A 72,089-nucleotide genomic window follows, 5' to 3' on the forward strand; every position below is an offset into this window, starting at 1 on the left:
TCCCCCCCACCATTTTCCTTCCTGCAAAAATACCCACAAAATTAACTTTCTTACTAGCAGGGGGGGAAAAAATCACTTTTAAGTCAGTTTTATCAGTAAGCAAAATTGTTTAAAGTCATCTTTCAAAGACATAGAACCTACAGAACAATCACAAACCAGCAATATTATTTGTATAGTCTGTTTTTATCATCTTAATCCACATTTTCTATCTGAAAGAAAAACTGACTGATTGTCTTCTAGTGACATAAAAGGCTAGCATGTGACTAGTTATTTCTGTTTGCTGGAACCAAAAGTCTTCAAGGACATAGAGACTTATTGTTGAAGAAGCCCAGGGGATTGACACTGTTATCCTACTGCCACCTGCTGCTGAAAATGTGAAGCTTTCCATTTTGTTGTGAATGAGGCCGGGACAGGTCAATGTGATGCAAACTTCTAGTAGCCTATCTAAGCTTTCTTTCTTTGAATGTCAGTTTCTCCTTTACTCCATCCAAGCTACACTTTGAAAGTATATATAAAAAGTTAAGTGCCCCGTGATCACCTGTGCCCTATGGTCAGAAAAGTCTCAGCAGTTGGCAGACACCCATGGTCAGATACTGTTGTAGAGTAAAAAGAAGGAATTGGAAGTGGTTCTAAGTTCTACGTGCCATGATGTTACTTCACCTCAGAATTTTATGGGAGGTCAGTGTTGTGTAATGGTGCAGTGCACAGGCCTGCAGTCAAACCACCCAGGTCTTCATTCCAGCTGTACCTATGGGACCTAGTCTAAGGCTCAGTTTCCTCATCTGGAAGAAAAAATAAACAAACATTGTATATAAAGCACATAATTAGGTGCTGAATAATAATAATTGGAAGCTCTTCTTATTTTTGAAGAGTTGTAAAGTAGTGGACTGACAATTTCAGCCAGGCCAGTTCCCAGCCAGTTCCATGGGGACCAGACATCACTAAAATGATTAGTCCCTGAAGTCAACTCTCACCTTTCAAGGATTAAACTTTTCTACAAGATACAAAAAGTGTATCCTTTCTCTTTTAGGCTGCACAATTTTTGAAAACATTTGTATACTGCATATGACAGTCATAATGTTTTTTTCCCTACTTTATAAAATGATTAATCTAGAAATTTCTTCTACCCTTGGTCTTTTATTAAAACTTATTACAGAAAAATAAAATCATTCAGAATCATTTATTCCCTAAAAAGTATATAACTGTATGTTAACGCAAACCTATCCTGTCCCTACAGGTGTAATCTAAGATTAGTAAGTTGCTCTGGGGGAAGTACTATATTTCAATAAAACTATATGTGCTACCTTCTACTCTGAAGTTTGTTATTAAATATGTGCTGTAATTAAATGATTGGAAATCAAATAAGTAAACAAAGTTGTATTAACACAATGTGTTGAAATTTTATGGGCTCTAATTACATGTGTATCATCCCAGGCATCTGAAGGTATAAATTTTTTTCTGATAATATTTGTGCATCTGTGTGATAGCACATTGTACTAGAAATAGACATTTTCTGGTTTTCAGTCAAATTAAACATATTTACGCCTTTTAAGTAAAGAACAACTATAAATACATTTTACTTACCCTATTCCTCAAATTGAAAATTTTAAAACCGATTTTAGGTTTCAAATTTCAACTCTAAGTCATCTATCAGAGGGAATACTCTGGAAAGTATATAAAGGCTTCAGATAAATGATGATCACTATCTGTCCAGTGCCTACTATTTTTATGACAAGCACTGTGCTGATTTCTGTTTATTTTCTCTAATCTTCTCAACAGCTGGCCTTCCAAGGTAAGGGAACAAACTCAGAGAATGTAAATATCTAGCCCAAGGTCAACAATTTGCAGATGGCTAAACTGGGATTGGTTTGTTCTTTCCCTATATCTTATGACCAAGGATTGGGCTTCCCATGAAAAACTATTAGAATTTTCTTTAAAGGATATCTCTTATAAAATAATTATTTGCCAAAATTTTATGAGGCTTTATGGCTGCATGAAAACAATGAGACTCAGTAGGTAAATGAATTGGTAGCTCCTAGTGACTGATGTACTTTAAAAATATAACAGTGATAATCAAAACTGAATGCCACGTTAAGAAATAAGAAGCAGAAGAAATAAAATGTTCTTTTTAAACTTGGTCTTTGGTTTCCTGTTTCATATTATAACCTGTTGATATCTGAAATGGTATATCTCAATTTTCAGAAATGGCAACAATCTCCTAAAAATAGGCTTTGAGCATACATGAGAAACAAAACAAGGTTTATTCTTCAAAAAAAAAAAAAAAGTCTTGGCAAGAAAAAAAGAATACCCTTTAACAAACTATGAAAAAATATATTCTTTACTACGTAAGAACCAAGTTCTTAAACCACGATGGCATTTTCACTTATGGATGAACAATACAGAATTTGATAATGCCCAGTGTTGGTAAGGAAAATTGGCCCTCCCGTTCACTGTTGGTACAATCATTAATAGGAACAAACTTTTAGAAGAAAATTTTGCAATATCTCTCTAAGCTGAAATGTATATATCCTTTGTGTTAGCCATTCCATTTCATCCTGGCAAAAGCATGCCAAGACATACGTGTACACAGGTGCTAACTACAACATTTTTGATAGAGCTGGGAAAAAAATCTCCAGAAAATGAAATGTCCATCAATAAGAACTTTCTAAAAAAATTGTCATGTTGTGGTATAGTGGAGTACAATGTGGTCATTACAAAATGCCCTGGTGTGGACAGACACCCAGAATATATTGTCACGTGGGAGAGCACGCTATAGATGATTATGGACCATAGCCCAATTTGTGTTAAATATACGGTTAAATTAATTAAACAAGGAGGCTGTTAGACTAAGGTGGTTCTTAACGTACATAAGCAAACCAAAAATCTAAGCCTGTAAGTGCCTCAGTGTTACAACATCAAGATACTAAGGACAACCAATCACAAACAGCCAACTAGGTATTAAGCTCTAATCAACCAAATATTTCCTTTCTTTGCTTCCGCACTTTCTCTACATAAGTCCCCTGATTCCTGTCGACAGGGCGCCCCTAAACACTTCAAGGCTGGTGCTCTTGGATTCTAATTGATTTTGGCTCAAATAAACTCTTCAAATTGTTCATATGCCTCCGTTTACCTTTTAGCAACATACACACACATTCGCTTCCTTACTCCCTGGAAATTTCTCGAATTATATAAAGAAACCATAACCAGGAGTTATCTCTGGTAAGGGAAGAGGACTTTTAATTTTCCACTGTGTAACTTTGTATTATTTTACCATGAGCAGCAATAACTTTAAAAGAATAAAAAAGATTTTTAAACCAATATAAGACTATACATGTTTCCATTAAAAAAAAAATTATTGGAGCTTAAAAATGTAAAATAAGACTTTGAATCATCTTGGTTAGTTTTGCAGCTCTATCTCAACTCAAATATTAAACAAAGTTTAGACATAAAGAGACAAGTTCTGTAACAAACAAAACATTTTCCTTTTTCCTCACAGGAAATACAATGCCTCAAAAAGTTTGCATTTTTTCAAAAATTTTTACTGGAGTATAGTTGCTTTACAATTTTGTGTTAGTTTCTGCTGTACAGCAAAGTGAATCCATTATACGTATACATATATCCACTCTTTTTTGGATTTCCTTCCCATTTAGGTCACCACAGAGCACTGAGTAGAGTTCTCTGTGCTGTACAGTAGGTTCTCATTAGTTATCTATCTATCATAGTATCAATAGTATATATATGTCAATTTCAATCTCCAAATTCATCCTAACCCCCCCTTCCCCCCTTGATATCCGTAGGTTTGTTCTCTACGTCGGTCTCTATTTCTGCTTTGCAAATAAGTTCATCTATACCATTTTTCTAGATTCCACATATAAACGATATTATACGATATCTGTTTTTCTCTTTCTGACTGTATGACAGTCTCTAGGTCTATCCACATCTCTGTAAATGACACTATTTTGTTCCTTTATATGGCTGAGTAATATTCCATTGTATATATGGGCCACACCTTCTTTATCCATTCATCTGTTAATAGACACTTAGATTGCTTCCATGTCCTGGCTACTGTAAACAGAGCTGCAATGAACACTGGGGTGCATGACTCTTTTTTTTTTTTTTTTTAGTTTACTTATTTATTTTATTTTTGTCTGTGTTGGGTCTTCGTTTCTGTGCGAGGGCTTTCTCTAGTTGCAGCGAGCGGGGGCCACTCTTCATCACGGTGCGTGGGCCTCTCACTGTCGCGGCCTCTCTTGTTGCGGAGCACAAGCTCCAGACGCACAGGCTCAGTAGTTGTGGCTCACGGGCCTAGTTGCTCCACGGCATGTGGGCTCTTTCCAGAGCAGGGCTCGAACCCGTGTCCCCTGCATTGGCAGCCAGATTCTCAACCACTGCGCCACCAGGGAAGCCCCAATGACTCTTTTTGAATTATGGTTTTCTCAGAGTATATGCCCAGTAGTGGCATTGCTGGGTCATATGGTAGTTCTATTATTATAAGGAGCCTCCATACTGTTCTCCATAGTGGCTGTATCAATTTACATTCCCACCAACAGGGCAAGAGGGTTCCCTTTTCTCCACACCCTCTCCAGCATTTACTGTTTGTAGATTTTTTGATGATGGCCATTCGGACTGGTGTGAGGTGATACCTCATTGTAGTTTTGACTTGCATTTCTCTGATGATTAGTGATGTTGAGCATCCTTTCATGTGTTTGTTGGCCGTCTGTATGTCTTCTTTGGAGTACTTTTAAAATCTTAGTGACTTGTACCACAACCTGTAAGTATATAGCCCACTGTGGATTTGGCACATTCCAAACAGTGCTACTGCTTTGTAACTTCATCACTGTTGCTTCTTAAAGGAAGTCTGAGGCGAGGGGAGAAGGAGGAGGCAGTGACATTTGTTCAGGTGAGCCCAAGTAGGGCATTCAAGGACAACCACTCTTGGCTTTTACAGGGAGTTGAAGGCTAATTGTGTCTGCATCAGATGTTCTTTTCAATCCTGTGCAAATTAGAGTCCTCAATGGAATCACAGAATGCAAAGAATTCTAGTTCTTTTTCCTTATCGTTCTCTGCTTTTATTTTCTTCTCTCCCACCCACTATCCCCCACCTCCTTCCTTCCCTCTCTCTCTGATGGCAAGCAGAGGAGGAAAGAGAACTATCCAGGTTCTCAATTTTATTGATGGTTTTTGTTGATGGGTTTTCACATTCCAGTGATTAACCACTCCATATCAAATTTCAGTGTCATCAAAACTTCAGTATCAAAAAAAAAAAAAAAACTTCAGTATCTTTTGCAGGATGATTGTGTTGAAACAATCCTGGCAGTTTTGCATGTGAAACAGATCATGTGAGTCTCACTACTCTAAGCTGGGGTCACTGACAAGCAAGCTGCTGAGTCCTGAAATATCAATCCTAGACCCATGGTTGAGATTGCAGTTTGTCAAGTTCAAAGGAAACTGCCATTCACTGGGTATAGTAATTCAAAAAGTTCCCTCCAAAACGACCTCTCCATGAGAGATGCTCCTTTCCAAGTTAACTAGTCTAGAAAACACACTTTAAAATGGGCATATTGTTCATTTCAGCTAACATGTAAACGTATGAACTTATTACAGAAGAACAAAGTATTAACAAAGGGAAAAGCAGTTTTGCTTTTTCATTTGTTCTGCGGTGCACGGGCTTCTCACTGCAGTGGCTTCTCTTGTTGTGGAGCACAGGCTCTAGGCGCACAGGCTTCAGTAGTTGTGGCACGCGGGCTCAGTAGTTGTGGCCTGCAGGCTGTAGAGCGCAGGCTCAGTAGTTGTGGCGCACGGGCTTAGTTGCTCTGCGGCATGTGGGATCTTCCCGGACCAGGGCTTGAACCCGTGTCTCCTGCATTGGCAGGCGGATTCTTAACCACTGAGCCACCAGGGAAGCCCCGTGAGTGTTAATTTATAAAGGTGACTGAATGGTTACACAGAGGATCACGTGAGGAACACCAGGTTTTGGACAGGATGCAGAAGCAGGGGAGAACCTACGCCAGCCAGCAGCCTTTATTGGCGTCTCCTTGGGGAAGGCAAGGCAGGGGAGGGTGAACAGTTTAAGACTGGCTCATTTGAATAATTTCAGCAGGTTTTGAGCTGCAGGGAGGAAAACATTCTCTTTGACACTCTTAGGGTCCTTAGTTGGGTCTGAAAATTAAACTGACAAAGGCAGATTAACAGAAGAAAAGCATATAAATTCATTTAATATAAGTTTTATGGGACACCAGAGCCTTCATTAAAAATATGAAGACCCAAAGAAAACAGTTCGACCTGTATATTTTTATTCTAGATTGGATGAAGGGGGGCAGTAGGGGAGAAAGATGATAGGTTAAGGAGTATGACGTAATTGTAGGGAACTGGGGAAACTTAGCAAGGCCTGTTGGTTTGATTCTTCTTGGCATCCCTTTGTCTTCGGAGAAAAGTCTGCTTCTTTCCTCCAGATCCACAGAGGACACCTTTCACATGAGGGTCTTATGATCTGTTTCGGGGAAGAAGGGTGAGGTGGGGAGGGGGTTAAAGTGACCTTCCGGCTCCTGCCATTTTCTCAAAACTCCTTCAACTTAAAATATTCAATAACCAAGGTGCCGTATTTGGGGTAGTGTGTCCAGAACCCCATCAGGGCTATAGAGGTGCTCTCTAGTTGCCTGGGACTTGGCCCTGGGATGCTTAAGGCAGAGGAATATTGCCTCCTGGTGTGTAGAGGCCAGATAGAGGAGGTAGGACTCTGGATTGGTTAGTTTCCATATCAAATAGCATGTCTTTTGTTATCTCTAAGAATCAGCTAACCCTGGAAGGGGCAGTCCCTCCCTGCCAGAAAGGTGTTTTAAGATGTCAAAACATCCAAATATGCAGAAAATAAATGATTATTACTATTATTATTAAACAGGAATTTAGGAGTAAGATCATTTTCAGCATGTACCCAAAGAAACAGAGAAGAGTGGTGGGGAGCATTTCCAAAGTGAAAAATAATTTTAAATGAAGTGTTTTCAAAATAGATACCCTTCCAACAAAGAAAAAAAAATGGTAGCTAACCAACTGAATTACAAATGTATCAAGGGGGCTTCCCTGGTGGCGCAGCGGTTGAGAATCTGCCTGCCAATGCAGGGGACACGGGTTTGAGCCCTGGTCTGGGAAGATCCCACATGCCGCGGAGCAACTAGGCCCGTGAGCCACAACTACTGAGCCTGCGCGTCTGGAGCCTGTGCCCCGCAACAAGAGAGGCCACGACGGTGAAAGGCCCACGCACTGCGATGAAGAGTGGCCCCCACTTGCCGCAACTAGAGAAGGCCCTTGCACAGAAACGAAGACCCAACACAGCCAAAAATAAATAAATAAATAAATTTATAAAAAACAAAAAAAAAGAAATGTATCAAATTCACTTTCAGTCCATAGTAATTATATTCAGTAATCATTGCAACATTTTTTTCAACTTTTTCTTGAGCACCTATTCTGTGCCAGGAATTGTGCTATGTCTAGGATCCCGAGCACATGGTTGTGTGTTTCCTAAGGTTATCTGGAAGTGGGGTGGGAAGAATACAGGCCAGAAATCGCTCTAACATTGCAGTGTGAAGTTACATGGCAAGTAAATACCCTCACAGTCCTCAAATATCTAGTCACACAACAGTAGTATGTGCCTAACTGTCCTCTTCCTCAATAGTGGGTTAGACGCCTTCTAAAGATCAATTAATTTGCCAGCAACCAATTTATTAAAAAACTTGAGAAGTGAATTTTTTAAATTACTACTACATTACCAAATAAAGGTCAGCATTTTGGAAAGATTTCTCTTTTCGTGCCTTCTGCTTTTCATTTTGTCCTATATATTCCTGTGGGCTGTCATTTTCCTGTTAGTCATTTTTGTGTTTGCATAATGTTTGCATAGATTAAGAATCCAACAGTTAATTTTCCTAAATGGATATATTTATCCAAAGTTCACTGCCAAGAGCTTTTTTTTAACACCACTTCTCATGTCTTCATTACTACTTAGCACATAACCTTAAATCATTTTTCAACATCTCTTAGTGAATGTCTGTTTACTTCCCACAATATTGAATATATCTATACAATAAATCCAATGGTCTATTTTATATCTATTCTCCATTCAAATTCACTTTCAAAAATAAAAGCATATATTCTCTCTAATAACTTTGGAACTGAGCCCTCTTCTGGGAGGGAGACAGGTTTTTTTTTTTGGTTTTTTTTTTGTTTGATAGAATTCGCCTGTGAAGCCATCTGGTCCTGGGCTTTTGTGTGTTGGAAGATTTTTTTTTTTTTTTTAATTTATTTATGGCTGTGTTGGGTCTTCGTTTCTGTGCGAGGGCTTTCTCTAGTTGCGGCAAGCGGGGGCCACTCTTCATCGCGGTGTGCGGGCCTCTCACTATCGCGGCCTCTCTTGTTGCGGAGCACAGGCTCCAGACGCGCAAGCTCAGTAATTGTGGCTCACGGGCCCAGCTGCTCCGCAGCATGTGGGATCCTCCCAGACCAGGGCTCGAACCCGTGTCCCCTGCATTGGCAGGCAGATTCTCAACCACTGCGCCACCAGGGAAGCCCGGGAGACAGGTTTTGTATGATACTTGAGAGTTTAGAGATGCCATCTGCATCTAACAAACTAATTTCATATCTTTTGAAACTAAATTACTCAATTCCTTTAGTACTCTGTTAGTTAGATGAACCTGTGTTCTTACAGCGCTTCAGTTTTTATACTTTATGTATGTGCTGCGTCTATGGACAACTTCTGTTTACATGCCTAGCAGCCCCACCAGTGTGCAAGTTCATGAAGAGCAGGGATACTGTACTATTCTCTTTGTATTTCAGATACAAGCATGATCCCTGGCAAAAATACTTGATCTAAATGGAAACACAACTTTGCCCCTGCAAACCTAACCATATACAAAGTTGTGTATTACACAAAATATTCCTGCCAAGTCTCTTTTTCTATTTAGTGGCCTCTTTTCTTACGGGGTTCATGGCCAAGTCTGCCATGACAGAGGTCTACTGTTTTGACTTTCCATCCAACAACAGTAATACAGACATCTTCCATACCCAGTAAAAACGTATCCATCCCTTTCCCACAGACATTTACTGTGTTATTTCTAAGGCTAACTCTTTCCATGTATTATATGAGTCAATCCTCTCAAGAACCCTAAAAGATATATATTATCATCATTTTATTAGAATAGAAGCTGAGCCGAGTTACCTTTCTCAGGCTCGTATAGCTAGTAAATGTTGGAAGTTGCCCTTATAACTGTCCAACTCCAAAATCCATGCCTTTTCCAATTCACCTTGCTGTCTCCATTCTTTCTAACTCCCAATCACCTGACAGCCATTTATGTATACTGAGGAAACTAGTCCATACGTAGCATCCTTCCCAGATCATTACCAAATTGTCTCATTTTGTGGCTTACTTATGAAAACACGGCTTTGACAGTAGAATCATAATTGGAGCAGAGAATGAAGGGCAGAACTAAGGAAAAGGGCAGAACTAAGGAAAAGGGTAGCATTAGTTTGAGAGGATCCAAGTGGTTATGCCAACTCCCACACTTAAAATTCTTTAGTGGCTCCCCATTGGCTTTTATTTGTTCAGCAAATATTTAGTGGGCACCTACTAAGTCTCAGATGCTATTCATTACACTGTGGATACAGCAGCAAGAAAAACAGACCAAACACCTGTCCCTATGATGTTTACATTATACGAAGGTGATGGGAAGTAAAAATAGAGAAATATATCATGCTGTGATATATGTGCATGGAAAAAAAAATGGAGCAGGTCAACAAGTTTGGGAGCATCTTCCTTGTAAAGTCCAAACTTCTTAATATGGTTTACAAAAGGCTTCAGTACATCATTTGGCCATCATCTACTGAATATCATTCTAAAACCACACTCAGTATTCTGTCCTACCGAAGTTCCTTTTGTCTCGTGTCTCCATGTGAGCTAACTGCTATTCAGCCTTCAAGGCAATAGACACATCATCTCTTTCATGACATCTTTGAAATCCTTCTCTGACACCCTCAGATTCTTGTTTGTATGCCAGAGCAGGCTGAACTATATTATAGCACTTCTCACACATTATGTTGTAAGTTTCCACTTTCGATGTCTGTCTTCTTCAAATATGCAACAAACTCACTGATGGCAAGAAGCATGCTACTTCACCTTGAATCTGTGACACTTAATATTGAGCCTGGCAAAGAATAAACACTCGATAAATGCTATATGAAGGATGTGAATGCTTAGATAAAATAAGGATTTTTAGGTACACAAGATTGTCAAATTTGACAATCAAGAATGAAAAGAAAATTAGAATTTTCATATGTGAATTCTGAAGACATATTAAACCATGTACAAAAGTTGATGGGTTAATCACTTTTTAAAGGTTACCTTTTTATAAAACACAACTTGAACAAATTATCAAGATGAAATAGCTAAAAACCATAGTTACATGCTTGAGACAGACTAGTACGCTTAGAATATTACATTTTAAAAGATATTGCATTTAATATTTTCTTGACACTTTTATTACATATTAAAAACTACTTATAAAGACATTCACTTACAATAAATTGGCATTATTCAAATCTTCACTTTTATCAGAAGAACACTAGGCCTCTAAGTATTATAGGCCTTACAATCAGTCTTTGGTAGAACCAAGAATATAATAGGTACCTCTTAGTATATACACATTCACAGTTTGTGAAATATCTGCTATACACATGGCAATTAGAAAATACAAAATTGGATATCATCTTACAAAGCAAATTCTATGCTATCTTATTTATCAAGAGTCTACTTTGAATTTCAAAAGTGAAATGTAGTATCAATGGATTTAGTAATAACACTCCCCTCACTATGATTTTGAAAATTAAAGGCATTGGTCACAATTCCTTGTTTATCAGTCAATAATAATTCCAAGTTCAATTTGATCATGAAAAAGCAATCTTTGCTCAAAAAATTAAAATACTCTCTTGGCCATGAGTTTTGATTCACATTTCAAATATAAAACTTTAAATATATAGGTATCATCAGTTGCCTAAAAAAATAAGCTAGCGAAACTATTAAATATAAAAATGTAAGGGACTTCCCTGGTGGTGCAGGGGCTGGGAGTCTGCCTGCCAATGCACGGGACACGGGTTCGAGCCCTGGTCCGGGAAGATCCCACGTGGTGCAGAGCAACTGAGCCCGTGCACCACAACTACTGTGCCTGCGCTCTGGAGCCCGCGAGCCACAACTACTGAAGCCCGTGCGCCTAGAGCCCGTGCTCCTCAACAAGAGAAACTACCGCAATGAGAAGCCCGCACACAGCAACGAAGAGTAGCCCCCGCTCCCCACCGTGCGCAGCAACGAAGACCCAACACAGCCAAAAAATAATTAATTAATTTAAAAATAAAATGTAAAAAATATAAAAACACAAAGAATGTAGACAGGAAGCCTAATAAGCACTGAATTTGTACTTTAATAGGTTGTTTCATTTTTTCTTGTTTTGAATATGTAACTGACTGGAAGTGTTTTTCCATTTAACACTATGACAGCCCCCTTGGGTGTTGTTGGAGAGGGCTTCCACTGAACACGTGACTTTGAGGCACCCACGGAGATCTTTCCCAGGAACACATGGAGACACTGTGACCGTTGGTGTGGAGAATGAGATACTGCTGAAAGTGGTAGAAGATATCTCTTTCCAGCTAGAAAAATGACTCCTGGGTTTTAAGTTTAGAAAGCCATCTACGCAAACATCTTCAGCAATACATACATTAATAGTATGAATGTTTTTTATATCAACTCTCTTCTTACAGCGGATGTTGGCATAACAACTGCAGGAAAATTTTTTGGAAAATTGTTGCAGGTCTTTGAGTGTGGGTTTCCCATGTACTGTGTATTTTCCACCTTTCCCAGTTTGAATAGCAAAATTCTTTGGGTTCAGGTGAAGATAGTTGCTTGAATTCCAGTATTTCCTTGTACACACTCCTCGCTTTTGGCAAAGTGCTTGGCTACACATTTTGGCTGCTAAGGTGACGTTGATTATGTAAGGATTCAGTGTAGTCTTCATGTAATTGCCTAGGTTCATGCAAGATTGCTGTAAAATTATATGAAGATCAGGTTATTAACATCCACGTTGGTTCATATGTGAATTAATTCACTACATTAAGCAATTTCTAAGGAAGCACACACACACACACACAAAACCCAGAACCAGTAAGTGTAGGAAATGTTTTATCTTTTTTTACTTTAACAAGCAAGACTATTCCAACAGTTTTTTGTAACATTTGTAAGTTTCACATGCCATTTCATGTCACTAAATAATTGACCAGTTGAGGTTTAGTATACCCTAGCCTCGGTCTTCCTCAATAATTCATAAACTAATGGGGGTGGAAGGGGCAGAATGGTACAGTGCAGGTGGAGGGATTAGAGCATGGGCTCTGGAGTCCATCTGTCCGGATTGGAGTTACAGTTCCATTAATGGCTAGCTGTGTGAGCTTGGGAATCTCTTAAGCGTTCTAAGTCTTAGTTTCCTATCTGGGTGACCTTGGACAAATTAATTCATCTGGCTGTGTTTCAGCTTCATCATCATACAATAAGGATAATTATAGCACCTACTTCATAGGGTTGTTGTGAAGATGAAAAGATAGAAAGTACATAAAAGGGCTAACACAGGGCCCCATATCATTGGTTAGCCCTCAAAGTATAAATAATATAAAGTACAAATAAATGTAATAAGTATCACATTTGTCAGACAAGTTTAGGCATTGGAAAGAGTGGTTTCTAAATTGCTAGCTCAAAACAACTAAACGGGTTCAACTGAGTATACATTAAATGTTATGTATAATTCAAGTATGGGCGAATTATGACAGCTCTTTTACAGATATACTTATTTGGCAGAGTATGAGTGATGAGTAACTAAAATGATTCATCTTGAAACTGATACTTTCTAAAACTGGGACTCCATCCTTCTCAGAACGTAGAAGGTAGTTGCTTGCTTTCATGATCAGCAGTCCCATGGAGTGAGTTGGCCGTGCTAGTCCTTCAGTAAAGATCAAAGGAAGTGGTGGGGGGGTGGGCAGGCAAGTTGAGGAACCTCAGCAGCTTCCACTTGGATCTACTTCCTGTTGCCTTCCTTGAGGTGGTGCCATCGGCGGTAGGCAGAACAAGGGCCTTCCAAGGATGTCCATACCCCAGTCCCACGGAACTTGTGACTGTGTTACTTTACATGGCAAAAGGGACTTTCCAGATATGATTAAGGGTATGGATCTTGAGACGGGGAGGTTATCCTGAATTATCTGGATGGGCTCAGTCACAGGTCCTTAAAAATGTAGCTTGGATTTTTAAAATGGGCTGGAAGAAGGAAGACAAATTCAAAGGTAAGGGAGACTCAACCCGGCATTGCTGGCTTTGAAGATAGAGGAGAAGGCCAAAAGGGAAAGAATGCGGTGACCTCTTGAAGCTGGGAATCGCCTTAGCCACAGCCAGTCAGAAAATAGAGATCTTGATGCTATAAACACAAGGAAATGAATTCTGCCAACAACCCAAATGAGCAAATGAGGGTCTTTCTGTAGAAAGGAATGCAACCCTGCCGACATCTTGATTTTACAGCATTAAGATCCATATTGGACTTCTGAACTACCGAACTGTAAGATAATAATTTTCTGCTGTTTAAACCACTGTTTGTTGTAATTTTTATGGTACCAATAGAAAACCTCTTCTTAACCCTCCAATAGCTTTACATGGTGTTTATTATACAATTCAACTTCTCTCAACTTGTATACAGCCTGATGGGGTGTAACCTCTCCTTGCTCTTGTACAACTCTCCATTACCCACTCGGCCTTAGATATACTAATTGTTTCACAGGGGTGGCAGGTTCATTTCAAACGGCACTTACTGTTCCCTCTGCCCAGAAAGCTCTTTCCTCTCATTTTTAACATGGTTGACTCCATCCTGTTATTCAGATCACAGCTTTAATTAGACAAGACCCTTCTCAGACACCTTTCCAGTCTACTTTCTTACAGCTCTCTATTTTAATTTTCTGCATAGAATTTATCACATCGAATATTTTTATTGTTTTATATTGTTTCTATCCCTCCAACTTTAACATAAGCTTCATGAAGGCAGGGACTATGTCAATATTCTTCAACACAGTATCACCGGTGCCAAGGATATATGAGAATTTATACCAAGATCAGATGACATTGGAATTGCCTACAGAGACAAGAACTAGGCAGGAAGAGGAGTAAAGGGATGTGAATGTTTTGAGCATCATTAGCCTATACAAGATGCAGTCTTTGGAAGGATCTAAAACTGTTTCTCTAAGACATAAAGCCTAGTTTATAGCATTTGTCAATACCCATGGTGTAAATACTCCTACCATGGTCAATTTTAAGCTACCAACCTGGAATCACTGAGTGCAGAATTGGGAATCAATTACCCCACCATTATGGTAGTATGGTGTGAAGTAGCACACCATTACACAATACCATTTCCACTTAGATAGATACAATAGGTGTAAATAACCTCAGAAGTATGGATAATAGTAAAATAAAGTAAATAATTGATACATTTTGAGTATTTATTATCAATACTTTTTGTTTTTAACATACTTAATTTTATTCTGAGCTTTTATAATTTAATTTTTAATAATGGTTGTGTTTAACAGTTCACAAAATTTCTGAATATTTAACAATCAGGTCTCATGAGCTGGAACCAGTAGAAGCTGGCTCTGTCACACCATTGGATCTAATAAGATGGAATGGAAGGAAATGGTTTGCCTACATTTGATAACAATTGTTTTAAATCAGTTCAGTCATTGCAAGTAAACCTGCAATTACCATTGTCTCGAGTTGTCAGTGAATCAGGAAACACAAGTAATCCATGACTCTATTGATTTCAAATGACATAGAAAAAAGAGGAATAATGACAGAATTAACATTCAAAACAATCATAAATTGGGAAAGGTAGCAGAAATATATAGAACAGAGTTCACAGGGAACAATTTCAAGGCAGTGTCATTAAGTAGAAAATCATCACATTAAAGTTGAAGGACTGTCCCTGTATGAATAATACTGAAGGTGATTTGAGAGTCATGGTAGAAGTACATGAATCTAAGATTAAAGTGCAATTTTAAAAAAATGTGACAAGTAGTATGCCATGCCATCCTACTAATTGGAGAATGCCTGATTCATTCCTCATCAGAGTAAGGGTAGAGTTCTCAATTCTGAAAATTAAAAAAAAAGGAAATAGTATGGGGAATTTATAAATTGTTCTATCGTAGAATTAACAGGATCCTTGAGAAAGGAGTTTGTAGGTTTGAGAAAACAACTAATAAAAACTAGGAATATTCTTAGGAGAATTATAATTCTTAAATAATTTTCTGACATATAGAAGATTTTGCAAAAGGGACATATACCTTTCCCTGAACTTATGTTTTTTATTAGTTCTCTTTACTGTTGATCAAACCAGAGACAACAGAATCTACCAAATAGGTAGGAGGACTCAGATTATCTTAAAAGAATTTCACAAATTTAAGTACCTTTATAAATGAAGGAAAAATATGGCTAGTCTATCTGAAGGACAAGATGTCAAAAGATCTGTTCTTAGAGTATAAAGTCTGTTCTCTGTAGGTCCTAGGATAAGACATCTGGGCCAAGAGCTTCATTAGACATTCTCCATGACACCTACATCACTAATATTTCCACATCCATCAGAGAAGGAAAAGTTCAGCTCCAACTCAGCAGTGTCCATGTGACAGTTTTACTCATGCTTTGAGTCAAGAAGATTGAAGAGGTGAAGGATAAAGACCTCATATGGAGAATTAAAAAAGGATGAAAATAAAGGAAGAGAGAAAAGGTTTAGGTCATGATAGTTAACGGCTTTTTGAACGGAAGAAAATGCATTAGCAGAAAATGAATACAGAACAAAACCAAAATTTTTCCTAATAAAACAAGTTTTACTTAAAATTTTACTTAAAATAGATACTATTAAATATAACCTGTGGAAAATAAAGAAGAATTCCTTTTCCCCTCCCTTAAGGAAACTTTGAACAATTTAGTAATATTTTCAAAAATTAACTAAATCCCAACTGCCCACACCCTGCCCCCGGTTGTTGGCCCCCATGGTAAACTGTCATTAAATGACTAAATAAATAAATAAATAAGTGCTTAATAAACAGTAATTGGGTGAATGGAAGAATGAATGAATACATATTGACTAGTTGAGCTTTTGAGAAGTGACACGGCATGGTATAGTAGAAAAAAACACCAAACACCACATAAGGAAACCAAGACTGTAGTCCTGTTTTTGTTACTTCTTAGCCACGCAGCCTAGGGAATTTCAATTAATCTCACCAAATTTCTGTTTCCTCACTGGAAAACAGCCTTACAACACAACCACATGAATGAAAGATAGTTTGACTTAGCCACTATCAATTGAGCACCTACTACTTTGTGCCAAACATAGTGCTTATTTTATTATTCAATCCCACAACAATCCTCAAAAACATTAAAAGTAGAAATGATTTCATCTATTTCCTATCAATTCAACTTACCCTAGTTAGGCTTAAGTTGAGACTTCCCCACATTATAATTCCAGAGGCACCTAGAGCAACGCTCTCACCAATTGTATGCACAAGGTCGCCCTGGCAAATGTGATAGAAAGAGTTAACAGGGGGGAATAAAATGAAAGTGTTATACATAGGACAATAACACCAAAGCCAAGAATGCTGACCCAACAATAATTATTTAAATATTTCACCACTATTTATTTCTATCTTTTATGCCACCACTGCCCTACTATAACAAAAATACAGATTTTCTGCTATTATTTTAATTACTTCTATTGACAAGAGACCAGGCCCATAAAAGAAAACTAGAAAGGAACTGAGATAATACATTGTCTATACTACCCAGTTCTCCATGACTGCTAAGACATTACATGATTACATTAAAAATGGAATATGTTCTTATTTTACATTCATATAATGATGCAGAACTACCTGGGTGCATATTCCTAAAGGTTATTAAAAGCTAAATTTCACTCCCTTCAAAAATTATGTTCAGTCCCACTAAACACCATTTGTGAACAATATTCCATAGCCTTCTTACCTTGATTTTCTTACCTGAGAAAGGAATTGAAAAGACACATCAGTAAAAACTGGACGGGCATACACAAAAACTGGAAGTGGGCTTTTAGCATTGGCTACTTGAGACATCCGAATGGCTTCCTGGACACGATTACGAACAAAGAGGGCAGCTTGTGGAGAAGATTCTAACTTGCTATTCAAATACATGGATGGGAAAAGGGCAGTGCTTTCCTTCCACAACCAGTCGAGTGCATCGTTTCTTCTTTTCTCTATATCCAAGCAACTTCCATTGTAACTAGGTTGGTTATAATTATGATTGTAACAGTCAGGAAAAAGATAATAACCCCATAAGTGATGTGGCCGAAGTAATTTTCCCAATTTTAAAGTCTCCTGCATGAAACTCTTTGCTGCCTTTTCAAATTCCACTTTCGCTATCTTGGCAGCCTCTGGGAAAGTAAGTTGTCTATTTTGTTGCAGAACCAACTCAATAGACTGATCCCTGTAAACGTCTTTAGGTTTCCAGTTTCTAGCCCAGGTAGGCCTCCAGTTTTCCCAGTCAATGACAGCCAAGCCCACGTTGTTGATTGGCATGTAATAGGAAATGTCTTTTTTAGCTTTGTCCAAATGCTTTTTTAAGGATCCCATCTGGGGGATCCCTCCATACACACTTCTGCCTGTTCTTTCATCTATGTGAGGATAGTAGCCAAGTCTATCAGCATAAAATAATGTAATACATTTTCCTGTCACACCTTTTTGGGGGTTTCCTACTAAAGAGAAGAAGTTCAGATCTGGTGGCATGTCAAATCTTCTAGCACAACGGTCAGTTGGGGCATTCCAGGCCCAAAGGAAAGACATATTTGCAATAAGAGGGGGTGCTCTGAAATCCAGAGTCAAACAACATGGAACCAGAAGGAAGGTGAACACTGCCTGGGGTGCTCCACTGGACCCAACAAAGCTCCCAAAGGAGATATGTTGAAGCCTTAGCACTCCCATAACAAAGAGGAATGACTATGAAAAGCACTTATTTCTTCTACACACTTTGCTTTATCTAATATTTGATGCAAGATATAAAGACAGAAGAGAGAGAGTGGAATGAAGCCACTTTGATGGATAAAGAGGTATAATGATGATTTACATTTAAATATTCTTCTTCATGTTTTAGGAATGTTTTGCAAGCTGCTTCATCTGTAACTGGGAAAAAAAAGAAATGTAGAATATATTGTTACACTACATTTCTGTAACAGAGAGCATAAGCTTTACCAAGTTCTCAACTTTAAGTGCAGGGAGTCTAATTCAGTGTTTGAAGATGGAGGACTCCTGTGTTTGAATCAATAAAATTATTTTCTCTTATGTATGATACAAATCCTATAATAGCTGACATTTGTCTCGTCTTTCCAAATCACTATTGAACCTGCAGAGAAGTGAATGCAGCTGGTTTTCCTTGTGCCTTCCTACTTGTGCAGAATGCTGTACCAAGCAATGCCTTAGCAAAAGACTGTTAAATAAAAATAAATTCCGAGTTGAACCTCTCAAGTTCGTTATTTCATGAAAGACCACTTTTTAGTGGTCTGCCAAAAGGTGAAAAAACCTCTCATAGAATTGTGACATTTCAACTTTTTTTTTCTTTTTTAAGGGAGGCAGGTACAGGAGGAAGCAAAAGTCACTTCTGCCAGAGGTAGTAAGTCAAAAGTTTGCTTGAAACTATTGAATCAAACAAAATCTCCTATTGAGGGGTAAGCTGAAGTGCTATTTATAACAATGCTCCATAATATCTCAAAGTAATGTACACTCATGTTTAAAGTTAATAAAATATTTTATGACTTTATATCTTTCACTAAAAGGACTGGTTCTGGCCTAGCTTAATAAAAGCAATATATGCACTTTATTCTTTTATAATCTTTGATAATTGAGATTGTATTGTCATTCTGATGGTCACAATGTGAAGTGTTACAGTGCATTTTGTGGTACAATAAAAATAGTCTGAGCCAAGGATAAGAAATTAAGCTATGTATTTTTTTTTTTTTTTTTGATGTGGACCATTTTTAAGATCTTCATTGAATTCGTTACAATAATGCTTCTGTTTTATGTTTTGGTTTTTTGGCTAGGAGGCATGTGGGACCCTAGCTCCCCAACCAGGGATCGAACCCGCACCCCCTGCATTGGAAGGCAAAGTCTTAACCACTGGATTGCCAGGGAGGTGCCAAGCTATGTATTATTTAACATTTGGTAGTTGCAAAAATTACCTACAAGAAAACATATTTAAATGTTCTCTGATTCTAGGAGGAAACTAGAGCATTTATTTTAATTAGAATAGTAGCATACTGCTATATGAGGGTACAGTGAGAATTGTACCACTTTTCCCATGAACATGTGGCCTTACCATAGCAAATTATCCATTTATTCCCATTGCTGAAGGAGCAATTACTCTAAAAAGAACACCATAGACAGAATAAAATAAAATCTTAAGAACCATTACAGTCTCATGCTTTGAAGACAATGGATTTTTTCCCCCTAATGTTTAGAACATGTAAAGGAGCTAAAGATTTTCACAGTTTAAGCCCTTATAAACTTCCTTACTTAGGATCTAGAAAATCTTCACCTAAAGTAACATTGGAGGAGAAACTAATTCCTTTCAACTACCAACTAACAGTACAAATGCCTGCATGGCAGGATGTGGGACAAGTACATGGAATAAAAAGATGATTAGATGTCCCCATATCTCAAGGAAGGAGTAGGTTAAGCTTATTGAAATAATTAACATTCAAACCTAATATCCACATGATCATTTTATATGAGGAAACCTTGGGGCAGAATGAGCCTGTTGGGAAGATCTCTACCCACAGAAATCTTCAGAAAAGAATGGACACTTCTATCCTTGAAAATTGTGAATTTAAAATTTAAAAAGTAATAAAACTGATGACATTTAAAGGAGGATAGGTACTCTAATGGGTTTCAGCGTCCCCCCTCCAAATGCACTTCTACCCCAAACCTCAGAATATGACCTTATTTGGAAATAGAGTCTTTGAAGATATAAATAGTTAAAGATATGAAGATGATATCATCTTGGGTTTAGCTTGGGCCCTAAATCCAGTGACTGGTACCCAAATAAGAAGAGGAGAGGACACAGAGATACAGGGAAGAAGTCCTTGTGACTATGAAGACAGAAACTGAAATAATGCAGCTACAGGCCAAGGAATGTCAAGGATTGCCAGGAGCCAACAGAAGCTAGGAAAAGACAAGGAAATGTACTTTTCTAGAGTCTTGAGAGGGAACACAGCCCTGATGACACCTTGATTTAGAACTTCTAGCCTTCAGAACTGTGAGATAATACATTTATGTTGTTTTAAGCCAGCAAGTTAATGGCAATTTGTTACAGCAGCCCTAGGAAACTTGTTGTAATCACCAAAGGTAAAAAAAAAAGGATTGTAGTTTCTACAAGTCTCTTTTCTTTTCTCAAACCACTTTCATCTTTAAGAGAAAGATCGGTATATTTATATGTATCATAATGTAACTCTTTTACCCAAACTGATGTAAAAACAACAAACCAGTGACACAGAGCCAGAACCTGCATCTTTCAGACTCATTCTGTGGAATAAAACCTTCTTGAAGTCTTTGGAGTTTAAGGAGAAAAGAAGAACTCTTACAGCCTTTGGGCCACCTGATGCTTATCAACATAATCTCCTCAAATATCACTGTTTCATACAAACCAAGACAGTTGCTCTCTGTGTGAGCCAAGACAATGAACAGAGTCAAAAGCACATGAGGCCAGGAAGGCTCACTTGAACTTGAAATTGATTGCAGGTTTGAGTCCCAGTGGTAAGAGCTCTAGAGGAATTTAATTTCTCCAGGTAAGTAGACAGACAGTTGGGAGACTGATGTGTTAATATATAAGTGAGAGAAAAGAAAGGAGGCAGAGAGAAACATTTTTAGGTCTAAAGTACAAAGGCAAGATCCAGAAATCACAGATCAGAGGTTTCTGACTATAGTCAAAGAGTTAAATGAATTCCATTTAGACAGCAGACACTTAGGGGTTCTCAATATTCACTTCTGAGACCCAGTTAGAGGAACTAGTATAAGCCCAGGGCTTTGTGAGTAGCAAAGAGCATATTTGGACTGGCTGTGATCTTAATTGTCCTGAGCAATTCTTATTAATAAGAATAAGCTATGATATTTTATGAGTAACTAATTTTTTTAAATTTTAATTTTAAGTTAATAGCATTTTTGGTGGTGTTCCATGAACTCCTCTTCCTTCCCCTTTCCCTTTATTATTATTATCATTATCATTAGTATTCCTTATTATTGTTTCCTTCTCCTACTTTGTCTCACCTTTGTATCTTCCCCCGATAAATTTTGCACAGGCTGGAGACCCTCAAGGCTAAAGAAATTGCTAATTCTTAACCTGTGTATCCCCTACCAAGCACAAATAAATGCTAAACAACCTCCCAAAGCCAAAGTGTTGGCCTTAAAAACATGGCACATTACAGAACTTCTAATTTTTTTCACCGAAAGCCATATCTCATTTTTCCTATCAGGTTATGCAGTACAAAATTTAAAAGACAACTTACTTTTGAAGCACATTTAGAAGTTTTCCTCTAAGAAGTCTGTAGTTCAGAAACTGGTCCAGACAATCTAATAGCTCTTCAGTATTTAACCTGTTGGGTGAGAAAAGGCAGCTCTTTGCCCGGTCCATTAAAGACTTAATCTTTTGAGATATTATTGTGTGATGGAGGAAAAGGGCTTTTTTGTGTGTGTGTGTGCATGCGTGTGTGTGTGTGTGTGTGTGTGTGTGTGTGTGTTTGAATATCTGTGTTTGAATCCCAGCAAATTCAAGTGCCTACTAACAGAAAGGGTTAGCAAGGATGGTAAATTAACATAAGAATGCTATAAATTTTTTATTAGCATTTGAAGTGAGTTTAAGAACCCAGTGATAAAACAGACTCTCATTGCAGTTGTTTTGATGCATTTTGTTAAATAATGACAGCTTTCTGTAGTGTAATATAGACAAAGAATGGACTTTTAAGGCTCCAGTTTCAAGGAAGTGCAGCATACATTGTAAAGGTAATCTCTCCTTACAGAATTAATGAAATGAATTATAATTCATATTTTCAAAATGAAGAAAGCTATGTTTGTTATTTGTTAGCTATGGGAAAATACTAATTTTCTGAATTCTGCTCCTTTCCTTAAGGTAAGAAGGGAGAGGGGAGAGGAGAAAAAGAAGAGCCAAATAAATAACAAATTTCCTCAAGAGAAGTTCCAAAAATCTAATTTCATTTAATTGCTGTAGTGGAACATAGGTATAATTTATACATGTTCATTTTATGCAATAAAAGTTTGACATGTAGTGCCATGACATTATCAGGAAGTAATACAGCCAAGAAGCTAGAAAATCACAGTATAATTAAACATGAGTTCTAAATATTGAAACTTTAAGCAAGTTATATTTATATGTTGTGAAAGATATAAATATTTCAGCTTTTGAAAATGCATGATATAGGTCAATACCAACAGTGTTTAATTGAAAATAAGAAAGTAATTCGTCTTATTCTTGGACAGAAATTCCTTTGGAAAGAATATGAATGTGCCTATAAGGACTTTTTGTATCCGAAATATCTTTGAAGACCCCAGAGGCCTTATAAAAGAATGTATGTAACATACCTTTAATTGTAGGGTTAGGTTATTGTCAACTTTCTAAGCCACTTAACTGATACTCAATAGATACACACAGGAGTTAGTTATTAAATGAATAAACTTGACATACTTTGAATTTCAGTAAACTCAAAATCATGGCTTATAGTGACAGTTTAAAAATAAGATGTTCAAACAAGAACCAAAATGTATCATCCAGAAGCAACAGAACTATCAAAGAAAAACCAGAGCAGGACAGCAGTAAAAACAAATTTTATGAAGAAAAACTACCGCAATAGGGGAAAACAGACCTCAGTGTAGAACTGGGCTCAGTTTTGAATACAGCAAGGAAAAGTGGGAATGTATAGCCAAGGAGAAAAGAGGGTTGGGGGTGGTCAGTGGGTAGGACATTACTAAGGGGAGACATCAGGGGTGAGGGGAGAGTCTGGCTAAAGACACCTGGCAGGATCCTTGCTGAATGCAGGCCAGGTGATCAGACATCACTTGGCGGATGGTGGCAGGTGAGGAACCTGCTTACATACCCAGGGGGATCAGCTAGGGAGGATGGGGAATTCATAAGTAAACTGACTTCGCAGGATTCTTGCTAGAACTGGACTCTACAAGGAAGGTTATAGAAACCCAGGGTTTGAGGCCTAGGCAAAAAGAGAGCTCAATGAACCTGACTAGTAGGGTCCAGTGGAGAATCTTTGTCAGTCCTCCATATGTGCATGAAGAGTGAGTTAACCAGTGAATGAAATAAATGACCTTGATGTACTTGGAATTTCAGTAAACTCCAAATCATGGCTTGTGGTGACACTTTAAAATGGAGATGTTCAAACAAAAGAACGAAGTGTGGCATCCAGAAGCCAGAGTTCAAACATTACTCAGAAGACAAGTATGTCTTCTAGAGCCAAACATGAGGCCCTGACACACCCAGATATGACTGAAACGAAGTAATAATTGAATAAAGTCTTGAAGAGTCTCTAAATTCTAGAGGCTAATGACAAACACAGTAGTTTCCCTAGGGATGCTCCCTGCAAGGCCGCCTGTCAGACCCCAGGCTGAGCTCCCTGATGCCTGACTTGCAGTCAACCCAACATTCCACCACCATAGATCTGGGACCAGTCCTGGTTCTTCTGTGGTTACAGTGGCTCAGCTGCCTGGTACAAACAGGCAAAAGGGCTTAGTATTGTTGGAGTTCAGGGCAAGCAGTCTGCTCCAAAATATGCCAAAGTGGCATATTGATTATTTTTAATTAAAGTTATTTGAAAAGCATCCCATACATGGACACTTTGACCCTTCTTTGTCTCCCTGAATACAGGAAATAAATATCCCCTGTGAATTGTACCCTCCCTGCAACAGGAGGCTAATAGAGACATCCTTATCACCACAGATAAGTCATTCATGGCTGAGTAACCCATGTAAACAAACTTTGTTCCTTCTTTAATAATTTACTACCGAAGCCTAAACTTTGCTTAATTTCCTTATTAATTAAAGCCTGAAACCTAAGCCTCTTTGTCCTGTCAAATCCTCACAAATTTATTGTTTCTTTACATAAAAAGACATAAAATCTTCTCACTATCGATCACTCTCTGAACATCATTTTATGACCTCTTGTGCACATGAAATTAAATTAATTTTTCCCCTTTAATCTGTCTTGTGTCAATTTTACTATCAGTCCAGCCACAAGAACTCAAGTTCTTGTACACAAGAACTCAAGAACTCATCCTGGACAGTACCAATCAAGTCAAAAGTTTAAGAAGAATAACGAACACCTCCATTATTACCGGTGCCTTGCACAATGAAATTCACAAAAGTAAAATAGCAATAACATGGGCTATGAGTTTGCAGTTGGTCTCCTGTTAGCAATAACCATTGTTTCTCCTCCCTTGACCAGTCAGATGACTTTTGGTTTTTATTTCTCTGAATTGTCAAAGTCCTAGTTACTAAATCTTCTACATATGGGATTATAGCAAAGGTCCAAATGGTCTCTGTAGTCTAACATAAACAGAAAACACCTGTTTATTCATAAATTTCCTTTGTCCAAAGACAACAGGGACCCAATGGCATTAAATGTACCTGAGTACATTTACTAAGGCTGACAATAAATGCAGTTAAAGAAAACGAAGAGTTCAGCTTCAAAAGACAATACAACAGATATTTTCCTCTTATCTATTTAAGGTACCTGGAGCCTATAGAGATACCAGGCTCCTAAATGGAGTACATAGGATGCAGACTGAATTTTTTTCTTAGGATAGAGGACTGGTTCAAAAATCTTGTCAGAGTTTCCCCCTAAAAGGCCATGTTCTGCAGTCTACCTTAAGAATGCATATTTTGTGAAAGCAAAACTATGGCTGAAGTCTCGGGCAACCAAATGTCTTCCCAGCAGGAATGTGTGGCAATTCAGTCTAGGTCAGCTTTTCAGCCAGAGTGTAAAGAAAAATAAAACTCAAATTTTTCATTATCCATGAAAGTTCCTGTTGCTTTGAAGAAGAAAGCTTTGGGGGTTACAGGTTCTCAAGGACAGAATGAATTCCATATGGGAATTCTATATGTCTTATTCCAATGGGATCCTGCCTTGCACCTCTCATGTTAATCTCTTTGTCTTAGATTTTTAAAATCTCTATTCTGAGCTTAGAGATGTATCTCTCCATGACTGTTCCCACTGTGCAGCCTTTCCAAGTAGATCTGACTATTGAAGTGTTAATCTCTGATTGCCACCAAGGCTATTTTAAATGTATCAAGGCTGTCAGGAAAATTGTACTTATTTCTTAGCACCAGTCACAGTTTGTGTTCAAATTTGAAATGTCTGTCTCCCTCACTAGACTGTAAACTCACTGTTGTGTCCCAATTTCCAGTACTGTGCCTGGTATGTAGTAGGAGATCCATAAGTACTTAATTGAGTGGGTGAAAGAGTGAATCTATCTATCTATCAATCTTTTTATCAAATTATTTTTTTCTTTTCCCCAGCTTCACTAAATTACTTTTAATCTCCTACCATTCTCCCAAAGTGCAAGTTATCTATTGGATAAAATTCAATTTATCATATCTTAAACATTAACAAGATAAAGAGTTAAGGATGTGACAATTATCATTCTTAAGTAACAATAGCTATGTTTTACCTTACCCTGTTATATGGAAAGTAAAATGTATCTTAGAGGTTACAATTAGCAGGGACTTTGAATTTAATCTTATTCTCTCAAAAATGCCCCCAATTGCCACCATTCTCTCTAGTTAATGATGTGATATAGTCCAAGATTAGAATACAGTACACAGAGCAGCAGTGGAAACATTTATTGATGTTTTCCTTTACAATGACTTTTTTCCCTCCTTTTGTTACATTTACTTTTAAAAAAAAATTTATTTACCTTATTTATTTTTGGCTGTGTTTGGTCTTTGTTGCTACGTGCAGGCTTTCTCTAGTTGCAGCGAGTGGGAGCTACTCTCCGTTGCAGTGTTTGGGTTTCTCACTGCAGTGGCTTCTCCTGTTGCAGAGCATGGGCTCTAGGCACGCAGGCTTCAGTAGTTGTGGCACGTGGGCTCAGTAGTTGTGGCTCTCATGGCTCTAGAGCGCAGGCTCAGTAGTTGTGGCTCACAGGCTTAGTTGGGCATATGGGATCTTCCCGGACCAGGGCTCGAACCCACGTTCCCTGCATTGGCAGGCGGATTCTTAACCACTGCGCCACCAGGGAAGCTCCAACATTTACTTTTAACTTTTTTCTTTCTGTCTTAACTGGGTCTTCCAACTGCCAATGGGACCTGAAGGCTGGTGACTTTGGGGATTATGGAGTCTAGATCCAGAAAAGGATTGAGGATTTATTTCCATTTTTAGCTTTATTATCCAATGACTGGATGATTCAAATTATTTAATCTTTAGGTATCACTCAACTCTTTAAAAATATATTGGTAATACCTAGATCAGTCTAACTTCCAGGGATGCTGGGATGATGTGTGAAATGATACCTATGAAATATTCTTCCCAAGAAGTTCTGTATATCTGAAGGACAGTGTTATTTCCCCTGGACCACCTGTATTATTCAACCTTGCTTGTTATGATTCATCTGCATTTATCCCACACTATAAAAAGATAGCTGGGCTTCCCTGGTGGCACAGTGGTTAAGAATCCACCTGCCAATGCAGGGGACAAGGGTTCAAGCCCTGGTCCGGGAAGTTCCCACATGCCGCGGAGCAATGAAGCCTGTGTGCCGCAACTACTGAGCCTGCGCTCTAGAGCCCACGAGCCATGACTACTGAAGCCTGCACACCTAGAGCCCATGCTCCACAACAAGAGAAGCCACCGCAATGAGAAGCCCACGCACCGCAACGAAGAGTAGCCCCCGCTCGCCACAACTAGAGAAAGCACGCATGTAGCAAGGAAGACCCAACGCAACCAAAAATAAATAAATAAAATAAACAAATTAATTAAAAAAAAAAAAGATAGCTGTAACAAGATGTAGAGAGAATTGTTTTTGACTTACAGGAGCCCATAAAAGCCAATATATGTACTTAGATTAGGAATATCTCTAGAAAAATTTAGGAATTGTGAATTCCTAGTCCAAGAACACCAAAGAAATGTTTACCATGGCTAGTGACATTCTTAGACAATACAGAGAATTTGGGGGATAATAGCAGTAATCTAAGTCTCCTTTAAAGAATGTGGTCAGTGAAAAAGGAAGAGTAATACCTAGCAAAATTCACTTCAAATTGTAGAGATTCAGTAAAAGTTGCATTTACTATTAAATTGCCCTTTTATCTCCACCTATAGATTGTGAGACTACTGATGTTTTGCCTTAACGAAGATCACGTGCTACCAGTTGAAGGAAATAGGAGACCTCAGTTGACCCTTCCACAAGGGAGCACAGCTAGCCCCTCTACACTGAATCGTCTCTGGACAAAATCTAATCGCAAAGAGTGTTTCAGAGCAAAAACTAAATCACCTAAGTAGTCCTATGCGTTTTAGGCACAAGTGGAGGGTAATTGTGAACATGATTATCCAAGAAAGTGATGTTAAGTAGGCCTATTCCTAGCATTTTTCCCCCAAATTGTGGGTCATGAACTATTAGTGGGCCACAAAGTTGACTTAATTGGTTGGAATGAGCATTTTAAAGAAAATAAATGAAACAGACTATAATAGAGTGGAATAGGATAAGATAGACTAGAATAGGATAGAATAGAAAACACAGAATGTCACCCCATGTAGCAAGGGTATGAATTTACAAACCTTTTCTATCAGTTATATATTTTTATATGTGTGTACTGGGCCACAACGTAAAGTGTATTTTTTATTGGAATGGGTCAAACCACCTTGATACTCAAAAACTTTGAGTCTGACACACCAGGGTTTTGCATCCTCAGAGCAGCTACTTTCTAATTAAGTGGCCTTGGTAAGTTACTAAATCTCTTTAATTTAATCTCTTCAGCAACCACAACAGAATTCTGAGCTGTCTCAGGCCTCCTTAATGTCTGTAAATGACTAAACTACTGGATTAAGCAACTTTAGTTTTCTACATGAAGACCAGCAGGCTTGGAATCTAGCTTCTCAGCTTAGGAGCAATGTGCCCAAACTATTTAACCTCACTGCAGTTTAGCTTTGTTTTTCTTTTTTTTCCAATTAAAAAATGTGGGGCTTCCCTGGTGGCGCAGTGGTTGAGAATCTGCCTGCCAATGCAGGGGACACGGGTTCGAGCCCTGGTCTGGGAAGATCCCACATGCCACGGAGCAACTGGGCCCGTGAGCCACAATTACTGAGCCTGCACGTCTGGGCCTGTGCTCCGCAACAGGAGAGGCCGCAATAGTGAGAGGCACGGCGCACGCACCGCGATGAAGAGTGGCCCCCGCTTGCCACAACTGGAGAAAGCCCTCGCACAGAAACGAAGACCCAACACAGCCATAAATAAATAAATAAATAAATTTAAAAAAAAAAAAAAAAAAATGTGGATATTAATAGCAACTATCTCGCAGGCCTGTTGTGAAATTTTAATGAAATAAGGTACACAAACCACTTAACACAATGCCTGTGAAGGGGTTCAGAACATGCCACCCCCAAATGTGCCATTTTAGCATATTATTTTGATTATTTTGAGCCGAAGGTGATTGCACAACCGCAAATGCAGAAGGGCTCTTTGATCTCCCCCTTTCTGCCTGAAGATTTCCCATGTGAAAGGTGTACTCTCTGTACCAGGAAGAGGGGAACATCTTATCACCAGAGACGTGCAGTTGACGCCAAAATGGATCTGCACAAACCTACTGAAATGACCCTTATCTCCCAGTAGTTTCCCTCAGATATTTCCTAGTCACAATTTACTGTCCCTCAAAGCTTAAACCCCTTTTCCTTTGTCTTGTCACTCCTTCACAATTTATCATTCTTTGTTAAAAAGATATATGAGCTCTTGCTCCTAACTGCTTCTTTGGGTCCCCCTTTTTCCTATGAAATCTTCTGTGCACCCTGGTGGCACAGTGGTTAAGACTCTACGCTCCCAATGCAGGGAGCCCGGGTTCGATCCCTGCTCAGGGAACTAGATCCCACATGCATGCCACAACTAAGAGTTCACATGCCACAACTAAGGAACCCACGTGCCGCAACTAAGGAGCTGGTGAGCTGCAACCAAATAAACATAAGTTGTTCCTGTTGTTATTATTAATAAAATTATCCCTTGCCTACACCCTCTTCTGTATGAAAGGAAAGAAGAGCATGAATAAAGGATGGAAACCCAAGACCATTTAATGATTCATAGACCTGCTGGCATTAAAACTTCCCTAGGAAACCAGCTGCCCCCTCCAAAATTTTTAATCTAAATATATGATCCATTAAGGAATTGTTCTGGTGGAAATGAAATACTGAGCACAGTCATACTGCAGTGAAGCCAGATCTGATGGTGGCGCTGTGCCTTAGCGATGGTGTTTATCACCACACCATCTGCCCTGAGCGGGAGCCTATACGAGATCTCCATGGATTACGACTCTATCAGGAGATCAGACTGATTCAAGTCTTAGTGTGTGTTGCAAGTTGCATTCATTTGGCTACCTCTTTGTGTCCAGAGAAAAAGCCTACCGAGAAAACAACATATTCAACCTCAGACTTCAAACTGTCTTCTCTCAGCCCGACTGAAATGTTTTTCCTTTTTGTCAAATGTGACTTCTTTTCAGTCTTTTAAATTGGATTAGTGGAATAAGCAAGTAGCACATAAGTAAGTGACGTTTAAAAAGAATGGTAGCGGGCTTCGCTGGTGGCGCAGCGGTTGAGAATCTGCCTGCCAATGGAGGGGACACGGGTTCGAGCCCTGGTCTGGGAGGATCCCACATGCCGCGGAGCAACTAGGCCCGTGAGCCACAACTACTGAGCCTGCGCGTCTGGAGCTTGTGCTCCGCAACAAGAGAGGCCGCGACAGTGAGAGGCCCGTGCACCGCGATGAAGAGCGGCCCCCACTTGCCGCAACTACAGAAAGCCCTCGCACAGAAACGAAGACCCAACACAACCAAAAATAAATATAAATAAATAAAAATTAAAAAAAAAAAAGAATGGTAGCAAAACAAATTATTACTATAGATTCCAGATCTTTTTACATTGTTAGGTTGTTATATATTAGTTTGGCCAAACAGGCTTTCATTTCACAAAAGAGGAGGAACAGCAGTTACCAAAAATCAAAGAAGCGATAGTTAACAAGAGTATTTCTCAACATCAAACTTACTTTGGCTATTAGCAGGTTTATTATACCTACATGACGGGACTAATCATTAATAACCAATATTTTTGCTGTTACCAAATAAACAATACACCTAGCACATCACATATATATCAAAACATGTGACTGATGCTATCAAAAAGAAAAATTAACTACAATGTCAACCTTCTAATGCCACAATAAAGATTCATGAACAGTCCTAGTTATCTCTGCCCCTCTGCACGACTCCATAAAAACCTGAGCACATTTACCCTTGTGGATGAGCAGGGCAGGCAGTTGTGTCTGTCTCCTCACCAAGAACAGAGGTGAACAGGAGTGCCCTATGATTCTCACCTGAAACCAGAGAATTAGGAATGCAGAGCTATTGTGACAGGCGACTAAGAATCTGGCCAGTTTGTGACAAGGATGTGAGTGTCCTTGAGATTCATCAACTGGGAGAAGGCACAGGAAAGAAGGAACTCTGAGAGGATGGGGAAATCAGCTATGGAAATATCCAGGAATATTCATTAGGATTGTAGGCTGTTCAGCTTCAGAATTTTTGAAGAGTTTGAACCTAGTATGAGCTTAGGGGATGGACCAAGGATGAGTTTGAGGGATAGGGACAAGATCTTTTTAAGACCTACTTTTTTTGCTAAAATATATAAATAAAAGCAAAAAAAGCCAGAACAGACAGATAACATGATAACTTCAAAGAGTTAAAAAGAAATTTCAAAGGCACACGTTCACTTGTCAACAAAATTATAAAGCAGTGAGTCTCCTAAGGTTGCATCTAATTAGTACTTTAGCTACTTAATGAATGTTCATAGTTTGGACAAAGAATATTGTTTTTATTCAATTGTGTAGGCTTATTTGCTTTTAATGCTTAACATGTAATAGCTATAGTTAAAAAAATCCAAGATACAAGTAATATTTATGGATGGCCTAAACTGCCTTAACCAAATGTTCAGTATTTATTATATTTCAAATGTTAACATGCGTACAGCAAGAGTTTCATTAAAATGTCATTAAGAGACAGTGTTTACAGGAAAGCAATTTCAACCAAATCTCTAAAATCAGACAATCAACAACTGATTATGAAATAATCTACGGACTTACAGTAAACAATTAATTATGGCATTTAAATGTTTCAGAAATACCCTGGGGTAAGAATTATCCTCATTTTCCAAATGAAGAAATAAGCATTAGAAAAAAATTAAATGACTTGCCCACCATCCCCAAACTGAAAAACTCAGTTCTAGCTAATTCAGATGCTCTAGCTCTGCCCAATGCCCTCTGTTGGACGAGTCACTATCATAGAGATGAAACAAACACAGGACATTTTCTTGAGAGGGAGCCTGAATATTTTAATTATCTAGTATAGTATGTAGATGATGGACATCTTTCCGCTTCTATAATTAACCATCCTACTTGCCTATTAGAGTCAACCTCACTTGAAAGAAAGGAATTAAAACTCAGTCTAAATATTTTCAAAAGTATGAACTTAGTTAGACCTCAATGCAGTTTTTGCCCCTAAACCATCTGCCTGTTTTGGTTTAGATAACTTTTACAGAATGGTTACTTCTTCTATTAATTTTTTTCACTCAAGTACTTGTGTGTCGGTGCATTTACTCCAAATGATTAGAGGTGTTAGTGTGGCAGTTATGCCTTATGCTTTAACTTAGTTTACTCAGTTTTGATCAGGAAAATGGAAATGCTGTATTCAAATTTACTAACTTTCCACATCGTGGCACCTAAGAAGTTGGAATGAGAAGTCCTTTAAACTAAGAGACTAACACTTTACCTAGAGTTAAATTTGAGTAATTTGTAGAGGTCTTTCATCTCCTGGTTAATGTTTGTGACCTTGTAACTTTGCCAACAGTGATTAATTGAAGTTATTTATTGAAGCCTTATTATATAACTTTCTCAGAAAAATGCAATGGAGAATGGGTGAAGTCTGGGCTCATCAGTACTGAGCCTACACATCTTTGTGGTATAAAGCACAATGAGGGAACGGGACAAAGTGCACTAGCTTGAGTCTAGCCTCAGCCCCAAATCTGAGACAAGTTGAATAGGCACTAATATTTTCATTTTTCTTCTTTTTCTTCCCTCCCTTTCCCTTCCTTCCTTCTTTCTCAGACACTCTACACATAGTAACACATTTAATACTAATAACAACCCTATGAAGTTGGTACAAGTATTGTCCCTATTTTACAGATATCACTCAACTTCTTTTTAGCTCAGGCCAAGCAAATTTCAGTTGAATCCCTTGGATTCAGGTTTCAGAACCATATCTAGTCCATTGGCAAATCCTGGAGTGCCTTAATGCAGCAGGTCAGAATAAGAAAATAAACCAGTTGCACTGAGACCTGTTGAGTTCTTCAGCTCAAGAGATCCATTTCATCAGAAGGCTGGCTTGGGTGATGTCTGAGATGTTTCTGGCTATCTTCAAAGAAGTAGAATAAAATTATCATTATTACTGTTATTATTATTTTATTTTGGCGGCACCACACGGCTTGCAGGACCTCAGTTCCCTGACCAGGGACTGAACCCAGGCCATGGCAGTGAAAGCAGTGAATCCTAACCACTAGACCACCAGGGAACTCCCCTAGAATAAAAATTTTAAATCTAAGGAAGACAACTCTAGAAAGTGCCCAGAGAAGTGTGGCTGGAACCAAAGTCCCAAACCAAAGGTTTGGCTGAAACTAGACTGTGTCTGGGAGCCCTCTGTCTCCTGTAGTGGGGGTGTCTGCAGTCAAGTATAGCCCTGGCAGCAGCTGGACCATGACATAGGGTCCTACAAGAAGGGCCAGAGACTGCTCCACACGTCAACCCTGCCCCTTCCATATTCTTACAAGTGGCAAAATTGGAGAGTCTCCATTTTTGTCATATTTCAGCCTAAAATCACTGGCACCTCAAATGCCTCCCTTTACATCCAGAAATAATGCTGTGGATTCTACTCTAGGGCTTGCTGGTCTCTCTAGACTCTTGCTATGACCCACTGCTTCTCGCTGCTTGAACTGTTCTGATGCCTTCTGATGCCCTTGCTTTCACTTCCCTGCTTGGAACTTTGTGATGGACACCGTAGTACTCTGCCTGCTTTGGTTTGGATTCTGGTTTCTCCTCTGTACTATCTTAAGACGTCTCTTGTCTTACTTGGGCTGGATAATCTCTACATCCCAAGTGAGGCTCCCCACACTACCTGCAAAGTCTGTCATCTACTTGTTTGCAATTAATTAAAAGCTACTTCATGATTCTGATCTTACCTGGTCTACAACCTCAGTTAAAATTTACTTCTTTCTTGCTCTGGTTCCTTAGCTAATTTACTTCTATTTAGATTTTCATGAAATAATAGTTTAATAGGCTCCCTCACGGCCTTCATTCATTGCCTAAGTAAGAATTTCAGACATTGCAGAGGGCTATCAAGGAGATGTTCTGGAGTCACTGGGGCACCTCAAACCACACCGTAAGTACCGACTACTTGATTTATTGATTCAACTATATGTAGCATCTATTACATGCCAAGTGCAGGCATGGAGGTTACTACATACACCAGGCTGTGTTCTTATGGAGATTGTATTCTGGTAGGAGAAAATAGACAATAAGAAAATCAGTGAACAAGTAACTTCCGATTGATAAATGCTGACTTAGTACATTTAGGTTGCTAACAAAATACCACAGGCTGGGTAGCTTATATACAACAGAATTTTATTTCTCACAGTTCTGCAGGCTGGGAGGCCTCAGATCAAGTTGCCAGCATGGTCCGGTGAGGGCCCTTTTCCGGGTCGCAGACTTCTCACTGTGTCTTCACATGGTGGAAGGGGGCTTGCAAGCTCTCCGGGCCTCTTTTATAAAAGCACCCATCCCTCATGATCTAAACACCTCCCAGAGGCCCAACATCCTAATATCATCACAACAGGCATTAAGATTTCAACATATGAATTTTGAGGGGCACAAACATTCAGACTGCAGCAAATGCTATTACAGAATTTAAAGAGAAGAATGGGAAAGAGCAGTCAGAGTTGAAAAGGCAATTCTTGTCCATTTTAAAGGTATAATATATAATGCTGACTCCTAAAGAGATCGTATCAGTTAACACGTCCTCCAAAAATTAGTGCTTATTTCCCCCATACCCAAACTAACATTGTATTATTATACTTTGTAGAGCCTTTGCCAATCTGAGTAATATAAGTATGGTATCTCATTGTCATTTTAATAATAATTTGTTTTATTTTGAGAAGTTAGGCTATGCATCTTTTCTTTGCGGTAATTTTTGCTCCATGTCCTTTTCCCATGTTAGGTTTGGGTGGTTTTGAATTGGTTTGCTTAAGAGCTCTTTATATATCAGCGGAATTAGTGTCTTGTCATGTGTCCCAAATGTGTTTTTCCAGTTTGTGTTTTGACTTGCCCATGGTATTGTTTCCATGCAAAAGCAAGCTCCTTTTTTCATGTTTGTTTCTAAATATTTGGAGAATAAATGAGACTTAGTTTGAGTTCCCCAGTAGCAGACTCTAAGATGAGGTTTAATGTGCAAGTGATTTATTAAGGAAGTTTTTTGAGGAAAAAATTCTTAGAGGATGAAAGCAGCACAAGAAAAAAAGGGGATGAAGCCAAGAAAGGTGCAGTTTCATGTAAAGTCCGGTGGAAGGCAGCATTAGCCTGATCACACAAAGGATCCAATTAAGTGCTGCAGGAGGCAAAACCACACTGAATGGGAGGGAGGGAGGAGGGGAAGCCACTGAATCTGGGGGAGGGGATACACAACAGACAATAAAAGGGACCTTGGGGGATCTGTGTGAACGCTGCCAGCGTCTGCTAACATTGTGTGGGGCAAGAGTCAATGAAAGGAAAGAACTGGAGAAGTTCAAGCCCAGCATTTGATTTCAATGTGGAAATTTCTTATTATTTACTTGTGATTCATTATTAAATGAGGTAACAGAAGGAATCCACCCAGTCAGGACAGTTTAGTCTACCCTGACCTAGTCACCAATGATTACTCCTCTCCTTCACCTCTCCCCAGATTTCCACAGTCAGGCCTGATGGTGCCAAAGATATTGGGAAAGGCACTTTTCATTAAGCTGAAGGCCAAGTAGGTAACTTTAGATGTAGATCTTGGGAGTTTATGAGAAGAGGTAATGGACTGAAAAGGGGTTGCTTGGTCTTGGTTAAGGAACGCAGAATTTAGTCTTGCACCATTACTCATAAAGGAGGTCCTTGCTATATTTCTGGAGTAACTTGAAAATAGCCCCTGATATTGACTTTCATTAATATCACAAATTATTTTCTTTTTGGAGGACATGCAGGCTCCACTAAGGAAATGTCTTAATCCTCTAGTGGAGAAAAATTTGATCTTGTAAAGTAGGTATTAAGTAGAGGGCATTTGAAAGACTTACAACTCTTTTAATGACAAACAATTGTATAGCACAAAGCATTACCCAATTTAGGGCTGTCCTCTCCCAAATATCACTCCCAGGAATGCCCCTGTGTGTTATGTAGATTAGTGGTTCCCTAGGGAGGCTGGGGATTAGGGAAAAATAGATAGTGACTGCTAATGGATTAGGAGTGTTTTGATGGCATGATGAAAATGTTCTAAAATGTGATGGGGTGATAGACGCATAACTCTGTGAATATACTAAAAACCATTAAATTGTAGACTTTAAATTGATAAATTATATAATACATTAATTATATCTCCATTAAGATGTTATAATTAAAAAAATTCTTTCTGGAGGAAAGCAACCCAAATTTTGACACTTAGAATTCCCACAGACTAAGATCAACAAAATACACACTCATAATCAAAGGTTGCCAAACACACAAATAAATAAACTACCATGACTGAGGTCAGCAAGAATAAAAACAAAACAAAACAACAGGAAAACAGGTATAGGATCTCCTAATGTTTAAGTAATTATAAATATCAAATAGAAAATATTAAATATCTCTGTATAAATCTTAAAATTTTAAAAGATGAAATCATAATAATGATTAGGCAAAAGACTCTTATATGATAAGCAGAAAAAATTGCCTGTTTAGACACTAGACCAAAAATATAGAACTTCAAAACCAGGTCTAACATTTTAAAGTGGGCCAGAGAGAAAAGACAGTTTACTTACAAAGGAAGGCATTCAGATAAAAAGTAGTATTATCACAAAAAATAACATAAAACTATGAAAAAGATCTACAAAATGCTAAGGAAAAATAACTGTCAACTTATACTTTTATAAACATCAAAACTTTTTATATTAAGAGTAAAATTAAGACATTATCAGACTAAAAAATAGAGAGTTGTCCCCCAGCAGACTTTCACTAAGGGAAACTATTTTTGGCCATGCTGCACGGCTTGCAGGATGTAAGTTCGCTGACCGGGAATTGGACCTGGGCCCATGGCAGTGAAAGCTCTGAGTCCTAACCACTGGACTGCCAGGGGAGTCCCAAGGGAAACATATTTTGAAGGGAGAAGGATGGAGGAAGGAAGAAAGGAGAGACAACCATCCCCATGTCATGTTTCTCACAACTCCTAAGAACAATCTAGTTGTTTCTATTGCTCCTACTTAGGATATGAAGCAGAAAATTCCAATTAATGTTCTTTAAAAGATCACATAACTTTGTCTTTTCTTGTTATATATTTTAACTTTTTTCACTAGGAATACACATCATAGTTGATTAGGGAGCTTTTTCAAAATATACATGTTAGTTAAGACTTCTGACTCCACAGTAGGTGGTGCACCCAGGAGTATTTGTTTTGGGATGGCTCCCCAAATGATTTTAATATGCATCTCTGGCTAGGAATAACTGAATTACTATTCTTTGTTTAAGAAACATTTTTCAAGTGCCTTCTGTGTGCCTGGTCTGAGCTTGACCTAGGAATACAATGGTGAACAAGATAGTCCCTACTGTTTAGGAAGTTGTAGTGAGTAGTGAGTAGAGGGAGAAAAAATGAAATGAAAAAAGTGTCCATTGTGCAGGGCATAGTAATGGCAGAGACTGCTTATTATTACCCACTCTCTGTTCCCTCTTTTAGTAGTAATAGATTTTAATCTAGCCAAATGGCTGCCAGAAAAAGAGCACATTTACCATCCTCTTTGCAGCCAGCTGGGTCAAGTGACCAAATTCTGCCAAAAGATGTAAGCTGATGCATCATGTGATAGATTCTGGGAAATTTTCTAAAAAGAGATTTATTTTATTCATTTGTTTTATTTCCTCTTTGTACTGTTCTCCATTTTACTGCTTGGAATTTAGATGTGATAACTACAAAGTCATTCACCATCTTGAGATGATCAAGTAGTGAGTCTGACAGTTCTTGCCCCTGTCTTTCTGTAGAGCAGAGTCTTAAACTATCTGCCTCCAGAGGCAAAAATAAACTAATATTTAAAAAAGAGAATAAGGGCAGATTTCTTAAATCCAGAGGGAAATATGGAGGTGTACCAACACAGTACAACCATTAGTAGATTAGAAGTACAACATTCACTATATATTTTGCCTTGACAAAAGAATTGTAAGTAATTTGGGGGTAGCAATAAATTTGATTGCAGAAAATTACTTCTTTCAGTAACTGAATAAAACAAAATGCAGTAAGTGGCCTAAATAATGACTTAAGACTTCTACTTTCCAGACACAGAGAATAGAGTAGCCTGTTCGAAGTTTGCACAATAAAAGTGGTACTTGAAGTGGAAAATTGATGGTTCCTGGACTCGCAGAGAGGAACAAAATGTCAAGCTCATAAATGAATGTTCAGTAACATTAAACATGTTCCTAGTTCTTAAGATTAGTAATAAAGACAAAAGAAGCAGTAAGTTTATATATTTAGTCCTTTGATAGAAACAAAAAGCATACTACTAACATTCACTTTGACTCAGTATTTTTCCATTATTAAATTTTATTCTATAATTTAAAATCATAACAGAGCTGCTGCTCAAGATTTAGAACAAGCAAATAACTTAAAATTTGATAGCACTATATATCACTTTATACTTGATGTACATGGCTTAGTAATGGTTTCTTCGGGTTCCCTTTCTTTGATGAGATTATCATTTTCTTGAACTTAGTTGGCCAGTCACATATGGCTTTTATATTTGTATACTTTAGAGTTCCATACCCAGTAGATGCTTAACAAACTTTAGATTAGTTTAGCTATCTCCAGGAAGTCTTTCTAAAATGTAATTGGAAATACATTTCTAATGTATAATATTATGAATCTCCCTTAATATGATTAGAGAGAAGTCAAAATAAAGCCTAAACAAGACACTTGTATTTTAGACTTCTTTTGACATCAGCATATAGAGGACATCCTCATTCCTTTTTAAGCTGAATGCTATCCCATTGTACTATTGAAAGTGCTTGATGATAATCGCTAACATTTGGTTGGGGACTTTTATGTGCCAGGTTTTGTGCTAAGTATTTTATCTACTTGATATGATTAAATCTGTATAAAACAAAAAAAGATACCATTAGGATCTCCCTTTTGAAAAAGAGAACATGGAAGATTAGAGACCCTGAATACCTTGCTATTTCCATAAAGGGAAGTTAGGACAATCCCAAGAAGCTGCAGTCATTAAGCAGCTTTAGAGGTGAATTTCCTATCCACCTTGCAGCAGTGAGCCAAGTTAAACAGAGAATCTGTATCTGGAAGATCTGGAGACTGGCTGAACATAATCAGTAGTCATAGCCCAAATTAATAGAAAATGCATTAAATTCATGGTCAAAAGCTGAATGAATATATTTGGATTCCATTGAGACAAGAGTTATGGTGAAGAGAAAACTCGGCAACTCAGCTTCCAGACTGGCCTCTTTTACAAACTGGCTCTTTGACTTTGCCAAGTGATTTATTCTCCTCAGGCCTCAGCTCTTCACAGAGGAGTTAAACTATGTGATTTCAGAGGCTAATGAACTAGGGTAAGAATAAAACAATAACGCTGGGCAATGACTTTGCAATCACTCTCTCATTAATGTGCAGAGTTTAAAAAAAAAAAAACCTGTAACAAACTTATAGCTTCTATTGATTCAGGTTTCTGAATCACTCATTCATTCACTCAAAATATTTATTGGGCACCTACTATGTGCCAGGCACTGTACCAAGTAGTGTTCTGGCAGTGAACAAAATGAAGTCCTCATTTTCCTAGTTTACATTCCAGTAAGAGAAGACAGAAAATAAGCAAATATTTAACCTATACTATGTCAGTTGGTGATAAATGCTACAGACCGGAGAATAAACAAGGAAGTTGATGGTGAAGGGACGTGTCCAGCCCTCGTGCCCTCTGTGGTCTTCCTTGAATACACCAGGCCCACTACCAGATGTGCACTTGCTGATTCATTTGCCTGAAATACCCTTCCCCCAAATATCCCCATAGCTAACTCTCTATCATTCAAACAGCAACTGCTCAAAGTGACCCAACACATGAAAAATCCCACCCTCCCCCACTCTGCTCTCTTAATTTTTTCCTATAGATCTAACATCTGATATAAATTGCTTATTTGTATGTTGAATGTCTGTCTCCCCCAGCAAGAATATGAGTTCTAAGAAGGTAAGGCTCTTTGTTTTGCTCTAGGATATATTTAGTGCCTGATAAGAAGTAATGCTTAATAAATTGATTAATGTACAAATTGATTAATAAGTGAATGAATGAATTAGGAAGATGATACAGAAAGTCTTCTCTGATGAGGTGACTAAATAGTAGAAGCTTGATACTTAAAAATCAAAACTTAAGGAAAATTCCTATTAAGTTTTGCTACATCCAGTTGATAGACTATTATGTGGCCTTAAAATTATTTAAATTATATTTATGAAGACTATGAAATAACATGAAAACTACTTATGATGTATGGTTAAGTGAAAAACACAAGATGCAAAAATATGTGTATATTATTATTTACAACCATGTTTTTAAAAAGTCTTTAGAAGAAAGGCTAGAAAGAAATACACCAAGAGTTACCAGTATATATTATAGAGATTATTGGTGATTTCCATTATTTTTTTCTGTTTACAAATTTTCTATAGTGTATTTATATCATCTTTGATATAAAAATAAAATAATGAAAAATTTTAAAAAGTTAACCTACATAATGCTACCTGTATTATATGGTATTATAAAAATTTTTTAGTTTTGTTTGTATTTTACATTTAGAAATTAGACTTTCACAATGTCAGTAACGTCTGACAAGCAGGGATCCAGAGTTGAAATGGGCACACCTGTATTGCAAATGTGTCACAGAAAGACAAAAGAGGCGGAGGGGGAGGTTGAATCAACTCACATGCCTTCTGTAATAGCATCATACCTGTCTTGAGTTTACCTTCTAAGTAGATCATCTCCAGGAGAAGGAAATCCTATCAGTTGAAACAGTGACTCTCAAGAGAACACATGCATAAGTGATTGTACATAGAACATAATATCAGAAAGAGGAAATTGCCCGAGACTGTTTTATCCTAAGTGTCTCCATTACTTTGGTGATCAAGAGAAGATAACTGAAGATTAGCAACATGTATTAATAGCTGAAGTATGCATGGGTTGTGTTATCCCATTTATTCCTCAGAATAATTCACTGAGGTAGGAATTATATTAACAAATTTCACTTGAGAAAATGGGGAATATGAATAACTTGCCCAGAGTCACACAACCAGATGGACAGTGAAACAATGATTCAAATCAGATTCAAACTGACTCTAAAACCACTACTCAAAACTCATATTTGGGGACCAAAATATCAAATATTTCTTGGTAGGACTCCTTCCCAGTAGCACTTCTGGGTCCCTTAAATATCATTTATTTAAAAATGTTTTAGTAATGATTTTTGCTTGCTAAAGACACCAACTGCATTTTTATTAACATGGCTCCAGTTTCTAGATCTAGAGCAATGTCAACCTAGGCAAGCATGAGTACTATCCTGAAGTCTTTTGCTGTATTTAGATCACCAGCCTCTGTGAGGGAGGGACTCATAGAGAGGCGCCATATTGGAATAGATGTCTTTGCAGTGACTACAGCTCCCCTTACCTCAGTTCCTGCGCCCTTCTGTTAAGTCACATCAGCGACTGGTTCTGCACTCATCGAGCCCAGGCAGGGAGAAGAAGCCTGAAGAAGAAGTTTGAACCTAAGGCTGGAACAGGAATTCTGCATTTGGTCCCCTTTGGTGGACCAGGAGACCAGGTCACACCCTGAGGTGACCCCATTTGTTAAATCAGATAACTGCATAGGAATCTGTCCTTAAGTAAGTTGCTAGCTGGAAAACCAGTCTTTGAAATCAATAATTTAATATTTATATGTATACTTTTATGTATCTACCTTCATATGAAGACTAAAATATATTCGTTTTAGGTTAAATACAACTTAAACATTCCAGTAAGGAAGAAGAGTGCATTGATTTCACTCCTGGATCTGGTTTCTTAGCCAAATCGGGGCCAGATGAAGTAATACGTTTCCTGTTTATGTTAAGTGACACACGTGTCTACTTACAACACCTCTCAATGGATTTCATATGAGAAAAAGATTGTTGTAAGTTTCATCTCTTCCCTAAGTGACGACTCTAGAGGCCAAACTTAATTCCCTTTAAACTCAATTATCTCACAAATGAATGCTCTGATAACCTGCGGAAACCAGCAGACACAATGTGATTAGTGAGCCAGAAAAAGAGGAAAACCCAGAGCAGCCATCGGCTGTCCTCATTTCTCTGCAATCAGCCCCTTCGTATCCCTGATAACAATGACAGGAGAATCTCTTCACCAGCACTGCCAGGTCTGTATCAGATGCTTTGCCTTTCACAGTAAATTCTCCATCTTCGGAGGCCTCTATGTGGTAACTTGCAGGGTTCAAGTGAAGGTAATCGGGTGTTTTCCACACCTTCCTTACGCATCTCCCATTATTCCTGCAGAGGTGAAAGCTGCACACCTCAGCGGCTCTGGTCACATTGACTATGTAGCTCCCTAAATCAGAACTCACAAACTGCTTCACCTTTGTACAGTTGCCCTAGAAATGTAGAAACAAATGGGATTTAGTGCTTTTTCTGGTACTGGTAGGGTTAGAGCATCTAGATCCACAAGGCAACTCTTTGGACTTGATTGAAACTTAATGGCTTGGTTCCAGCCCATGAACTCTTAGGTTCAAGTGCTGTAACACAGGGGACCCAGACCAGAAAAATGAGAGGTGGTCGTGACAGGAGATGGAGAATATGTTACCATAGGCTATCTGAACTTGCAAATGGGCCCCAGTCTCAGCATATATGACATTACCTTCTTTCAGTTTACACCCTTTATTTCTTCCTTCTAGATCCCAAGTTAATGGGTGTGAGAAAAAGAGGAACAAACCCAGATTGAGAAATCGTGCCAGAGTTGCTGTCCTTTGGCCACCTTTCAGGTGTGTGTGCCTTTCAGGGTTGTGTTAGAACCTGAATCATCATGTTCTACCAAAGTGTTGTTGACCATCAACCTGAGCCTTCTGGATTTTCCTGTTTATTATGCTCAAATACCGACTGCCCTGCGATCTAGCCTCCTCTATACAATTCAAACACAGGAAAGCCTGGAAGGCTGACCAGGTCATTTGTGTGTGGTTCCTATTGTGTGTTCTAAACAGAGGCCACCTGGTTGTGCACTCAGCTTCCTGATGATGCTCTTCTCAGGAGCCACATGGGCTGGAGGGGAAGTAGCACACCTGGAGAGTCAGGTACTGATCCTCAGTTTCTACCTAATTCTCATATGTGGACAGAGGACACTTTTAACTTTATATTGTCACAAATAGTTTCATGAACAATGTCTTGGTAGCAACAAATTGAGCCTGTGAAATTCTAAGAATAATATCAGATCACCATGAACTTGCAAAAAATTCAATTTAACAAAAAGCATTGAGGGCTTCCCTGGTTGCAGAGTGGTTAAGAATCCGCCTGCCAGTGCAGGGGGCACGGGTTCAAGCCCTGGTCCGGGAAGATCCCACATGCCGCAGAACAACTAAGTTCATGCGCCACAACTACTGAACCTGAGCTCTAGAGCCTGTGAGCCACAACTACTGAAGCCCATGTGCCTAGAGCCCGTGCTCTGCAACAAGAGAAGCCACCGCAATGAGAAGCCCGTGCACCACAACGAAGAGTAGCCCCCACTCGCCGCAACTAGGGAAAACCTGTATGCAGCAACAAAGACCCAACACAGCAATAAATAAATAAATAAATAAATAAATAAATAAATAAATAAAAGCATTGAGGATACAAGTATTATAATTCAAGGCAAAATGCATTACACTATAGGGATATAAACAAACAACATCTGGAAATACAGAAGAGATTGTGATTAATATGGATTGGGGAAAACTAGGAAGACTTCTTGGAGTAGATAGTATTTGAGCTGGAAGAAATTTGAAGAGACATAACTCTTATTTTAAATGCTATTAATTTTCAGCTAATTTCTCCATAGAAGAAAAATAAGTTCGATATGTATATTAAAAATTACCATCTGATTCCACGTCTCAAAATATGATGTCATACATTTTATGTAATGGCTAAATGCAAGGGCTCCAAGGTCATGCCATCTGTGGTTAGTGCCAGCTCCACCACTAGCTAACCTAACTAACTGTTACCCTAGTTAGATTTCCTTTCTTGTTTCCTCATCTATAAATGAGGATGCTAGTCCCTACCTCATAAGGGTTATTATGATCAGGAAGTGAGCAAATCCGAAACAAAAAGGCACTTAGCACAATCCTAGCATATAGTAAATATTCAACAATCGTCAGTATTATGATTACTATCTTAACAAAAGTTCATCTTTATGGAGCTCCTTCTATGTATCAGGTGCTGATGTGGACTTTAATTCTAAAGCAGGTTTACTATGGGAGACCTGAGAGCTCTGATTAGAGTAAGTTCTATAGGAAAACAGAGCAAATAATGTAAATATTGTAATATTAACTATAACGCCAAGGTACTGTCTTACCTCAGATGAAGTCAAATTCATGTCTCCCCAGATAACAATGCCCGCAGCTCCCAAGGCAGCACTTTCTCCAATAGTACTGATTAGATCTTGCTAGAATGAAGACAGTTCATTACACTATATTCATTTGAATATGAACAACCTGCCAGGGATTAGGATTGGAGGCTAAATTCAATATAATACATGAAACTATTCTCCAATTTCTTAGAGTACAGCAAATGTTAAATGAACCGGGGCTCAGACATTTCACTCTATAATCATATCAAAACATATTAAATACATATTTTTTAAACTTATATTTTGCCAAACAGGACATTACTTTTAAACAATTAGCCTGTAAATAGCCACCAAAAGTTGTTTAATTGAAGTTAACTAGGAGTATATACACACAAACCAGCTATGAGTATATGACCTGGAAACAGAATCCAGTTTTCCTTCTCTAAATGTGACGACTGCCTTGCATTCATCTTAGCCAAGTTCCCTTCCCCGTATGCAACACTCTCCTGAGAACTTTGCCTCTGCAGTGACTTGGAGGGGTTTTGTGTCATTTGGTTTCCCAGGATAGGCAAATGAACACAGTGTTAAGGGCCCCGCAGGATCCGATTTGATCCAGCCCTTATATTTGGTCCCTGAAATTATTTGTATTTAATTTTAAAGTACCTGATTTAATGGGCTTTATTTATGATTCCTCCAGTCACGGTAAGGCTGCCGGGATTTTTCTCAATATGGTTAAGATAGATGAAAACAAAATTTCAGCAGGGAGAATTTTGGTTTTGTAATCCTAAAGGATTACTGTTTTAGTGTTTAAAGATTAACATGAATCTAGGTCATTTCAGAGGGAAATTAAAAGTTGAACGTGTGCAGTTGGTTTCCTAAATAAAGTTTCTGCAGTTGATTTTCTAAATAAGTTTCTTTTTTTTTTTTAAATAAATTTATTTATTTATTTATTTACTTATGGCTGCGTTGGGTCTTCGTTTCTGCACGTGGGCTTTCTCTAGTTGCGGCGAGCCAGGGCTACTCTTCGTTGAGGTGCGCAGGCTTCTTATTGCGGTGGCTTCTCTTGTTGCAGAGCACGGGCTCTAGGCGCACGGGCTTCAGTAGCTGCGGCACATGGGCTCAGTAGTTGTGGCTCGTGAGCTGTAGAGCACAAGGCTCAGTAGTTGTGACTCACGGGCTTAGTTGCTCTGCGGCATGTGGGATCTTCCCGGACCAGGGCTCGAACCTGTGTCCCCTGCATTGGCAGGCGGATTCTCAACCACTGCGCCACCAGAGAAGCCCTAAATAAGTTTCTTAAATTATAATATATTCCCCCACTCTTTCGAATAATAAGCATTCACCTTTTACTCCAAGGATTAATTTCCATCAGCTGTAGCTGGAAATGTAATTGGGCAATTTGGTGGAAATTAAAAGCAGACTTTAAACTGTATTTTGCCTTGGGCACTTTATATTAATACCCGTGCTTGAGAGAGAAATCTCCTCACCTGACACTTTTATAGTTCACTAAAATGAAGGTTTTACAATCTCAGTTTTTAAAGTTTGTTTTTGTTTTTGTTTTTTTTTCTGGGCAACTTTCTGGTAATTCTCAAATAAAGAAGAGATTTTGGTTTAAACTAATTTCTTTTCAGGTCCACATCTATTTCCATTTCCCAGGACCATGGTGTCAACCGAACAGGTCAGAGCTGACATGACAGGAAGGGGAGGAGTTTTTGTGAGGCTCAAATGAGATGGTGTAAGTGAAATGGTTTTGAGAATTATCCATGATATAGGAATACCGGAAAGAGGAGGAGCTAGCCATGCAGAGCCCAGAATGAGGACTCTGCTGGGTCCAGGTCCATTGCCTCTTTTGACAAAGACCTAAGGGAGCAGAGCTCCTCCCTCCACTCACTTTGAAACTTTCCTGAATATAGAGATGCGATAGTCACATGATGTGATCAGAGGGGCAAAATTCCCTAATGTTCTTCCATGAATTCCTATTATGTGTATGTTACACCTTTCTTAGCTCTCTCACAGTTCTTGGTTATTCTGTTCTGCGTTTTGTTTTTGTTTTGTTTTTTTTTTCAGTCTAATTTGCTTTTCAGTTGTGGAGGCTTCTATTGAGATATCTTCAAGGTCAGAGATTCTTTCTTCAGCTGTGTCTAGTCTAAAAATAAGTCCACCAAAGACATCCTTCATTTCTGTTACAGTGTTTTTGATCTCTAGCATTTCTTTTTGGTTCTTTCTTAGAACTTCCATCTCTCTGCTTACATTGTCCATCTGTTCTTGCATTCATTCCACTTTATCCATTAGAGCCCTTAGCATATCATAGTTGTTTTAAATTCCTGGTCTGATAGTCAACATCCATGCTATATCTGAGTCTAGCTCTGACTCTGCAAGTTGTGTTTTTGCCTTTTAGTATGTCTTGTAATTTTTCTCTTGATAGCTAGGCATGATTTAATTTTTCTCAATCGGCAGATAGCTCATACTGGATAAAAGGAACTTCTGTAAATAGGCCTTTAGTAATATTCTAGTAAGGTGTAGGGGGAATGGAAGGGTTCTACAGCCCTATGATTAGGTCTCAGTCTTAGTGAGCCTTTTCCTCTGGACTGTGAACCTCACAACTGCTTCTCAGTTGTTCCCTCCACCCCCTTAGGTGGGACAGGCTGCCTAGATGGGTCTAGAGATGGGTATCTCCCTTCTTCCAAGTGGAAAACTAGAGCCAGCTAGAGTTGAGTATTTCCTTTTCCACAGATCAGTTAGGCTCTGATAAAACCTCAGCAGGTTTGGCTGTGGTTAAACAGTTTCTCCAGAGGGTGGACCTTGTTCAGAACAGCATGCTCTAGAGTACTCAAAATGGTTCCTTTTCCCCTTTGCCTGCTAGATGCATGAGGGGAGGTTTTCTCCAATATTCACTGTGAGGACCTGGTGAGCTCCTGGAGGTAAAACTCACAAAAATGTGCTCCCCCAGCCCCCATGACTGGGTCCCCATGGAATTTTAATCTCTCAGACTTGTCGACGCTGAGCAGTTTCCCAGTTACGGTTCAGGTTTCCCTACTCTGGCAGTGGTTCCCACAGAGGTTTCTGCTCGTGGGTTTCCAATCTGGTAAGTTGTGATTCTCTGTTTTCACCCGTCTGTCTCTCCAATTTTGAGGGCAGCAATTTGCCCTATGTGTCCACACTTCTCTTATTAATCTAAGAAGAGTTGATTTTTCAGTTTGTTTAGCTTTTTACTTATTAGGACTGAGCTGCAACTTCCAAGTTTCTTATATGCTCAGCTGGAAACTGGAGCTCTCCCATGAATTCCTTTGGGTTAAGGCTTTGTCATCAGAGGGAGGAAGGAGACAGAGCATCCACATTTTGTATTTACAGGTTATTGATCCATATTCAGTAAGTACGGAAACTACAGATGTTTGTGGTGAAAGCCACAGCTTCTGAGATTGATATCAGGAGGGAATGTTTGTTCGTTTCTTTCCAATGTGTCCTTTAGCGTCATTATCAAAGAGAGTTTATTGGGACTGATTCAAAGTGGCAAGTCTTCTAGCATGTGTTGACTAGAGGTAAGGAGTCACTAGCAGATATTTAGGCAAATTCCTCTAACAAATTAGCCCACCGTCACCTAGCTGAGAGCAGGGTGCTGAATGAATCACAGAACAGCTATGCTTGGGGGGCCAAAAAAGCAGGGGCACTTCTCAGTGAGGGAAGTCACAGGTAAGATGTCTCTAAAAGTAAATTGGGACCACCTGAGTGCATAAGCCACATGAAAGGAGAAATAAAGGAAGAGCACCTGATGTAATAGCAACACATCTTCCAGGTCCCAGCCTGGTGTAAGGCAGTCTTGCCCTACCCATGATTCTTGGCTCAAATCAAGGTTTTGGAAGTTAAGAGTAGGGACACCCGGAGGACTCATTCTTTACACTTGGGTTTCAGTCCCTGAAGCTTTACCACAGTGCATGTAAGTCAGGAGCCCATTGCGGGGAGCTGGACCATCACTAATGTGCTCCCTTTGTGTGTTATCAGAGGGAATATTAATTAATTACAGGGGAAAACATCTTTAAATCTATAGTCAAGAGAATCCCTTTCATTATTATTTTTTTTAATTAATTAATTTATTTATTTATGGCTGTGTTGGGTCTTCGTTTCTGTGCGAGGGCTTCCTCTAGTTGCGGCAAGTGGGGGCCACTCTTCATCGCGGTGCGCGGGCCCCTCACTATCGCGGCCTCTCCTGTTGCGGAGCACAGGCTCCAGACGTGCAGGCTCAGTAATTGTGGCTCACGGGCCTAGTTGCTCCGCGGCATGTGGGATCTTCCCACACTAGGGCTCGAACCCGTGCCCCCTGAATTGGCAGGCAGATTCTCAACCACTGCGCCACCAGGGAAGCCCTCCTTTCATTATTTTTTAAAAGCATAGTATCAACAATATCTAAATTGCATTTATATATGTGGTATAGGCAATCTACTGTGTGAAATGAGGCTTTACAGCCCGCATGTGATTCCCCCAAGCTATGGCTGCCGACTGAAATTTCATTCTTACATATTCCCCTTTCAAGTTTAAGACTCTGATACTTGTTAAAAAGTGTTATCTATACCACATATATTTCTGTAGTGCTTTCAATTTTCATTTTTAACTTCTTATTTGATTTTCATAATATTTCTCCTAAGTAGATAGGGCAGGTAATATTGTGCCATTTTGTAGATTAAGACAATGAGGCACTGAGGTCTGGAGAGGTTAAGAGATTTGGTACTTATTGGTAAGTTGTTTTTCTAATCCTAATTATATGTGTGTACACACACAAACATTTTAAAATGCAGATATCTTTGGGAAGGCAGAAATGGAAGCCACTACTAGTATTTACAATTTGGTATAAGTGAATATCACATTTTAAGAAGCTTGTGGGCAGGTTTTTATTGAGGATGGAATAAAATGGTGGTTTGATGGTTCAAAACATGTGGAAATGCCTTGCCATTCAGAAAGGTTACAGAATGATACCACGGGACTAACAAAGAAAAATTGTTTCTAGGTGAGACCCTAACTGTTGTTCCTTCTTCCCTTAGAGGGAACAGAAATGGTTCTGAGGCTGTAGCTGTTCAAGAAGGAGCTTACCGTTGGCTTGCAGAATGTGCAGAAGGTACCAGTCGTTTAAACTAATCTATTGAAATGAACACTTTGTCCTTTAAAGTTTGTTTCTTTCTGCCAAAAGTAATTTGTTATCACTAAAGAAAGGAACTTGTTTGAGCCAAACATAGAAAAGCAAAAGAAGTTTCACAGAGGAAGGTGGTATTTAACTTTCAATTCTAGAGTCAAGACTATTTTATAAAGATGTAGATAACTTTTTTACACCTTCCAAATAGTGTTAGTTTCCTACCATTCTCAATCAGTTGTTGCTGATTTTTCTGGGTAGTATTAATATCAGTTCACAAGAGAGAATTTTTGTCTTTACTCATCTCATCAGTGGTGTCAGAGGCACAGCATTGACCAAATCCTGATGTATTTGTGTCATTTCTCCCTCTGAAGTGTAAGCTCTCCTCTCTGTCTGCTCCACAGATACCTACTGCTCACGGTAGAGTCCTCACTGGGGTGTTTCCTGAGTCTCCTTTGGATGCTTCATACTCAGAACGTCTTTATATTTTGATACATGCTGGCAAATTGAAACTTGTTATGGTGGAGAAAAAAGAAAGGTGATCAACCCCCTAGTGTGCAGCAATATCTTAAAATACCTCTGCATCACAAATGTGAAGGTCTGAACAAGGCTCAAGTCTTCTCATAATCACACATAATTATCCAAGTCCAAAGATTAGAGTAGCATCTTCTTTGAAATTTTTATCTCTACAAGGTTCCATTTCAGTGACTAGAGTAGTAAAGGGAAAGTAAGGGAGAGAAAATTGGGCTGAAAGTTCATCTATCTTAAAAGCTACACTCACAGTTTGTGTGAGGTCTTTGGCTGCATATATGACTTAAGTAAAACAAACAGAATAAAACTTCTATATGTAAGTTTTAACCTAGAGTTATGAAACCATCTACTAGTGATGAATTTACTCTTGAATTTAGAAACTCACACCACTCTTACCAACTTTCCATTAATTGTGGTCATAGAGTCAAGAATAAACCAGATGGCTAAATCTATAGGGGTCACCTACTTTTAGCAGATTTGTAACTCCCTTATTCCTTAAAAAATTATTTTTAATTGTGTGAAAAAAACACATAAAATTTACTATCTTAGGTATTTCTGAGTATATTCATGTTGTTGTGCCTCCCTTATATCTTTTATAAAACCTGCTATTGTGCCTTAAAAAGAAAAGACTTTTTCCTCTTAAGATTTTTAACGATGAGGCCAGCAGCAGAAATGTCTACAATTGTACTTCTACACGTATGAGCAAATGACTCCATTTTAAACAGTTTCTCTGATTTCCCAACCTGTTCACCCCCATTGTGTCAGTAACCTTCACAAGAGACCAGCTGTAAGGGAACACAATCAAAGTTGGGGAGCGGGAAGTAGTTGCTGACATTGCACTTTAACCCCTTCCCTCCTTACTTTGTCCCTTGAAAGACAAGTAATAAATGAGATAATCAAAATTCAGCCTGTACAAATGAAGAATCTGAGTGGATGACTACTCAGAGGAAGAATTATGCTCCTATCTAATGGACCACTATTCTGGAATTCTTTAAAGAACATAATTAGCAAAGAAATGTCTCTCTTAGAGATAAGAGGAAATCTCCTTATCTTTGTCAAGGGGTATCTTTCTTACCTTAGAAAGAAAAAATAAAGGTTGGTCTCTGTAGCCTAACCTTGTATAGACGAACACAGGCAGAGCATAATCATGGGATGTCATGGTGGAGATCCTCATGGATTCATGCACCCGAAATTGCGAGAAACGCAAAATGTTTTCGCTGTCTCCAAGAGATTTCCTGACACCGATAGAAGGATATAAAGCAGCACTGCTGTTCCAGAGCCAAGAGAGCTCATTGTTCCTCAAAACTTCTTCTTCTGGGCATGACCCAGTATAGTTTGGGGCATAAACATTATAATTGTGGCAATCAGGATATAAATAGTAACCCCAAATGCCCTTGGGTCTGCTCTTAATTCCCAGTTCGATGGTTTCCTTCATGAAAGCTTTTGCACACTCTTCAAAGGTTGCTTTGGCTAAATATTCAATATCAGCAGCTGATACATTCTCTTGCATCTCAGAAATAAGTTTTCTTGATTTCTGTCTGTAGACGTCTTTTGTGTTCCAATTCCTGGCCCACTGGGGTCGCCAATATTCCCAGTCTATAACAGCAAGTCCACTGAAATCTTCAGAAGGGATGTAATAATTAATATCTTGGTCAGCTTTTTCCAGATGTACCTGCAAACTTATGTTCTGGGGGAGACCCCCATTAATGGGAACTCCCTGGGATGTATACCATGGATAGTATCCCAATCTGTTGACATAAAATATAGTGACATTTTGCCCCCTGGCCCTGGCCAGTGGACTTCCAATCACCTGAAACATTTTCAAATTTAGTTTTAAATTATATTTTATCAAGCACTGATCTGTTGGAGCATTCCAGGCAGCTATAAAAGGTTTCCTTTGATAAATTGGAAGTTGGGCAGGTTTTAGGGAAGAGATAGACTTCAGAATGAAAAGTATGAGCAGCCATGATGTGAGATGTATTGGTTGAACAACACAAAACCTTAGTTGTCCTTCAGATAACGGTTTCATGATAAGATAAAAATCTTCTCTCCTGCTTTAATGCACTCTGGAAGACCTGAGGAGAGATTTAATTTTCTGTTAGTGATAATTTTGAGGAAAAAGACTCAAATGTTGGCTGGATATTATTATAGTTGTTATCTATTTACATCTTTAAGTACATTTTATTTAAAGGTCTTAAAGATCCCTATAAATAAATTGAGATAGAAGTGAGTGCGGTGACCTAACTTCTATTCAGGGGGAAGCAATGCAACTCAACAAACATTCATGGAGCATCAGATGCTGTGTCCAGAATACAAAATGCATAAGATGTGGTCCTTGCCCTCAAAAAAGCTCACGATCAAATAAAGATGTAAAATAGTATTCACTACCATTTTGGAAAACTCATCAAATCCCAAGCTCTGTGCTTACTTCCTGAATACATATTTATCTCATTTAATTTTGTAATACCTTTTTCTTATTTCATTCAATAAGCCAAATGTCTGGTTGCCTTCCCAGGCTTCCTTGCCGCTAGGGTACTGGTATGTGACCATGGCCAGGACAATTAGATGCAGCCCACTCTAGACTTTGAATTGAGATCTTGGGAATCAAAGTGGCTAAAAGGTGGTGGTGCCAGTGATAACAGAAATTCCAGAAATTCCGGGAGTGGCAGTGCCTATCAGGGCGCCCACAGTCTGGTACCCATGGTGTTGATGTGAAGTGGCAGCTTTGTCCTCACGGAACAGCACTCTTCTGCGCAGGTCAGAGAGGTTTTGTTTTGGTTGCTTACAAACAGGAACTCTAACTGACAGAGACGCTTTCCATGCAATCTGTGGCTTGTGAGTATTTCCTCCAGCAAAGTTGATCACTGTGGGCAGCGTGTTGTATGTAATTATCATTTTTAACCACCAGGTGTCACCAGGCAAACCTTACAGCATTTCTCAGGCCTAGGACACAGAGGTAAACAAAAATTATAAGTAATCTGTAAAACTTTATTCAACGACATTAAGAAGTCCTAAGTTATACATAAAATATCAGTTTGGGATATACACAAAATACCAGTTTTTAAGGCTATGGAGGGTAGATATTTTTCTTCATCCATTCACAGAATAAATATCTGTATCCTTCCACAATGCAAAGATGAGTAAGATTACTTAGTAACATGAAATATACTGAACGTATAAATTATGGTTTGAAGAGAACAGTATTTTCAAGGGAGTATAATTTTATGAGTACAATAAGAATTGTGGTCCTCAAAACCGCCTCTTATCTTTGAATGTTTTTATCATATTCTGCCTCAGGGTAAGAAAAATGGATGTGCATAAGGTGTTCATTCATAGAAAAACATTTTTTCTTTGAATTTAAAATTCAGTTTACGTTAGAGAAGGCTACGTATGTATACAAAAAAAATCTATTCTCCCAGAACACTTCCTGCTTTGGGTTTTATTCAAAACATAGTTTTCCACTGATTATTGTTTCCCTTTTGGTCAGCCTCCTCATCACTGCCACAGAAAGTCCTCGTTCATTTACTACAAAGTTACCAAGTGGTTCTTTTCTCCTATCCTGGAACATTGTTATTCTCCTTTCTCCAGTAAATGGTAGGCGCACTTTCCAGGGCAGGCGGCAGGCAGAGCTCCTGATAAAATGCGCGGGTACACAACGAGTACAGGCAAAATAAACAAGGAAAATCCAGTGCCTGTGTCTTCTGTTTGCTGTATGCCTTGGGTTTCTGCTTCCCACGCAGGTTTGTCACGGCACTGGTGCCCCCTCTGTCACTCTCCTAGTTAAGCACGGCTTGCTGGGAGGAGAGTCCCTCGCTCTGCACCTCCCAGACAATCTTTTCAGTCCCCTGCTCCCGCTGTGCTATCATTAGCTGTGTGCTTCTCCCACCCTCTAAAGTTCCTTCACCAGGGAACCTCCCCAGGCCTGCCATTGGCTTCAGAATCCCTCTAAACCCCTTTCTCTCATCCTACCCAGGCCATCAAAATCCCCACTGCCAAGCTCTACCTGTATCTTGACTAGTTGTCACAGCATAACAATCTGTGAATTATCCACACTTAACCATGAGTCACCAGTAGCACTTTCCTTGTCTTTTTCCCTTCCCCACTCTCATAATCTTTCCAGGAAGTTTTGCTTTTTTAAACAAATCTCGAATTAGTGGGATTTTAGGAAGAATTGGCAGGATATTGGGGGTGGGGATGGTGAGGAGTTCAATCTGGATTTTTCCCCTAAATTTTATCACCCAGTTTTCTCTTCTTAGGTTTGTTCTGAGAACATGTGTGAAGGACTAGTTCCCTTCCTCCAACTGGGAAACTTCCATGAAGACATTTTGAAGGGCCCTGGATAAATGATTCCCAGCAAAGTGACACATCCGTGAAAGCCAGATGGTAAAGGGAAGCAGCTTTCTCCTCAGAACCTCCCCTGGTGGAAGCAAGAGCCACAGTGAGGAAGGCTTGGCCACCACTGCTTGGACCTTGGCTTCACATTTCTGGACTTCTTCACCCACTGAGCAGAGAACGTGACACCAACAACAGGAAGTTGGGGACGGCCTTCCATCAAGCAGGCCTCAGACCTCACGCAGTACAGCTACCCCTCCTGATGGTGAAGGATGGTGAGGAAGACAAGGGGTCCCCTTGGGGAAGGAGGCCCTTCATGTACAGATACAAGAGTCTGCAGAGAAGTCTCTGTTCCCTGCTTATTCCTATTTCCCCTCTCACTCCTTCCTCCCCAAAGTTTACTTGCTTGTGATGCATTAAAAAAAATCACCCCCCCACCCCGATTTCAGAAGCTGACAGCACTCACAGCCAGGCCATGTTATTCTCCTATTAGACATAAACAATCTCACAGAATGCCAACCTCAAGTTTATTCTCAGACTATAATAACATGAGATAAAACAAGGCCACTTTTTCATTGTGTCTGAGCAGAAATAAAACGAAGATCACTGTGCTACCCACAGAACACCAAGCATCCCTCTCTTGCTAAATGACTGACTTCTGTTCTTTACCCAACATAGGAATGCCCCGGCTTTCTGACCACATCCAATCTGGAGAAAATCCCTGTTTTCTCAGACCCTCTGCCAAATCACCCAACTAAACCTAAATTCTGTAACAGGTTCTTTCTGACACCATCTTACGGGAACACCTCACAGCTCCCTGTAGTGTGTGTCTTCCTTTGTTGCAACATGTCATTACCCAACTCATGGAACTGCAGGTGTGTTCCTGGTGGTCTTTGGGGAATTGGCACCTGGGTGATAGCAAAGGTATTGAGCACCTTCTACACATCAGGCTCCCATTCCAAGTACTAGGAATACAGTAGTGAGCAAAACAGACATAAACACCTGCCCTCACAGAGCTTAAATCCTTTCAGGGGAGACAGACAATAAACAAGGTGAGTAAAATATACAGTACATTGGATGGTGGTAACAACAAAGAAAAGAATTAAGCAAGGATTCATTTTGGATGGGAAGGCCTCAGTAACCTGCAAAGAAGTGACCTGAGTAAGAAGATGAAGAGTAAGGCTGGAGGATGTCTGGGGAAGCATGGGGGGAAAGCAGGTGCAAAGGCCCTGTGGCAGGCACATGCCTGCCATGTTTAAGGAACTTCAAAGAAGCCAGTTACTAAGTAAAAGGGACAGAGAGGTAAGAGAGAAGGTCTTGTAGGGCCTTGTTGGAGCTATGGCTTTCACTCTAAGTGAGATGGGAAGGAGTTAAGAGAGTCTGGAGAGAAGAATGACACTGTCTGATTTGGGCTTAACTGGATTCCTTAGGCTGCTATGTTGAGGCAAGACTGAAAGTGAAAGGGCACAAGAAAGAAGCAGCAGGAAGCCTGTAAGGAGGCTCTTGTCATAATCCAGGACAGAGATAACAGTGGCACGATCCAGTTATTTAGAAGAACTTCACAATATTTTCAATAATCACCAACACAGAAAAATAATAAGATTATAAATCTATAAATTAATCCTACTAGTTTTGTTTTAATTTTGATTGCAACTCTAAACTTCTGTTATATACAATGTAGTTTTTTTTTTTCATACAGCATGGTGATTCATACTAATCTTTAAGATTAGAGGGAATACTTTGGGGAGTATTCCCCAAAAACATACACGTTCATCTCTTAATATTAATGTATTAGTGGAAGGAATTAATTTTCCAAGTCTACAACTCTTCTGTTTCTTTTTTTTCATGATATTGGGATTTGTTTTCAAAACCTTTAAGACTCCAAGTGTCTTCCCCTAAATCCACAAGAGTTTAAAAAGGTATCCTGAAGGTCATTATCCCCATTTTTATTGGAAATTTAAAAACGCAATATTCTATTTCCAAACCTTTAAGGAAAGTACTGACTGAAGTGATATTTTGTTGCCAATAATAAATATATATGCATAAATATTTATCAGAATGGAAAATAGAGCAGAGCTGCTGAGTTCAACTCAACTCTGTAGAAATAATTGTTAACCTTCTTTCTCATAAAAGCTTATTAGAGAAAAGGCCAATAATAGGCTTCCATTTTTTTATCTGAAGCATGTTATTACCTTAGTCTGACTGTTAATCAATGTCTTATCCTGATGGTTCTTAAGTTCTTCTCTCATGAAATATCAATATTGTAAAAGCTGGCCCTAAGTGTTCCAGCAGAAGAAAAAATATATTTTAATGGATAGAGTTTTTCCCATACACTTTTCTTAAAAACTTGATGCCTATTGGTTTACAATATAATATACTATATGATAAGATTTGTCTAAGTTTCACAATTCATCATTAGGTACTAAATTTTGTTATAACTCTATTTCACGTCATAATCAAAGAACACCGATGTCCCTCCTCTGAACAAATTTAGAAACTACTGGACTATCTTGTTTGTACAAAACGGCTTCCCTTCCGAAAAATGAGCTTAAGTTTTGTAAGTATAGAAAAATGACTATTTCAGTGTTGCTTGTGCTAATGGGAAATTCACTCTTCAGTGTGAAAAGGCCACATTTTTATGAAGCAAGAGCATTTTAAAAACCTGAAAGAGAATATAATTGTCTTTACATAAGCGTATATACTTTGTCAGAAAGTATTACTTCTCCTTTAGGACTTGAAATTTCTTGCAGCCAAGATCAACAGCTTCTAGGAAAAGCACACAAAGTCTTAGAACCACATTTTGAATAAAATGTTCCCTCTGTCAAACCATTTTTAACTAAGCTCCTTAAAATAACATTAGGTTGATTTGAATCCTCAGTTTTCTACTTGAAGTTTTTGAACTGTAAAACCATCTAGTGGTCTGTGAAATGTTACTAAGGTTTTTTTCAATGTCCATAGTCAAGATTATAACTTAAAACACCCTCTACTCCCATAATATGACCCAAGCCATTGACCAGAAGAGCTGGGATACCAGGCAAGGTAAGCAGACAGAAACTAGGAAGCTGGGGGTGGGTGGTGGTGAGGCCAAACCTCAGGCTTAAGGACTACAAGGATATTTAAATAGGAGAGTTTGATCTGGGTTCTCTAGATACCAGATCTGAATGTCAGGGTACAGACTGGAGTGGCAGGGCAGGCACTTGAGAGGAAAAACGTTGTGGCCAGGTCACATTGTTTTCTCTTAAGTAAGCATGTCTTAATTTCAATTTCTGCCTTTGTCCTGACAGGAATGGCTTGGAATCTAGGGTTGTCCTGGTTTTGTTAACAGCACCCATTCCTCTGTACGAGCATACATATTTTAGCAAGGTAGGAAATTTGAGCAAGATGAAATGTGCAAGCACTGGCTCCAAACTCCCTGTAATGAAGAAAGAATAAAGAATGATGGTGCATTCCTGGTGGAAACAGAAGGCTGAAAATTTTTATCTGAATGACAAATGCACAAAACCTTTCACCTGGAAATTCTGCTTCTGTGTTATTCATTGCAGCATTGCCTATCATTTCCAAGTTGGAAACAAATGTCTGTCATTAAGGGACTGGTGAAATAAACCATGGCTTTCCACACAATGGAATACTATGCAGCTGTAACAAAGAATGAGGTTGCCTCTCCATGTTGATATGGATATTCACCAGATATCATAATTATTCTTTAAGGTATATATTTGTTTTATGTATGTGTCTGTACATATACTTAAAATTCTTAAAAAGCTAGATATATATAGAATGCTGCCATTATTTTTCTGAGAAAGGGAAACATATATATATATATATAAAAGTATGTGTATATATGTAATATATATGTGTAAATATGTGATCTGTGCACTAAGGAATATCTCTGGAAGAATACTTGATTACATTACTTGCCTACAGGAAGAGGAACTTGTGGCTGAGGGAGAGAAACGGCAGGGGTAGGATGAGATTTGGGGGGGAGGAAACTTCTGTTGGGATTTTGTATTATGTTGATGTAGCAGCTATCCAAAACCATTACTCAAATTAAAAAAAAATGAATAAAGTTCTTTGGAAAAGAAAGAAGATGTACATTGATTCTGACTATAAGAAATCTGGCATGGCTTCCTAAACAAGGTAACATCTGAGTTGATTTTATTACAAAGATCATTTTTTTATAAAGTTATTTGAGAAAATGGTATGCTTTTCTGCAACATGGCAAGAAAAAGACCTTTTCAGGAAATAAGAGAGGTTTTATTTTTTGTAGTTGAAGTAAACACCATCAGCCAGAGCTTTAAGTTACCACTTTATGCTGACATGCGGATATTAAGAACTAATTATAGGTTGTTTAATTATCTATGGTAAAGGAAAACTAACAGTGGTTAACGGTTTAGGAGATGTTCAGTAGGAACACAGAAGATAGGCCTAAAGAAATTGATTAGTGTTATTATGCACCACAAAAGGCAGTGCACAATACCACTACATTATTTATTACAAGTGGAAAAATATGCTGTAAGGTAATAGGCCTTCTCTGATTGTAAACAATGCAAAGCTCTAGCTATAACAATAAAAGCATTTGGAGGGATTTGATATGAAAAAGATGCTTTGATCATTCTTTTTATTTCCTTGCCTATACATTAATTTTGGTGATTTATCCAACTAATTTTAAATAACTTAGGAAGTTGCATTTTACCCATTCAACTTCAGATCATTTTTTCTTGTGTTTTCTTAAGCACTTCAATTCCAGTGTATTTTATCCAATAGTACCTTTTTGACAGAAATTAACTTCTGACTTTTTTTTTTAATTCTTCAATGTTTATGGCATTATTTTTATTTTTTATTCTTCCTTATAATTCCCTATTATAAACCCTTTCTCAAATCATATTTCTTTCTTTGAGTTCTATCCAACCACCCTGGTGTGTTTACACCACAACATAAGGAGATCTCATTGCAATATAACAGAAGCCAGTATGAAACAGAGGTTACTGGAAAAAGCACACTGGAAAAAGTTTCATTGTCTCGCCTATTCAATTTTTATTTATATTGTTTTAATTTGCCTTTATAGCATATCACAATACTGTCTTTTGTGGGGGGCAGCAAGGGTATGATGATAAATGATAGCATTTTATATATCCAAGTATAGTACTGACGCCTATCCTCTATGAGCGGAAATCTCAGTTTTTCAAAATTATACTTGTGAACTTAAATTCCACTTTTTAAATTTATGAATATGGGATGGAATCTTGCCCACCACCCCTTCCTCCACACCCCTCTGCAACTTTATAGCCCTCTGGCTGACATTTTCACAAAAGACAGATTTTCTAACCAAGATGGCAATCCCTCTGAATTGGAATGCTCTCTGGACATCTCACCACTATGGCCTCGCTTCCTGATACTCAATTGATTCGTGCCTGAGTTTGCAGTGCCCTTTGGCATTACAACTAATGTTCCCTACCTAAAATATCCCTGTCAACCTTCAGTAAACTTGTTTATAAACTGTCAAACCCATTACAATTAAGCAATCTGAAAAGACTGTGGCACATAAAAAATTAAGAGCTGGCAAAATTATGTTTGCATGTATTTTTCTTCACTTTTCAGGTTTGGATCTTGTATGCTTAGCTACCTAGATATCTCATACCTCCTTCTAAGGCTCTAGGCTTCCACTTCAGGTACACCTGCTGGATGTATGATAAAGTTTTTGATGTTACAAGTGAATGTGCTGGTCAGCCTGAGCTCCACCAGGTTTTAATAGCAAATAGTATGTATTATCGTGTAACCAAGGAATTACGCTTTATTTTTTAAAAATTTTAATAAACTGTTGAAACACCAAATATAGTAGCTAACTAATCATTAATTTGTATGAATTTGAAAAAGATCATACTTGATCTCTACTTTGGTTGCCCATTCACATGATATGAGAGGTGTGTTGCACTTGGATATTAGTAAAGAAAGTTGAGTTTCTGCATTAATTATATTAGCATATACTAACCATAAATGTGAAGTAAATGCTTTTTCATACAATGAATTTTTAGTTCCTTAAAAAGTTTACTCGTTCATGACCATTAATTCCACGCAGTTTAATTATACAAACCATATAACTTGAAAATATTTTGAAATAGATTTTGGTTTCCAAATGTAACCTTGACAGAATCTCTTAATACAATAAGAAAATTTGGAAATGTTCCAGTCATGGGTTCTGGGTTGGACTAAGGACGCAACAAGGTTGTTCTGGGATACCTATGATAAAGGCAGAGCAATTCCAGCCTAGGATAATAGCCAATTCTTGAACCACCCAATACAATGCATCTAAGAAATAGTGTTCCTTGAAGAGTGAAATTTTTTTTTTTCAAGTATACTTGATAAGAGGGAGCATGGGATTTATTCATTTGGATCTATTATGAACATTGGACCAATGCTTAGGTGAAAAGCTTCCTTCTGTGAAAAAGACAACTGGAGATTGTTCCTGTTAGAAATTCATAGCAACTGCAAGTCTATTATATGTAGAAAAAATCAAGTATGTGCTAACCTAAGGAGAACTAGATTTCAACAAACAAGTAGTTATAGATGATGATGTAAATATAACTATAACTTTAATTACTGAATTTGCTAAAGATTTTCCCAAGAAAGAGTCAGGTTCCCATAGAAGTTTATTGCTAAGAAAATATGGCACATATTATGATTCTCAAAAACATTATAAAGGACATGAACCCTGAATCTCTGCACATGAATTTTTTATAACTTGTTATTTTTAAAAATTTTTTTAACTTCACCATTTAACACCTTTTCAACTCTTTGCTCCTGACTCTACTTAAACATTAAGAATCTATGAATAAATACTTCAACAAGGAACCTTCTTTCTGTCATCAAACTGAATTCAAATTTACAGATAAGGCTGAAATAAATCATGTGACTAAACTCTCTTAAGTATATCTACAATATAAGTATTTATTAGTAATATGAATATCTTAATTAGTAATGGCTCTAGATTAAAGTTCGTTGTTCAGGAGCTGGCCATGAAGGAGTTAGAGATAATCAAGTTTCATTGCCTAAGCTACGTTATTCAACTCATAATTTTTCAAAATTTTCACTTTACCTTTGGTGTATGTAACCACTGAAGTAGACAGCTTTTTTCTCCATCTTTAGGCTATTTCTTGACTTTAAGATGTACTCTCTCCAATGGATTAAATGATTTAAGATTTATCTTTCTCATATTGTTTTGGTACTTGTTCTTTCTTTTCTGGAAAATCTAAATCTATCTATCTTTATGTATATATATGTTTACATCCTCTTCCCAATTACTGATTTTGTTATTTGAAGTGCCTGTTGATTTTCATCTCTAAATATGCAGTCCCTTTATTAGTATTTGGAAAGAAAATTTGAAACATATTTTATGACCAAAAAAATAACCATCTTCTGAACCATTTTAAATGTCATATGTTTCCTAAAAACTGCAATACTTGTTCCAAATAACAGCCCTCTAATACTATCCAATACAGTAGGTATGATAACTATGTAACGTATCTTTTAAAATATACTTTATTAACGATCATGCAAAAATAAAATCTTTATCAAATAAAGAAATACACTTATATGTAAAGAAAACCATTTAGGTATATAAAGTTAGCTTGAGGGATTCTTCACAGCTATCAGTTATAAAAAATATTAAAATTGTGGCTCTCTCATAAAGCCATATGTTCTATGGCTTATCTACAGTTAGTTTACTAACCTGCTTCAAGGAATACCTTCTGATGCTATTGTATTAAGTATTAGGTTATGATAACCCAACATACTGCAAAAAGCTGCTTTTCAGAGAAATTGTTCATACAGAAGAGAAATGAAACAAGTCTCAAATAGATATTAATGTGAGAATCATCCTCAAATACAAATTTATCATAAAAAATGAACTGGAATTTAAGTTATATCTGTCAGCGACAAATGTATTTTTTACAATGTTAGGTTCATAAAAGCAAGTTCACAGTTTGAAAGATACTGAATTTGGAAACTAAATAAAATAAGTTAGGCCAGAAAAGAAATCAGGGTATTCCAAGAAATGAAACAAAACTAGTTTTCTTCTAACAACTCCTCTGAGAAAGCATGTTTCTAAAAACAGTCCTTAAAAAATTTTCAAACAAAACAAAAAGTGTATTTTACCTTTGCTTTTGTTTGCTGCCCGTCCTTTAGTCACCTGATGCACAGCAGAGGTTCAGTGGCAAAAGGATGCCCTATGGCTGTTCAGAGAAACATGTCATTACAGAGGTGACTCAGTCCTCCAAGTTAAACTGGAGGCTGGCATTACATCTCTTTATAACCAAAGTCAGACTCTCTTAAAAGCACATTGGTATAAGTGACCATTGTTTCTGAAAATACCCAATTTAAATTCACTGACTTAAGAAGGAAGAAAGAAAACTTTGATTGAGACTTTAGTTGGAAAATAGAGGTAAAAATAACCGTACATTGGAAAGATTTCCTAGGATGTGCGATCCTTGATGATAATGGAATAATTAACTCTTAGTGGGGTTTTAGTCATCATCCTGAGTAAATACACTAATCTACTAGAACCACTGGTTCAAGATGATAAATTGAGATCATGTATTTACTGTGTCATCTGCAGTACATGTCCTTAGAAAAAGTACAGTATAAAGCTGAAAACAAGAAGAGGTGACATGACTCAAAGATTGAAAATAGATTGAATTGAATCAGAAATTTTTAACAATAGAAATTTACTTTAGAGGTATGAACTGTCCCTTCCACTGGAGAAAAAAACCTTAGGTGCAGAGACAACAGCTCCAAAAAACGCAAGTGCATGTGGGAACCAATTATCTGAGCAATCAGTTAAAATATTGACTCCAGTATAGCAGAGCCAGTCAGACCGTTCAACTTCCCAGAGTATGGAGCACAACAGATAAGAGAGCCATGTGACCCCAGGACATTGAAATATAGAGAAAGACCTTCCCAGGTAGGGTTCAGAGTGTCTGTGGGACCCAATACAAGAGCAGTGCTGAACTGGGTATAGCTGGGTCTCCCCAGTGGGCACAGAGGGCACAAAAAGGCTGCTCAGCCCTCAAGGGAATTACACTCCTCTTCCAAGCTAATTTTCTCCTTACTTTGATGATTGTGAGGGTTCCTACCAACCTGCCTGTTTTCTGCTCACATGCCCCAGATGGAATCTTACTTGTCAGCGTGCCTCAGCCCCTTTCACAGTCTACAGCCCATTCTCTCACTCAACATAACAGTCCTGTTGAGTAAATATACCCAAACAAAGGCAGGGGGTTGGCAGGGGTTGGGGGATCCCTATGACGGTTTGCAATCACTCTGTTCCCTCATAAATATAAATGGATAGCCAAGGATCACATACACACACAAGAAAAGAATTCTTTGGAATTAAAAATATGAGTGTCAGAATATTGTGAAGACTAAACTAGCGTTCCAGAAGAAAAAGTGGGCAAATCCATAATACAAAACAAAAAAGACAAAGGCTTAGAATACATGAAAGAAAAGCAACACTGAGTATAGATCTAGAAGTGCTAAGATCCATCTAATAGTAATATCTTAAATGAACAGAGAGAATGAAAAATAATGAAAGAAAATTATCCTGAGCTGGAGATGAGAGTTTAAATTAGGAGAGAGAGCTAGAAGGCTTTGTAAAGAATATCTCCAAGATACAAATAAACACAATGACATGAATTTACTAAGGACCAGAAAGTATGATTATGACATACTGCTACTGAGATGAAGACATACATTCTTTCTGATTTAAAAGTTAATGGTGTGGAACAATTACAAGACTGGAAAAAAGCAAGTATCTCATCACAAAGTTTGTGTCCAATAAAGGGTACTGTGATTTTTTTTAACAATTAATGGGAGGTAAGAAACAACACTGCCCTAGACAACAGACAAAGTATCATTATTAGGTAATTTGGGAGCGAGATGGGCACTCTCAGGGTTTCTAACAGGTATTACCTATCATCTTACAAGGTATGTTTCATTTACTAAAGTGGTTTGTAGTGTTTATAAGATATTTTGATTACAGTGTATCCTTTATTAATGTCTCTTGGAGAATTATCATAAACATAGTAATGGAGTTTAAATTTCGATCTTTTATTTAAGAAAAATAGAGATGTATGTGTTTGTCTTTGGATTAGACATAATTGATGAATTTTTATGAGACAGTTTACTAAGCATTATGCTCTGGAAACCCAGTTATGCAAGTCAAAATAAATAACAAAAATTCAATGTTTTTCATAACCTGTTTTTAACTTGAGCAGATTTTTTTTAACAAGCCAAAAATTTTGAAGTATCTGTTGTTAGAAATGTGGCATCCTTTGGTTTTAGTTTCTTTTGCTTGCTATTAAATTTAAGTGAAATAAAATATAACATTTTTTATTTAGAAAAAGTTAAATGATTATTTGTGGGGAATAGAATTGGGGGGGTCCTATTTTCTTCTATGTCTTTTCCATATGTTTTCCCTTTTTCTTTCATCTACCTTAATCCTTCTTCTTATGCCTTGACTATTTTGGAGGCACTGTTAGTTTAAACAGTGGAAAGCAGTGATGTGTATGCCATCCTTTACATATTCACTGATTAGTGGGTACAATTGACTATACCTCTCAATATCTCTGTATCTTATTTTCTTTATCTTCAAAATGGTGGTAATATGTATTAATATTTGCCTTTGCCTGCCTTACTGGAATTCACTGCATATCAAAACTCATATAATAATCGTTGAAAAACTTATATCTGTAAGGATAGAAGGAGCTATTCTTTTTCACTTATCATGGCTTAGCACCAACTTTTTAACAGTTGTAAAAACATTTCTTGCTTGGGCACAAGAATCGAATTACTGTAATTGCAGCCTTGGCGCAGCAGGATATCAACAAAATAGGGGAACTTACTAATAGCCCCCAATTTAGCTTACTATATTTCACTGCCTCTTTAAAGTTACTTCTCCTGAAAATTAGTAAATAGACAAACAAATGAAGTTTGAATCTGAGTGTGATCTACCTATCAACGTTCTATATGCCTGGATAAAGTACCAAGAAAAGTCTAATATTTGGAAAGTTTCAGGCAGGAAAACATCTTCCCTAAACTAAGGAGGGAAACGGTATTTGAAATAGTATAATCTCTTTTGAATCTTTATGAAAGAAAATGATCTGGATTACAACTAGGTCAGATCAAGTCATCATATGAATTTTTCAAATGACTTGCCATGCATTCAAAACTTAAAGGCAATTGCTTAGATAGAGTACACTTTAATAAACCAGCAAGTATCACATCAAAGAATTTCCTATATAAATTCCGTCTTATGGGACTCTAATAGGGCTTACCTTCTGATATTGACGATTGCCAAATGAATTTCTAAGAGCCCTAGTGATACTTTGTATAAAATTGAGCCCTACAGCATTCAGTATAGATTCCCTCTTGCCCCGTGACTTGGTATCCTGGGGTCACTTGTATCATGTAGGAATTCCCAGTCGTTGGAGCAGAAACAGCTATAACACAATGGTCGCCTTCTGTAGCTCCCATGTTATTGTACGTTCCATATCTCACATGACCTTATTACAAATTTCTCAATTTGCTATTAGCAGTCAGAGTCTCAAAACTATTGCAGCAACATCGAATCATAATAGATGCTCTTGTAGCTGTCCAATTTAAGTGTATATTTATTTTTTAAAAAAATAATAAAATGTAGATACATCTTACTTGACCCATTTTCTTCCAGAAATTTCTCTTAAATTATTTTTTTAAAGTTACCTTCACTCAAACTCTTAGTTCAAATAGAGTCAGTTAATGACCTGGCTCACTCTTCATCCTGCCTCAGCCACAGTGGCCTTCCTGAGGCCCTGAAACCCTCCAAACCTGCTCTCACTTAACGACTTTTGCATTTGCTCTTCCCTAATCCAAGAATGCTCTTCTCAGACACCTTTGTGATCTGCTCCTCCGGCCTTCAGGTCCTCTCATTAGGGAGCCACATTTCACAACCTTAGATGTAATTTCCAGTGCTCTCCCACACTCCCTAATCCCTTTACCCTGCTTTGTTACCCTCCACTGCACTTAGCACCATTTGATATAAATGTATTTGTTTATTTATGATCGTTCATTTTCCCACAATAATTTAAGCTCCCCAAGGACAGAGACTTCGGTGCATTCACATCCTTATCCTTAGTGCCTCGCATGAGGTAAGCACCCAATAAATAATTGCTCTATCTAATGGCTCTATGGAGCCAATGAATACCCTTTATTTATTTATTTATTTTACTTTAAAGCCAACAGATATTTTAGAAGTAGATTGAAGTTAAAGAAAAAAAATCAGCATCTCCTACCCTTCAGTATTTCAAGGAAAAATTGACGTTGTCGTAAGGGGTAAAAAAAATCAACAGAATCACAGAGAAGGTCATGCTGAGAAAAACTGATAATTTAAAGTTAGCCATAGGAGCCTTATCCTTCCCTCTCAAGACATCCGAAGAATGTTGCTGGCAAGACTCTCCATGCCAGCCATGACAGCAGTGACACACAAACCCATCCTTCCTGTCCTTTATTGTCTTCAGTTTATTGGCTGGAGAAATGATGACTCTCAAGCTCTTACTTAGGACATATTTCTTACTGCGACTTTCAGGCATATGCAGATAGGAGGAGGATTCAGGTGCTTTTCGAACACATCTTCCAGTATTGTGACATAGACTTTGACTGCAGGGTTTGGCTGCAGTTGTCACGTTAACAGCATAATGGCCCAATGGCCCTTGAATAAATTTTTGCACAGACAAGCAGGTCTCCTGTAGGAAAAACAGAGATCTATTTAGATCACTTTCAAAATGTGATTCCATTATCCAGGTGGTATTTGTTAATACCTGACTTTTATATCTGGTAAGGCTGGGAAGAAAGAGTGCTTCAGTGATTAATCATTTAAATGATAGACTAAGCCCTTATAAAGTCCCATAAGTGATGATCCATGCCTTTGATTAGGAATACACCAACGAACCAATTTCATACCATTTTCAGGGGGAGATGATTCCACATTTTTCCACTAGAGACTATCCTTAAAGAGATATTTGTAGCAACACTTTACAAAGAAAATCATTAACGTGGGTTTTTAAAAAAAATTTAAATTTAATTGTGAAACAATTTTGACACTGATACTCCATCTATGTTAATATCAGGTCAGATTTTTCTAAGACTGGCAAGTTCTCCCATTCCTCTTCTTACCTCTGCAGAGATAACCATCCTCCTGAAGTTGGGGGCAGGGCGTAGTCCTTGCATTCATGTCTTTATAACTTTACTACATATAAATGTAATTATGAACAATATGTAATATTATTTTGCGTTTTTTATTTTTTTATACTTTTCTTTTTTCTTTAATTAATTAGTTTATTTTTGTCTGCGTTGGGTCTTCGCCATCGCGTGCGGGCTCCCCCCCGCTGTGACGAGCGGAGGCCACTGCTCACTGCAGTACGCGGGCCTCTCATTGCGGTGGCCTCTCTTGCTACGGAGCACGGGCTCTAGGGCGCGCAGGCTTCAGTAGTTGTGACACGTGGGCCCAGTAGTTGTGGCTCACGGGCTCTAGAGCGCAGGCTCAGTAGTTGTGGCGCACGGGCTTAGTTGCTCCACAGTATGTGCGATCCTCCCAGACCAGGGATCGAACCTGTGTCCCCTGCATTGGCAGGCGGATTCCCAACCACTGCACCACCAGGGAAGTCCCAGTGTGTTTTAAAATTTTTATATAAATTTATATTATTGGGGATATTTTATTATATACAACTTGCTTTTCAAACTACATTCTTGAGATTTTTTCCCCCATGTTCATACATGTAGCCTTTTTAAAAAAAAAAATTTAGCTGTGATTCAGTTTCATGGTATAAATATATCATCCATTATTTATTCATCAGTTGGGTTGTAGGAGAGTCTATAAAAGATCATTATTTACAACCAAATGCCTGAGTCACTTGTATAGCATATAGAAAGTAAGGTTGTCTTCCCACAAGTCTACGGTTGGGTGCCATTGATGTGTCCACAATTTGGGGCTTTAACACTAGGACACATTTCCACCTATGGATGATCACAGTGTGCAGCTAGGATGGGCTAGCCTAATTGAAATGACATCATCAGCTAACCCAGAATAATCTGGCTAGAAGCTTCATCAGTGCCTGCCTTGATCCATAAAGGAAGGACCATGGGAAAATCCTAGCAGATTCAATAAACATAAAGTGTGTTTTCAACTAGCGCGTCAGTTATTTTGCATAAAAAACTCCAATTAATTTAAAACAGGGGGATAGTTTCTCTGGGAGAAGAGGACCCAGAAATGTGAATCCATCTAATAAGGATTTAGGGGTTCAAATGCAAAGTCATAAGGCAGAATAAAGCACCTAATGGCAGGCAGTTGAACAAGGATCACTTGGGCAATTACAAGTTCTGAAAATCCTGTGTGTAATATTTTTGTTCAAGGCACATTCAGTCTAGGCCAGCCTCATACTATATTTAGGAACAAATGCCATTTTTAGTCAGGGCAAGACTCCTTATCTGAGGCATCTGAGGAGGTTTCTAGGACAGATGGAAAAAAATAAAACCAGGAAACCATAGAATAAAAAAGAAAGGAAGAAAAAGAAAGAAAGTGGGGGGAGGGAAGGGGGAGGAAGGAAGGAAGGAAGGGAAAGAGAGAGAGAGAAAGAAAGAAAGAAAGGAAGGAAGGAAGGAAGAAAGAAAGAAGGAAAGGGGGAGGGAGGAGGGAGAAAAGAAAAGACTGGGGGGAGACTGTAATCACAGAGAGCATAGAACACAGGTAAACCCAGTCAAGTTCAACTGCGGCATCCCCTGTTCTGTCCCAGCCCTCTTCCCTGAAATTCCTTCTTCACTCATCTTCCAGGATGTCACACTCTCCTGGTTTTTTCCTGTCTCACTGAATGCTCCTTCTTAATCTCCTTTACTAGCTCCTGCTCAACTTCCCTACGTCTTAACCCTGGAGTGCCCTAGGCTTAGTTCTTGGACCCTTTCTCTTCTCCAGCTATACTCTGTCTGGATAAACTCATCCCATCTCACTGCCTTAAATAGAACTCCCAAATGTGTATTTCCCAGACTTTATCCCTGACTGACTGTACACCCACCTGCCTGTTTGACATCTCCACCTGGATGTCTCACAAACAGTTCAACCTTAACCTACTCCAATCTGATCTCCTGATCCTCTTCCCAACCTGCAGCTCTGACAGCCTTCCCCATCTCAGCATATGCCAGCTCCCTCTTTCCAATGCCTCAGGAGCAAAAGCTTGGAGGTGCAAGTTGTATGGGTGTTGGGAGTGTCCCTAACCAAATCTCAAGGGCCCCTCATGCAAGAAGGAGCCAGACCCTACATGGCAGCCATGTGCGAAGGTCTTCAAGAGACAACAATAATTATAAATGTCACCAAATAAATAAAAATTACCTTGCCCAGCTGTCTCCTCTCCACCCTAGTCTCCTTACCCATCCTTGAAGCAAATGAGCAACAAAATTGATGGTACTCCTCTTCCCCATAACTGAGACCCAGGCTTGGGGTGTGGGGAGGAGAAGCAAGAAGTTTTAACCTGGATAATAAAAACCACCACCTATATGGCACTTACCATGTGCCAGGTACTGTTTTAAGTGCTTTACATGTATGAATAATGTAATTCTCATAACAGCCCTATGAGATAGATACTATTATTCGTCCCATTTTACAGATAAAGAAATTGTAGAGATTTGCTCAAGGTCAAATGGCTAGTAGGTAACAAAAAGTGAACACTGGAACCCAAGCAATTCAACCCCAGGCCTCCTGCTCTTACTAACCCCACCACGCTGACTCGTGCAATGCCGAACGAGAAAGACGTGGCTGTTTTTATATTTTATGAGACTGGATGTTTTAATACCTGAAAATTGAACTATTTGTTAATACCTAGAAGTGAGGAAAAACTGTGGTTTCAGAATTTTCACTTAGGTAGTGTGACAGGCCACCAACTGAACATGTCCAAAGTCAGTTGTGGAAAAATAATAGAGTTATTCCATTGAGCATTTCTATCAAGAGTAGATTGTTAATAAAAGTTTATATAAATATATTTTTCCTCCCATGAGCATTTCTATCATAGATAATCAGAAAATAAAGAATCACTTTTGGAGAATCCATCCTCCATGTGGATGAAAAAATATTTATTTTCAAAGTTTAGTATTCTTTCTTTGCCACATATATATTACATCATTTAATCTACCAAAATTCTGGCAAAGTAGGTTTTATTTCAGTCCTTTTTTTTAGATGGAGAAATGGAGTCTCAGAGAGGTTAATTAACTTGTCCAAGATTACACCCCTAGAATGTAAAATTTGAATTCTCACTTAGGGTTGTCTGATTGGAAAACTTGTGCCCTTTCCACGTTACTACCAGCCACAGTGGCTGGTACAGAGTAAGTGCTCAATGTGAGTGCCTGTCCTCTTTGCACTTTATTAAAGTCAAGTGAGTAGGTAATCTGCAACCGTTTGTCTCCAACCTGAAAAATTAAAAAAAAAAAATCAATATCTAGAAGACCTCCAAGATGCTGACGGAGTAATCACTGCTTACCTTTGAATCAGAATATTCATATCCTTCCCACAATATTATTCCTGCCGTCCCCAATGCTGCACTCTCACCAATTGTATGTACTAAGTCCTCCTAGAAAAGAGAAGGATCACAAGTGGTTTGTGCCAACCATATTTAGTCATTGACAATTCAGTAAGTCTCAATCCATCAACTGTGGTAAAGAGCACATTGGTAATGTTATCTTTGTGTCTAAAACAAAGAACTATAGTGCAGAATTGGAAAGGGTAATTCTGCCTGGGATACTTACCTGATAAATATTTATGATGTTCCAGGCAATATTCTAGACACTAGGAATATAAAAATGAAATAGATTCCAGTTCCTGTTCTTGAGGGAGTGCTTTAGTGTGATGATTGAGACAGACATATATAATTACAGCATAACAAATTAAATTACATATTAGCACCAACAAGATATATATAGATTAGAGGAAGTGCTTAATGCTGCATGGAAGAGTCTGGGAAGACTTCCTTCAAGAGGTGAAATTTTAGAAGGGTCTTTGGAAATGAGTATAAATTGATAAAATTGACTACAGAGAGCAGAGTTTTATATCCAGAAGGAAGAAAAATGGCAGAGGCTCATATGTACGAAAAAGCATGATCCATCCAGAGAAGTGCCAGTAACTCTTACGATAAAAAGCACAGGGGACCTGGGGAGAAGTAAAGGCATCTGTATATAATCATTGTATATAAGTAGGATCCAAATACAAGTGTCTTTTATGCTATTTTATTTTATTACGCTATTTTAAAGTCCTAGTGTTTAACTACAAGAAAGTTTTAGTACTGGAAGGCCACACATTTGCAACTTTTTAAAAAAATAAATTTATTTATTTTATTTTGTTTATTTATTTTTGGCTGTGTTGGGTCTTCGTTGCCGCACCCAGACTTTTTCTAGTTGTGGCGAGGGGGGGCTACTCTTCATTGTGGTGCGTGAGTTTCTCATTGTGGTGGCTTCTCTTGTTGTGGAGCACAGGCTCTAGGTGTGTGGGCTTCAGTAGCTGTGGCGCAGGGGTTCAGTAGTTGTGGCTCGTGGGCTCTAGAGCGCAGGCTCAGTAGTTGTGGCCCATTGGCTTAGTTGCTCCTCAGCATGTGGGATCTTCCTGGACCAGGGATGGAACCCGTGTCCCCTGCATTGGCAGGCGGATTCTTAACCACTGTGCAACCCGGGAAGTCCCCATTTGCAACTCTGATAGGTATTTTTGGCTGTCATAAAAAATCATATTGGGGCTTCCCTGGTGGCGCAGTGGTTGAGAATCTGCCTGCCAATGCAGGGGACACGGGTTCGAGCCCTGGTCTGGGAA

The 72,089-nt window shown here is 38.4% G+C and overlaps 2 protein-coding genes across 2 annotated transcripts; both read right to left on the bottom strand.

The window, feature by feature from the left end:
* Positions 1-13,251: 13,251 nt before the first annotated feature.
* Positions 13,252-17,712, bottom strand: SPAM1 (sperm adhesion molecule 1). The gene is made up of 3 exons (XM_036862927.1): positions 17,104-17,712; positions 16,534-16,623; positions 13,252-13,330 (listed from the first exon to the last, which is right to left on the bottom strand). Exons 1-3 carry the CDS (start codon positions 17,710-17,712, stop codon positions 13,286-13,288), a joined length of 744 nt encoding a protein of 247 aa, XP_036718822.1. The 3' UTR covers positions 13,252-13,285.
* Positions 17,713-41,905: 24,193 nt separating this feature from the next.
* LOC118900454 (hyaluronidase-4) lies at positions 41,906-51,923 on the bottom strand. The gene is made up of 3 exons (XM_036862809.1): positions 50,970-51,923; positions 44,254-44,343; positions 41,906-42,307 (listed from the first exon to the last, which is right to left on the bottom strand). The coding sequence occupies exons 1-3, from the start codon at positions 51,921-51,923 to the stop codon at positions 41,906-41,908; spliced, it is 1,446 nt and encodes a 481-aa protein (XP_036718704.1).
* Between the last annotated feature and the right edge of the window lie 20,166 nt (positions 51,924-72,089).

Source organism: Balaenoptera musculus, chromosome 9 (genome assembly GCF_009873245.2).
Source record: "Balaenoptera musculus isolate JJ_BM4_2016_0621 chromosome 9, mBalMus1.pri.v3, whole genome shotgun sequence".
NCBI lineage: Eukaryota > Metazoa > Chordata > Mammalia > Artiodactyla > Balaenopteridae > Balaenoptera > Balaenoptera musculus.

Coding starts and splice junctions, on each gene's coding strand:
- LOC118900454 (XM_036862809.1), bottom strand. CDS start 51,923: ATGAAACCGTTATCTGAAGGACAACTAAGGTTTTGTGTTGTTCAACCA. Junction 44,344..50,969: donor CTTTATTTTTTCTTTCTAAG/GTAAGAAAGATA, acceptor TCTTCATTCTAG/CAAGATCTAATCAGTACTAT. Junction 42,308..44,253: donor TGAATTTGACTTCATCTGAG/GTAAGACAGTAC, acceptor CTACATTTCTAG/GGCAACTGTACAAAGGTGAA.
- SPAM1 (XM_036862927.1), bottom strand. CDS start 17,712: ATGGGATCCTTAAAAAAGCATTTGGACAAAGCTAAAAAAGACATTTCC. Junction 16,624..17,103: donor CTTTTCAATTCCTTTCTCAG/GTAAGAAAATCA, acceptor CACATTTGCCAG/GGCGACCTTGTGCATACAAT. Junction 13,331..16,533: donor TCAACTTAAGCCTAACTAGG/GTAAGTTGAATT, acceptor TCCTTCTTCCAG/CCCATTTTAAAAATCCAAGC.